The sequence below is a fragment of the Cryptomeria japonica genome, chromosome 9 (genome assembly GCF_030272615.1).
Source record: "Cryptomeria japonica chromosome 9, Sugi_1.0, whole genome shotgun sequence".
NCBI lineage: Eukaryota > Viridiplantae > Streptophyta > Pinopsida > Cupressales > Cupressaceae > Cryptomeria > Cryptomeria japonica.
In genome coordinates, this window is record NC_081413.1 from 581,314,799 (window position 1) to 581,386,887 (window position 72,089).

General features: G+C 36.3%; 2 protein-coding genes across 3 annotated transcripts; one reads left to right on the forward strand and one right to left on the reverse strand.

Annotated features, from left to right (window-relative positions):
- The first annotated feature begins 20,987 nt into the window (after positions 1-20,987).
- On the forward strand, positions 20,988-31,918 carry LOC131052908 (uncharacterized). Of its 2 annotated transcripts, XM_057987550.2 has the most exons (6): positions 20,988-21,324; positions 27,141-27,213; positions 27,572-27,665; positions 30,772-30,888; positions 31,106-31,160; positions 31,239-31,918. In XM_057987550.2, exons 1-6 carry the CDS (start codon positions 21,292-21,294, stop codon positions 31,683-31,685), a joined length of 819 nt encoding a protein of 272 aa, XP_057843533.2. In that variant the 5' UTR covers positions 20,988-21,291; the 3' UTR covers positions 31,686-31,918. The 2 variants fall into 2 exon arrangements, with proteins under 2 accessions (XP_057843533.2, XP_057843534.2); XM_057987551.2 differs by lacking the exons at positions 20,988-21,324; positions 27,141-27,213; positions 27,572-27,665 and adding an exon at positions 29,272-30,505.
- Positions 31,919-42,086: 10,168 nt separating this feature from the next.
- LOC131052911 (MDIS1-interacting receptor like kinase 2-like) lies at positions 42,087-45,787 on the reverse strand. Its single transcript, XM_059211778.1, has 7 exons — positions 45,571-45,787; positions 44,149-44,274; positions 43,830-44,048; positions 43,600-43,743; positions 43,373-43,496; positions 43,005-43,206; positions 42,087-42,884 (listed from the first exon to the last, which is right to left on the reverse strand). Exons 1-7 carry the CDS (start codon positions 45,785-45,787, stop codon positions 42,087-42,089), a joined length of 1,830 nt encoding a protein of 609 aa, XP_059067761.1.
- Positions 45,788-72,089: the final 26,302 nt, after the last annotated feature.

Genomic DNA, 72,089 nt, shown 5'->3' on the forward strand with positions numbered 1-72,089 from the left:
AGACATCCTCCAATGCACAAAACTCAATGGGAATTTGCACACACTACAGTGAGACCCATATCAACATCCAGACTCAATTGCCAAAGCATATTTGGACCAAAATGACATGATCTAGATGGGATACACCATCTCAGTCAACTGGAAACCAACCCAGGTGACAACACTGAACTCAAAACAAGATAAATTCACTTTCCAATCAAACCACCACTAGAAAATTGAACTCGAACACTATACAAACCAAATGAACATGTCCTCCAAGCCACAACACTAAGAACCACATATTAGAGAACCACCAAGCATTCTTTGGACTAGTTCTGACATACACCCTACTATAAAAAATAATAACTAACTTTACCATATGATCAATAGAGGACCTATAAAATCGATGGTACACCGTACATAGATCATAAACATTATATTCCGAACCACACTCCATAATCTTTACATAGTGGAGGAATTCAAAGCATTCTTGCACTAAGACATTAAATACTCTTTCCTGCATAGATACCCTTTCTTGCATATTAAAACTTCCACTACACCAACCTTCTGAAAACACCTCAAACTTACTAAATATCACTACCAAACCACATAACAACATTGAAACATTCACTTCTAGACCATTTGCAATATCCACACTGTGCATAACAAAATCAATGACAATTTCTAATAAGTTGACATCAATGACAACACAACTGAACATAACTCAAGTTTCCAACAAAGAGGCTAGATTCTAAGCCTCCAAGAATGTAGGAACCCAAGGGAAAAGGAATCAGGATGTTGAGATGGATTCTCAATCAATGTAGATGTCACCAACTTACCTACCACAACAACCACCAACAAAGGAACAAAGATTTGATGATAAACACCCTCTTGTACAATATTTTGAGACTATAGAGGAGATAGGGGACATAGAGGATATGATAGAGAGAATGTGTCAACTCGGTGTAGATGAAGAGGTTGACCAACCTCTATGATCACCTCCAATAGAAGATAACATTGCTCAATTTCCTGATGATATAGTGGAAATGCACAAGCCTACCCATCTAGAACAAGTTGATGACAAGAGGATGATAAAATTTGCCCAATTCATGGTAGATGATGAATTCATCAAATCTCTTGAGTTTATAGGCTTTTGGATAAAAATAAAGATGAAGTAGCAAGAGAAAGTGGAAACAAATAAAATGGATGCAAATGAATCAAAACATGATGAGATAGCTACAATTGCATTCAAGGAGATGAATTTTGATGATATTGATATAAGACTTGATGAGGTGAGGAGAATGGTGCAACAAATTGGTATATTGTTGATTATAAATTGGGACTTGTGATAGATATTTTTGCTTGGTTAGGTAAGGAGTCAAGATGATCTATTGTTGGTTTCAGAATTTGACACGGACCGAAGTGTTAGTGGATCAAGGTATAACCCCAAGATTGAGACATTGGCTTAATAGGCAAAGGTCCAAAGTACTGAAAGCCCAAAGTTTCTATAGGTTGGACAAGAAATGAGAGGCAATACAATGATAAGAACATTGAAATATATCAACACTGGAGGCCTCATAATTGACACTTCATTCAACACTGTCTACCCATGCTATTATGAAAAACATGGAAGAATAACTTGAGAAGTATAAGAGAAACCAAGTTGAAGACAATGAGGAGTGCAGTAGGTTGTACATTGAAAACATTAGACTAAGAAAGGTTGCATCATAAAGCAATGCGCCACCTCCCCCAAGCACATATATTGCCATATATTATTCTCTTGCTACTATAGTTCCATGTCCCCACATGTTTACAATTGCACAAGTGGATGCAATGAAAGAGAAGTGGGTAGACATGATGGAAACATTATAAGAGATCATGGCTGCATCAATAAATGCAGGGGTAAAGTATCAAACAATAACAACATTGGAAAAGGTCCTTAGTTATAGATTGAAAATGTTATAGAAAAATTTGAAGATGTTTACAACAACTACCAGAATTTGTTGCAAGCTCAAAATCGAATGAAAATCAATGCTCCTATTTTGAAACCTCTATATGGAAGGTGACAACCAACACATCATATACCTTATCTACACTGTTTATGGTAACTCAACACAATCCTAATGCTCCACCTAGCTTAAATCCAACAGAGAAGATGGCTAAGATGGTGATAGATTAATTTCAATTCATTGTCGGAGATGAGCAAAGATTAAAGTCAAAAATTAATTTCTTCCACACATTTCAACAGTAGTCAATACTAGACATACTGGACCAAAATTTAAAAATCAAGAGTTTGGAAGATTAGAAAGAGGAGTTTTATTAGATCTTGCCAATGGTATTACTACAACTACATAATTTTAATCGAATACTTAAATTTTTAATTTCACTTTGGATAGAATAATTGCAATTAAAATAGGATATAAGCTAGGGATGTGTTAGATAATAGATGAGAGAGCATTTGGCACATGTACCATATATCTAGGGATACAAATGGACCAGTGATTTCACTATCTTCTGATGGAAACAAGAGTATCTTACTTCATTAGAGTGAGTGATGTGTTCTTTTTAATTGTTATTTCTAGTTTCTTCTTTTCCTTGTTACCATTCAGTTTCTCATGCACTTTAAAATAGCAAAGTAAAAATGAGGACAAATATAAATCAGTCTACATTTCAGTCATCTCAGAAAGGACCTTTCCAGATCACGCTGATCATGGGTACCTTATGCTTATCAAATGGAGCCAAGTGTATTTGATTTGCATTTCAATTTGTCATCAAATTCCAGTGCCTTGGTTTTCAAATTTCAAATGGCACTTGTTAGTCTATTTAGTTTTTTATTCTTCTCTACATGGATTTAGTTCAAATTTTCACACATTAGCAAAGGTAGTTCAAAGACATTGATTCAGCAACAAAGTTCGAGCTTCATGTTTCCAAGAAGTTTCCCTCTTAAAAATTGAAATAAGTTTTGTCTTGTGTTCTGACAGAGATACCTTTGGCATATTCTATTGTTATGAAGATTTTCAAATAAAATATTGACATGTGTACAATGGTTCAAAGCTTGTTTGCTCCCTTGTTTTCTATAGAAGGGAATTCAAGACCATTTGTATAAGTTTTGAAGTTTTAATATGGGCCAGTAGATAGAGCTAAGTGTATAGCTAGAGTCATAGAATAGAGTTGCAAAAAAATTGTATGTTCATATCATATATACAATCATTTTTGAAAGAAATGAGAACATTATAGAATTGTCTCTGAATTGTATTTTCAATTTTTATATAAATCAATATATCAAGCATACTTTGATTATTCATTATAATTTCCTTGTAATTGTGTGATGTGCATGCGGTTTTTTTTTTAAGGAAATAATAAAACTTTGTGTTCACATTACTGTGAATTTGAGGATATAATTGGATTTGTAAGTAGAATTTTGTTGTGATTGGTGTTGACACATTTATGTAATGCATAAATGTTAAGGTCTGAATGAGGTGAGTTAATTTTGTTGCATGACTATGTTTATAATCTGTATCTTGACTCCATTACCCTAAGATTCAAGCACTGATCTATTTGCAATCAAATCTAGTTCAAAAACAATCTAAAATGATGATTCTCCTTTAATTTCCTATTGCTAGGTGTAGGTTTAGATTAGGTTCTTCTTCCAATTGCTGAATACGAGTTGACAAGCCTGGAGTGTAGCCAAATTTCAGGATTAATCAATATTTCCTTGGTATATTTTCATTAGAAGTTATCTGCTATAAAAAGTAATGTCTGAAATAATTCACGTAAGATCACTAACCATTGTATAGGGAGACATACCTTGGTCCTACAGAGCCAAAAGAGTGGAGGATTTCTTGACCTTTGTTGAATCCTAGAGATTTGTTGATTAAGAATTGACAAATCTTATAGGAATTTCTAGAAAATCAGTTGGAAACACTAATAATCTACATGACAATGGTTGATCTTTTTGATGCCGCATATTGTTTGGAGTTGATTTTTCAGGGTGATTTATGGTTGTCTGACTAACGAGGCCTATTATCTTGCTTGCTATATGCATTTTGAGGTTTGGGCCAAAATTGGAGGTTGTGTTGAGTTGTCTTTGGGCCCTACTATGTCTCAATGTGCGTTTCATAATGTAAATTCAATTGGAAGTTGTGTTTTTGGGCTAATTGGTAAAGTTCTACACATCACCCTATTACTAACTTAGGAAGATGTGCACCAATATGTTCTATGTTTAGGGCTACATAGAAAGATATAATAGGTTGTTTTAGGTCCACTCTGTCTCCTGGTTTAGACTACTTTCAACACAAATATGTTTTAAGATTGACTTGTTGGGGTCATTGCTTGTCTCCTGTTCTGGTCGATCTAATTTGATGTTTTCCTTGCTTGTGGAGGATGTATTTAGGAGATCATATTAGTTGCAAGGGAGTAGGATAGTGAGATGAGAAGTGTGGCTCAATAAAAGTGTGTGTTGGAAGTTTGGATCTAAATTGCTTAATGGTTTCTTGAGGCAATGAGTCAAGAGAAGTTACATTCTCAAGAGACCACTGGAAGCTGTGTGTTGAAGGCTTATTCAATGTAATTCAAATTTTCATGTATCTTGCTCTGAGATACTAGATCTCTTTAGCAGGTCCTTGTATCTTGCTTTGAGGTAGTGGTCCTCTTCATCAAGTCCTTATGATGAGCGGCGTGATTCCTTAGGTAGTGAGCCTTAAAACAAATTGTAATCTTGTTCTTATTTGTGAGGTTATATTTGGACAATAGATCCAAGCAACTTTTCTCGCCATGGTTTTTCCCTCGTTGGGTTTTCCATGTAAATTTATGTTCTCTTGTGCATTGTTGTTCATTTCTTTATTTCATTATTGTTGGTCTATTTAAGGGTTTTGAATTTGAATTGTGCTGAAGGGTTTATGTTTTGAAGATACTGATTCACCCCCACTCTCAGTATTAAGTGTGTTCAACAATATCATCACTCCAATATCTAAGTTCTTAGCACAAGTTGTTAATCTTATGAGGATCAGGTAAATACTGAGAGGGGGGGTGAATCAATATTAAGACCAATTGAAAGTTTGAATCCAAAATCAAACTTATCTCAGATCTAAAACCATTTAACAAATATCTCAACTTCTTTAATTAGATTTAATAAACCTCTTTATCAGATTCTCTTAACACATTAATCAAATCATTTACCACAACTATCAATACTTTCACCACCAAAGCAATCATATAAACTTGATCATTTACCAACTCATTAACCTTATCAATCAAATCAAATACTTTCTCAAACAACTCCTTATCAGCACTGGTAACCTCTGATAAACTTCTGATAAAAAATCATAACCGGTGTCTCAAAAATAATGCATGAAATGAAACATAAACAAGAATATCACATGAAAAACATTCCACACATGAAAACCATGAGTTTTTGACGTGGAAACCCAAATAGGGAAAAACCACAGTGGGGGTTGGCACCCACAAATATTTGTACTCTTTTGAAGTATGCCTTGTTAGGAGCTTACAATACGCCCGGTAAGGAGCAGACCCTGTTAGGAGTCACCCGGTTAAGGGATTTGCCTAGCAGCCTGGTTAGGAGCTTGATGATCTGTCGAGATCAACCTCGTGAGAGGATTTAACACTCTTTTGAGAGTTGCCCTGTTAGGGGACTTAAATGTTTAAGGCCTATTAGGACCTACCCAGTTAAGGGATTTGACCTACTGCAATTGTTAGGGAACAACAATAAGAAAATGATATGTTACTTGCACTTCTTTGCTTGCTTGATCAGATCTCGTTATACACAACACTCTGCAACTCTCAAGCAGATCTCACACTTCAGTTGGATGGCTTAACACATTCTCTAAGACCACTGACATCATAAACATCAACTATATCTGCCTAAATATCCATCTCAACTAGGTTGGCCACTAAACCCTAATTACATCATGAATTTACAATTCAAATAATAAGAGATCATCATAGATTGATATACAAACCATTACAACAAATTACAATGCAATATCAATTGTTGGTTGATCGTAATCCATCACAAAATTTTGATCTATACCAAAGTCAAACCCTCAAAATACTCTACTAAGTGTTTCGCTGATTCCCAAGAAATTCTTCCTTGAATTGCGCCAAAACAACAATCAAATCTTTTCACGCGGGTTGTGTCATTTTACGAACTTCATGTAGACTCGCCGCCGATCACCATCATTACATAAATCATTATCGGTTTGATGATTTCTTCACTAGTCTTAAACCGTACTAAAACCTTAGCAAAAATTCATCAGATATTTGAAACACACCTTTCAGTAATCTCCACAAGTTTCGGTTCTGGTCAGATACACCTTTCCATGATACAAGCTCACCATCCAAACCATAAATCACCAATCATCGCCGATCATTGGATTCAATCAAAACAACTCTGCTTTACCGGTTAAAGTCCTATTTCACAGACTTCAGTTCTCTACTGGTAAACCTTGTCTTCCAGTAAACCAAATTACTTAGATGACAAAAAAATAAATAAGGAACATCATTTGACATGAATGACAACACAAATAACTGATCATGTCATCTATTCATAGAATCTCAATCTCTTCATCACAAATAGACTTCTATCATTTACCGGTGCAGTCATTAGACTTTAACTACATCAACTCATCTACATCAGTTATGCCAAATGCCAACACAAGTATTCCTTTTTGTTACCCGACAAACCAAATTTTGAATTGATAACTAAGAATTGATAATAAAAGTCACTTCAATTGTTACATTTGTAGGTTTTTACAGATCAAACTATGTCCAATTTGAAAACCCAAATTAAATTTTTAGTTCTATAAAGATACAAAAACCTCTCACTTCTACACTAATCATTGCTTTATATACCTATCGATCTTTCTGAGGACTTTCCAATGATATATGATAGTTGAAAATCCAATGGTCAAATCAAAATTTATGACCCCAAGAAGTTGTACTACCATTAGTCTTTCTCAACTAATAATTTTTCTGCGCAGATATCACATAGTTGTCGTTGCTTAGTAGTCTTTGAGTGAAATCGAAGTGAGTGTCTAGGATTTAGGGGATGCACACAATCATCAAGAACTCAATACATGCCTTGTGGAACATTACATTTGAACATCTACTACATTTATACCCTATATTAGCTCCATATTGTTTACACCCCTTTTATTTATATCTTGACAAACCATCCAACAAATAAAGTTGATCTATATGATGCCTTGCATTAAAAAAAATGCATCCATATGTGGTGGTGGTGTATGCGGTGGATTGGATGCCCTCGACGGTGATTGAGGTAGAGAGAATGCCTATGTTGCTTGATGGGAGCTCGATATTGGTTGCAACTAATTGGGTTTGGCAATAGAGAACCCGCTCATTTCAACCATGGAAAAAGGTTTTCTAAACAATGCATTGATGCCTCATGATTTTATGAAAGTGGCATATGGATGTGAAATCTCATGCCATCTTTGTATCTTTGTTCTATCTTTTCTTGCCCTTTCTAGTGGTGGGTAGGTTTTTTGACTTTGAAAGCCCCCCATAAGCTACCACTCACATAACCCAATCGTCTAACCATGAATAAATACAACTTTGCATTTCTTTGAACTTTTACAGTGCTTTAAAATTTCAAATTTTTAAGGTACATATTTATTCAAGAAATATTGGAGTGCATTCCATGGGACTTGGAGGGAATGTAGGAGGGAAAGTTTGAATAATTTTAGGTAAATTTGAGAGTAAAAAAGATTATTTAAGTATGAAAATAAATGTAGTTGCATAATTTATAAATGTAAAAGTTATACATCAATTCGAAGAGCTTGGATTGCATCTACATTGACTAATTAGCCGATAGGCTATTTATTTTGAGAAACCTCCCACCGGTTTCCATCTTCCTCATGTTGGATTTTTTCCACTGTTGTTGTTTTTAGCCGATTAGGTTGTTATTGGTTGTGCATTTATTGTGGTTGGAAGGGATTTGTTCATGATAAAAAAAGCATGTACACTCAACTAATAGCTACAACATGCATATTAGAGGTTTAAAATTATTAAATATTGTGGATAATCCCTACGTGGTCGGGTTTAACCGGCCCACAAGTCTCCTTTAAACCTCTTCTTTACCTTGTCCATTTTTTATTTTATCAAGGTTGTTCTTGTTTGTTTTTGAATTTTCCATTCTCATTCCATTCACTCCAATAATTGGAACGATTTTATTTACCCTCCATATTTTTCAGCTTATAAATGTAGCACACAATACTTTTGGTTGTCCAATCTGAAGAGGGGAAAATATAGATCAATGGTTAGTTGCATAAATCATATACAAACACCAACAAAAGCATTCAAATAACATAAATAACCATTATACCTAGATGATCACTTCTTCCTTCGATTGAGCTTTATAAATATGCTCCACTTGATTTGATTTTCCCTTTGAAGAGAGATATGTAGATTGCTCTCCACTACACAACAAGGTTGATTGGATTGGATGATTGAGTGATGGTGAGATGGATAGATGAATGACTAAATGTAGATAAATTTGTCTATAATGAATATGCTAAGGATGGATTCTATGATCAAATGGACAACATGAAATTGCATGGAAAGTAGATGATTTGTGAGGAGATGAGACTCCAATTTATAGATTGGAGGAGGCCAAAATGAAGGGCCAAGATTAGTTTTAAAATGGAGGGTTAGGATTGAAAGAAAGAGTGGGAGAGGATTGAGAGGACAAGGTGTGGGAACCAAGAGATTTTCCATAAAGGCATTTCTTGTCTCCACACCTCTCAAGGTACATGGGGGAGAGTTCTCCAAGTACATTGGGAAGAGAAAATGAGTATGAAATTCCTTGGGGGAAGGGAGAGGAGCTAAAAATTCCAAAATAAGAGGATGTGTGGGAAGACTAAATGAGAAAATGAATTAAAAATTTCTTGGGAAGAGGATGCATGGAGAGATTCAAAGAATTTGAATTTCCTTGAAAAGATCAAAGTGGGTAGCATTTAAGGTTGGATGGTGAGATGGGAAAGCCATTTATGGCAAAGAATTGACTCATCTCTAATCAAGGTGAATAGGGATGTGTAAATGATTAGGGGATTGATTAGGTGGCTTAATGATTGATTATAGTGCAAGTGGGAAAGTTAGGAGGAAGTGATTTGAGGAGAGAGAATGAGTGGAGAAATTTAAAACTGAGGAATAATGATAATCATGTTTTTAGAAGAATTAATTAGGTTAAGTGAGGATTAGAAGAAATGATTTGTAGGAATCACATAAAAGGATTTTTGAAATGATTTTAGAAGAATAAAGATAAATTAATTATAAGGTTATAATGATAAAATTAATTAAATAAAATTTAATTAATTTTAAGAGGAAGAGGACTAACACAATTAATTGAATTAATTATGTGGAAAGGCTTAAATTAATTAAACATTAATTTAATTAATTTTAGGTGTCTACACATTCGACATGTACAACAACAATTTAAACATGTTTAAGAAAAACCTTTGATACATTTAAGAAAAGCTACGATACAATTTGTTTTTGTCTTCCACGAGTGAGAGTATTATTTTTAATTTTTAATTTTAAAGATTTTAATATTATTTTTTAATTTTTATGTTTTGATCATTATTAACAATAAATTACTAATAGTTAATATTATAAAAATAATTTAAATTATTATTATTTAATTCATAATTGATATTTAGTGTAGAAAATAACTATTTTTTAAAAATAAATTTATTCATAATTGATATTTAGTAACAATTAATTTTAAAAATAATAAGAATAGAGGGTTGTATATTATGGACAAACACCAAAGGAAGAAATATGACAAAATCTCTTAAACACCATTTATTATGAATTTTCTATTTTCTAATTTACCATATTCGGTGAACTTCCTTTGGAATTTCTTTCGATTTTCCAAGAATCTTACAGAGAACAACTAGACCAAAGAATACTTGAAGGTTGATGGCATTACCATATATGCTCCAGAAGACATAATTGATGCATGGGTGGAAGATCTTGAAGAGATAATTGAAGATTTTGGTCCTGCACCTCCTGAGGAGTTGGTTTGCTTCCCTTCTACCCTCTTATCTAGATTCAACAACAAGTCTCTATAATCATTTGGCTCATCTCGGGCATTGGCTCCTCTCTTCTCCCCTTTGGATCGAGACACGATTATGTGGCACTTCCTCCCAGCCTCCATAGCTCTGAGATAGGGTTTTTGATTTTATGGCAAATACTTTCACTATGAAAAGCAGGTTGATGGAATATTGCTCCAGCATTCAATAAGTAAGCAGGGCATCAAAGTTATCTACAGGGACTGATTGGAAGCTACTACTGCGGGTGCAGACAAGATGAAGAGTTGAGGTTTGCAAACGGTCACTGCGGACTGCGAACAACAAACGGCCACTGCGGACTGCGAATAACAAACGACAACTGCGGACTGCGAACAACAAACGACAACTGCAGACTGCGATATGCTGCAATGGGTTGTGGACTGCGAACAAGGAAGACTATCACACAAGGCTCTACGAATTTTCGGTGCTTTTGTCTGCACTTTGAAGTTGGAAGCTGGATCGAGGCACGCTCGTGGGAGTACTCTTGCGTCTACGTGGAGGGGTTTATCTCCTCCACCTAGTTTGCACCTCCTAACTCGCCCATCTACTTGCTCTTTATCTTTCTTTCTTTCTTTCTCTGCTCTACATTTATTACAAATTACTCCACCCCATCTGCCCCACCCAGCGTGTCCTAACCCTGGTTTCCGATGGAACCAGAGTCAGACGGTGTTAATACTTCTAACCCTAAACCCTACCCGCATACCACTCCAGCCCTAAAAAAATCCTTCGCCGAGACTGTCGCTCCGCTTGCAGATGGAGTCCGCTCGTCGGTGCACTTCATTAAGGCTCCTGCAGACGAAGGATCCAGTAAGGCAGGTATGTCCCCTTGCAATACCTCAGACCCCTTCGTTGTTTTGCCAAATTCTGAAATGATAAGTGAGATTGCTTTGGAAAAATGAAGACTATGTGACACTGCTATCTTCTTCGCTTGTGTGGATGCTCAAAAATGCCCACCTAGGAAATTTGTAGACGACTGGTTTCACAATCTATGGAATCTCAAATTAGGGATTAAAATTACATTTTGTAGACAAATACAGAGAGGTCTTTTTCTCATTTTTTTCAACTCGCATGAAGCCCAAATGGCAGCACTTAATCGCCAGTACTGGACGGTAGGGAATACCTCTTTTCGAGCCCTCGCCTGGTCTCCAGAGGTGGTTAATGAGGAAGTCCTCGCATTGTCCTCTCCCAGATGGGTCATCCTCAAGGATGTCCCCTCTTTTTTGTGGTGTTTCCTTCCCCAACTAATGGCACCATTTGGTAAAATCATTCGGGTTGATGAAACTGCTAGGTTGGTGCCCAACCTAGATGCAAGAATGCTTGTCTCAATCAAGCCCGGAATTGACATTCCACCTTCTTTAAACCTAGATATTAACGGAGACACATTCATCTATCCGATTGAAATGCTTGGAGGATTGAATGCTTGTTTTCTCTGCAAAAAGGAAGGGCATATTTGCAAAAATTGCCCAATTATTAGTCGTAGGAAGCAAAAGCATAAATCTAATGAAGCGGCCGTAAACCCTAAAAAAGTTAATGATACACATCCTCCCCTCTTGTTATTGTTAAACCTAAAGACATGGTGTCCGCAGATCCTGCTCTCGCTCCTAATGAGGCTAACCCTCTCATCCTCGATCTCGCACCCTTGGCCTCCGAGTCCCTCATCCCTGTGCTCGACCCCTCTCAAAATCTTGTAGAATTGCTCGCCGATTGCTTTCAACTTGTTACCTCAAGAAAGCGGAGACGTAAAATCACTCCCCTTAAAGCCCTAAATCTTAGCCACTCCTCCTCTAGCCAAATGGCCTCTTCTCCTAAGGCCCAGGTTCCTAACCAATCCCCTGTCAAATCTATGGTTAGAAATATGGTTAATAAATTGGAAAACCCCAGTCTTGGTGTCGATGGTGCTAGCATTAGTAATAACCCTACAATGATCCTTAGATCCGGAACCCCCATCCAATTGGTCTCCTCTTCATTTGCAAGACTTATCTCTGATACTAACAACATCAATCCCTCGACTCCATCTTCGCTCAAATAAATAGAGGACGGTCATATCATAGAAGTTATATATGCCAATAAGGGTCTAGATGAAATTAGGCCTAGCACTATGCTCCCAGACTTTCTAGGCTCCCAGTTGTCTGGGTCCGACACAGGAGGAAATGCAGTTACTAGAGCTGAACCTCCCGAAACCAGTGAAGATGATGAGGATTCTATGAAAGGGCACTCCCTTAATAATAAAAAAGGTAGGCCTGTGGGATCCAAAAACAAGAAGAAGTCTGACAATCAACAATGATCTCCCAACCAGACCCCCGTAAACCCTCCTCTTTGATGAAATACATATCCTGGAACATTCGAGGCCTTGAGTCGCCTGACAGAAAATTTGTTATTAAAAGGTTTTTGGACTTGCATAAAAACTTAGATTTTCTGATGTTACAAGAGCTTAAGTCTTTTGGGTTCTCCCTCGACACAACGCTTGACTTCATTTGGCGAGATGCTATCAAAATCTGTACCAACCACCAGAGAGGTAAAGGAGGAGTTGGGCTCCTTCTTGCCCCTAAATGGGCAATGTACCTCAAGGATAAAGGGACTTCCCCCTGTAATAGTGTAGCCTGGGCTACCTTTGAGGTTAAGGGTTCTTGCTTCGGCATATGCTCCATTTATGCATCTAACGATTATAAGGAAAGAATATCCCTCTGGAATTGGCTAACTTCCCTCCCAAATATTCCTTGGGTCATGGTCAGGGATTTTAATATGACTGAATCCCAGAATGACAAGGCTGGGGGACTTTCGTTTGAATGGAAAAACACAGAAAAGCCTCATTGGGATAGATTCAAACAACATCTGCAGCTATTTGACCCCCTGGAAGACTCCAAACCTAATACCCCCAACCTATGGCACACCTGGTGCAATTTTCAGCAAAACATTAATAAGATCTACTCTAGGTTAGATAGGTTCTATGCTAATAAAGACTTCTCCTTTTCCCCCAACCAGCTTGGGAATGTGGTTGCAGTCTTACCAACTACCCTGTCTGACCACTTCCCCATTCTAGCCATTATCAACATTAGGAACTCCATCACCCCTAGCCACCCTCGCAATAAGAAATTCTTGCTTGATACCTCCTTGCTGCAAGATGAGGATGTCCTGCATGCCATCAAATTAATTAGACTCTTCAATCCACAACTGCATCTCCCCCAATCCCCCACGAATAGATGGCAGAGGAATATTTCCTCCTGGTAGAATCTTCTCTAGACCATTAGCCAGAAGAAAGCCAAGGACTTCAGACTCATAGAAAAAACTCTTACTCTTCGACTCCACTCCCTAGAGCATGATATTCAACTTCAACCTTCCTCCCCTACCTTGGCAAAGCAGGTCGCCGAGGCTAGAGATATCCTCAGAAAGCACCAGCAGGTTAAAATCAGAGGTGCCTTCATCAGAGCCCGCAACCACTAGCTTCAATTTGGTGATAAGGGCTCTAAAATATTCTTTAAACTACTCAAACAAAAGCAGATCAGAGAAAAAATTGATAGAATAACTATAGACGATAAGGAACTTCTAGATATCAATGACATCAAAGAAGCCTTTGAAGTTTTTTACAAGACTCTGTTTACCTTTGAGGATAATGAGGCCGTGGCAGATGCTCGTACCAGGTGTAGGACCATTATTCCTAATAGAATCTCTGAGGACAAATCCACCCTCCTCAAAGCTAAGCTAACCGTGCAAGAAATCAAGGATGCCATTAAAACTCTTAAGAATAACAAGGCCCTAGGCCCTGATGGGATTCTTGTTGAATTCTACGAAGCTAACATTGATTGGATCTCTGTTGACCTCTATGATATCTATAATGAAGCCCTTGCCACTGGCACCCTGGGGGAATCCATAAATAGGGGTATTATTAAACTTATCCCTAAAGAAGGGGACAAAGCCCTGATTAAAAACTGGAGGCCAATTACCCTCCTTAACGTCTCCTACAAGATCATGGCCAAAGCCTTAGCCTCCCACCTTGAGAAGATCCTCCCCAAATTCATCCGCTCCACCCAAACAGGCTTCATTAAAGGCAGATACATCTTGGAGAATCTTGTAACGAGTTGGGAATCCATGGAATGGGCCAGAACCTCAAACCAAGACGCTGCCATGTTCCTTGTCGATTTTGAGAAAGCATATGATAGGGTAGAATGGAACTTCATCCTCATGATGCTCTTAGCCTTTGGCTTTCCTAGCGAGTTTTGTGACTATATTCAAATCCTCCTCAAGGATGCATTCACCCTGGTTCATGTCAATGGAACCCTCTCCTAGCCTATTCCCTTGTCTAGATCAATAAGGCAGGGCTGCCCCTTGCCCCTGCTCTGTTTGTCATTGCTTCTGACGCCCTATATTATCTCCTTAGAGATGACACTCTCTCCCCCCGTGTCCAAGGCATTACCCTGCCAGACGACTCTGAACTAATTAACATCCAATTTGTTGATGACACCTCATTCTTCCTGAAGCTCTCAAGACATAATATTGACTCCCTCAATCAAAAACTTGACATTTTCCGTAGAGCATCCGGAGCCCAGATATCCAAGACAAAATCCATCCTACTTGGATGGAAAGATAATCCCCCGGACTGGCTTCACCAGTTTGGCTATGCGTGGGGAGGGCCTACTAAACTAGTCAGTTATCTTGGCATCCCCTTATCGATATCTCCCTCTCTTAAGGACATGTGGGGCTGGGTTAGGGAAAAAATAGATAGTAAACTCAACAAGTGGGACAATAGGGTCCTATCCCTTACTGGCAGGATTCAAGTCTGCCAAAAAATCTTATCTTCATACAGTATCTATTACTCCTCGGTATGGATGTTTAGCAACTACCAAATCTTTGAAATCCAAAGAGCTATCAGACGATTTCTTTGGTCAGATGGGAAGGGTAAAAGGAAAGCCCACGTGTTCAAATGGACCTGGTGCCACTTGGATAAAAAACTTGGTGGGCTGGGCCTTAAGGATCTTAGGCTGCAAGGCATCTCCCTTGCTGCCAAATGGATATTTCACTCACTGGAAGGACAAGAACCCAGGAAAATCCTCATTAGAAACAACATTCAAAATGGTGTTCCTAAAAATGCCAAAACGTGGAAAGCTCTCCCACTCAGCGACCTAATAGCTGGTAGTTTTCCCGTGTCTGTCCAAGGCACCTGGGTGTTTAAATCCATCTGGAAAGCCTGGGAGCATGTGCGTGGTCTAATTAACAACTCGAGCATCAACTCTGACAACTCCCTACACGGTGAAAGGTCAATATGGTGGAACCTGCATCACAACTCCAAACCCCTTGCCTTAACCCAAGGTTGCTCTGCTAAGCACTGGCATAACAAAGGAATCAAGTACATTATGGATATCCTTGAATATGATAACCTTATTAGCTGGGAGGCTCTTAGCATTAAATATGATCTCCCTGCATCACATAAAAAGACATACAATATGATTAAAAATGCATGCGTTCCCTTTAACCTCCCCAAAAACACCCAAGTAGATGCCCATAGACACCTCTCATTCGTATGGAAGGATGGTTCCACCCTCCCTAAAATCAAAGCCAAATCTATCTATACCCTGCTAAACAGTGACTTCTCGGTGTTCAAACACATCAACAAACTGTGGTACGAACACATCAACAAACTGTGGTATGTTAACCATACCCCCCACACTTGGCGGAAAACCTTTGAGAAGCTCTGGCGATCCCCCAATCCCCCTAAAATTCAATGCTTCAGATGGCAACTCATTTTAGACAGACTACCTGTTAGGAATAAATCTGCTGAGTATGATCGGTGCTTTGTCTGCAGAAAACCTGAGACCGTGCGTCACATATTTTTTGATTGCCCCTTTGCTAGAGAAATTTGGCTTCTGTTTGGAATATCTATTGCAGAATCTGTTTTTACTCTTGCTATTGTTACTGGTTTTATTCATGGACTACAGAAGGATACTAATCTTGTTTGGCAAATCTTATCTTCTTACATTCTCTGGTTTATTTGGAAAATTAGAAATGAGGAGAAGTTCCAAGGCATCACAAGGGAACGTACTGAGTTTTTCAAAAAACTCAAACATTACAAAATTGTTGTGCAGGTCTGTTTTGTGATGATTTGAGAGAAACAAGCTACTGCGATTCTTGAAAGATGGCAGAGCAACCATGTTTGTTCATGAGATGCAAAACGGGTACGAATGGGCTAGAATCGCAGAGAACTAGACCTCTTTTGACAAAGTAGTGAAGAAGCTGGTAAAGGATCTATAGGACAACAAGCCTCCCCCCTTCAACAGGATTGAGATGTGCTCCCAGATCCTAGCAAGAAAGAAGGTGGTCTGGATGGAAGGAGAACAAGGCTGGACTACGTGGCTGGAGGATCAGGATGAGATCCTCCAATATTGAACTATTTTGCTATGTCCCCTCTTTTTGGCTAGAGCGATAATTGTATATAATCCTTTCTCTGGTTCTTCAGTTTGCAGTAGTGGCCCTGCCCCCCGCTCACTAGTTTTGTATAAACTCTACGTCTAAGTTTTCTTTGGACTCTCGATATTTAATACAAAAAAAAATAAAAAAGAATTAATTTTAATTTTGTAAGAGATTTTTAAGCAATAAAAAATTATTAAAAATAAGAGAAAAACCTTTGATATATTTAAGAAAAGCTATGATACAATTTTTTTTGTCTTCCATGAGTGAGAGTATTATTTTTAATTTTTAATTTTAAAGATTTTAATATTATTTTTTATTTTTTATTTTTTATGTTTTGATCATTATTAACAATAAATTATTAATAGTTAATATTATAAAAAATAAAAAATAATTTAAATTATTATTTTTTAATTCATAATTGATATTTAGTGTAGAAAATAATTAATTTTTAAAAATAAATTTATTCATAATTGATATTTAGTAACAATTGATTTTAAAAATAATAAGAATTAATTTTAATTTTGTAAGAGATTTTTAAGCAATAAAAAATTATTAAAAATAAGAGAAATTTTTTTGATAAATTTAAGAAAAGCTACGATACAATTTTTTTTTGTCTTTCATGAGTGAGAGTATTATTTTTAATCTTTAATTTTAAATATTTTAATATTATTTTTTAATTTTTATGTTTTGATAATTATTAACAATAAATTACTAATAGTTAATATTATAAAAAATAAAAATAATTTGAATTATTATTTTTTAATTCATAATTGATATTTAGTGTAGAAAATAATAAATTTTTAAAAATAAATTTATTTATAATTGATATTTAGTAACAACTAATTTTAAAAATAATAAGAATTAATTTTAATTTTGTAAGAGATTTTTAAGCAATAAAAAATTATTAAAAAAATAAAAATTAATTACAAATAATAATAAAATATGATTAAAAATTAAATTTAAATAACCATTCTAATTAATTATTTAAAATTGATGAATAAATTTAAAAAAAACCACAATTTTGAGATTTTAGATTTTGACTACATGATCTACGATTTTATTAGAATTTGAACATTTTGGATTTTGACAAACATGACACACACTAATGCAATACATTAATTTAGTGAAACATGCATATTATCCTGAAAAAATGTGCCTAAGCCATAAATGATTACTCAATTTAAATGTAAAGCTTCTTGTTAAAAATGAAAATTCTTATATATTTAACCTACAAAAACATATGTTACCATGACAAATTTAGTATTAACTTAGTACATCATTGAAAGTAGGAAGCCCAATCAACATAAAATGCTACAAATATTATCATTTTATCAGTCTACGATTCACGATTATTTTAACATAAATTATGTAGAAATAAAACCATTATAGATAGAACCAAATAAAACAAGGTTGTCAAAAAATCACTACATTATAAAAATCTACTATCTTTGATTACTTTTACTTAACTATAAAACCAAGAACAAACAATTGATAAAAAAATGACAAGTTATGTACTATATAATTATTAAAAAAAAAGTACTTAAGACCTGAAATATAAGGCCCCTCTTTTTCCATAAAAAATCCTAATCATTGGACTTACAAATGTGCTACAACTTCCACAATAACATGATCCTAAAAAACTTATTTGATAATATTTAGACTAATATAAAATCTATTAAATTTTTTGAAAAGTTTGATCTCAAAATTGATTCTTTGATTTGCTTGATAAAGCTCAACACATAGTGAAAAAGAGAGGTTTTAATGAAGTTTCATACTACAAGCTTTCTACAAGCCCAAATATTGATCAATAAGGATAATAGACTCTTTACTTTTTAAAAAATATCCACAATTATTAAAAGCTTGTCCACATTGTCAAGAAAGTGACAAATTGTCCTAATATGAGAGATTTGAAACAAGGTATGTAGATCCATCAAAGAATAATATTGAAAAGATGAATTTTCTGAAATGTTGTGGTTGCATATATCCTTTTGAAATCTATGCGAAAAGTGGGATGATAAACAAAGCATGTGAACTATTTGACACAATTCTTCAAAGAGTTGTGATTTCATGGAATGTACTATAATTAGAAAATTGCTTCACTACCCTCATAATAATCTCTTAATTCATTTTAGTGTCTATTATGTTGTACTCAATTTGAAACACAAGTTTGCTACATTAATTTCATTGCCAAATGATTCTAGAGGAAAAGACAAAATGAACAAGCCTACATATCCTTGAAGTTAACAATACAAATTTTTGTATGTTTTTCACAATTGTGCAAGGTATATATAAGATCTCTCAACAATCGACACCAAATGTAATCAATCTCTTAAGTTAAATTTTTTCATACATTGCTAAAAAAAATTGTACAAAAAAACATTTTGAACAACTTGTCGATTCAAACTAAGTTCCATTCGTTCACATTCAACTATCTTCATGTTTCAAATTCAATTTACTTATATTGCACACAATTAAAACTAACAAAGGCAATATTCATTTCCTATGACCTCTCGACCCTCTAAATAAATTACCCAACTATATGTGACTATCAACTTAACCATTGCACCTTGTTGGAGTGCAAGTACTAGTATAATATTTGTCACAAATAATTTGCATAACTTTATACAATTCTATCAAATAATATACATATTAAATGCATTAAACAAGTTCAAGATCAATCTAATTCTCCTAATTGCTATTATTAATGTCTTGCATGATCTATAATGTGTATTGTAAAAGGTGGAATGTTTTGAGGCCATGGTCAGGGACCATCATATATCACCTAAATAATTTTACTTGATGTTAGATACACGAAACTAGACATTTACAAATCCTCTCCCTCATTTTTTCAATTGAAGAGGATAGTAGGCGAGTTGGTGTACTCCTCTTTATTTGTTTGAGGGTTGGATTTCTCCCCTTGTTTGGGCCTTCCTTTTGTTAGTAGGTTGGGTTTTTAATTGGTGGTGCAAGCTTTAACATGGATCACACGTTTAATTGAGTAGTTTCAATCAGTGGCCTAACTTTTTTGATCAAGTGAACATGCCCTTTTATGTGGGTTAGTAGGGAGAGAAGTGGTAATCCATCCACCACCTCCATAGCCATATTCCTTGTAAATGGAAATAAGACAATGAATTAACTATTAGTGGATGAGGGCATCAACAATGATTTCAATTGTTTGTTTGCACCTATTAACCATGAAAAATTATAATGAATGGAGTTGAATGCATCATAAGATTGATTAACATTTGAAAAGAAGCATTCCATATAGTTTTTTATCTTATTGTTTGTTCTTTGTTCATATCTCCCCATGATTAATGAAGAGATATTTCATTCATGTGGTTGCCTTGGTTTTTCTTTTCTCATAAAAACATTTGATACGACAAATTAAGTGCTTTAATTTGATTTGTTTAGATATAAAGGCTTAGGGCATATTACATTAGTTTAGGGTTTATGATTTATGAAGCCATGTAATCTATTTGAGTAGATGATGTATTATGAAATGAGATGAGTTAGGTGGTTTCTTGATGCAAAAGAGGGGCAAGACATACAAAATAAGAAAATCATGAAGTCATAGGTGAGGGAAAATGAAGTTTATGTTAAGAGAATATAGGAAATGAAAGAAGGGTGATGATGTGAGGAGGGTGAAATGTGGAAGCTTAAGGGATACGTTGGGGGATAAGAGTAGTAAAATGAATGTGAAAGGGAGCAAATAAAAGACATGGGTAAGTAAGCAAAAGTAATAATTCTAAGGAAATAAAAAGGTGAGATTTCAACTTTGCTATTTATGAATTTTTGATAACTAAAGATGGGAGCCACTAGCCACACCTAAAAATGTTGTGTGTCACACCCCACCTTTACATATTAATGTAATATGCACATGAAAGAGAACACATATGTCGTGCTACGAAAGTAAAAAGATGACCACTTCCATACAATATTGGTTAGTAATGACTTAATAATTTAATGAAACAATATCCACTTACAAAAAAAATAAAAAAAATTGAAACAATCAATAGAATGCTCCACCTCATTACAATAAAAGAAAGATTATCATTATGTTTAAATTAAATGGCTCATCATAGTATTGATACTTATAAATAGAACTCATTTCAAAATAACTTTTACTAAAATCAATCATTATAATACTTGAAAATGCATTCAACTATGATATATATATTAAATATTAAAATTATTAATTATACAATTAATATAATATATTGATATTTTTCAAATAAAATATTTAATATATCTTTATTAGTAATTCCCATACATGATTCCTTACCTAATATAAATAAAAAAAAAATAATAAAAAAATCTCGTGTTAAATGGAAAAAACATTAAAAAAACTAATTAAAAAGATTAAATCTGTCTAGGCCAATAAAAACGCATTGCAAAATACAAGGAAACGACTTCAAACGACAAAACTTGATAAGGCTAAAACTCCTAACCACACTAAACCTAATCACGGTTAAATTTCTAGTTACGATAATCCAGGAGAAATCGGAAGATGAAAGACAGGAATTTATCCCTTGATTTTCGCGTAAAAATTTGGAATGACAGATTTAGGCGGTAATACTTCTCCTCGAAGGCGGTATTCACACACTAAAGGCGGTTTCCTGGTTGCTGGAAAGGGTTCCCGGTTTGTCTTATCCAACCGATAGCGGTTTTTTTGTTTTCTGGGATATCGAGAGGTCCAGAGTTCGAATCTCACGCACGGCTGATCTTCATTAAAATGAGAAGCTGCTTGAGGAGATTGTAGTGATTTGTGTTTGTAATAGTTTTTACATGAAGGAGAAGTTTCGCCATGAAGAAGAAGCTAGTCACGCGAATTCCGGCGGTATGGGCTTTGCCTCTTTGCGTTTTCTTTTTCTCCAATGTTCAAATTTATGTTTGCAATTTCATTTGTTTTGATGTGAAATCTAAAAGGCGTTAGATTTAGGATTTTTAATCGAGGCCTTGTTTGGTTTTTTTGGTCAAGTTGTTCGTTTTGGTTTGAAATCTTAATGGTTTTAGAAGATTTAAGCTAGAGTAGAGTTTTTATCGAGGCTTTGTTTGTTTGTCATTTTTTCTTTCTAATTCGTTTGTTTTGGTGTGAAATCTCAAGGATAGTGCAAAGTAGCGTAGATTAGATGTAAATAGGGATCGTATTGAGAAGTTTTTAAGAGATTGTTTGTCTGGGTAAAATGCATGAAGAGTTTAGAAAGTCCGGATTAGGGTTTTAATAGAGCTCTTATTTGATATTTTCTAAGTAAATTGCTCTGATGCAAAATCTGAAAGATGTTGGAAGGCTAGGCTAGATCAGAGTATTAATCGAGGCCGTTTTCAGATTTTGCTTTCTAATTAACTTTCGTTCTAGTAAAATGAATAGTTTTCAATCCAGATTTTTTCATATATTTTAAGAATTCATTTGCTTTGGGGTGGAAAAAAGAAAAGTGAAAAGGAGGAATTTAGCCTATAGTTGATCTTTTTATTAAGGCTTTCTCTAGATGTTTTGGCCAAAAATTTATAAGATATTAAGAACTGAAGCTAGAATAGTGTTTTATTTATAATGAGACCTTATCCTGATATTTTTCGTATCTATTGACTTTGGTATAAAATACTAAAATCTATAGTAGTGTTTTATTTATTTTTAAGGATTTTTTCAGATATTTTGCACAGCCAAATTTGGTGTTAAATTTGAAACGTATTCAAGTTTCTGGGAGGAAATTTATACAATTTAGTGTAAAATATATATGGGAAGGTTAATAAGATTGAGGTTTTAGTTAAGGCCTTACTCAGAAAGTATTAAATTGATTTACTTTCAATTAATGTTTACAGGTATAGAAAGTTGATTTAGATTATTGTTTGCGAGGGTCCATACTTTTTAAGTATTAAGTTTGAAAATGAATTTTCTCTTACAAAGATGTGTTCTTTTTTAACCTTTTCTCTTTGAATTATATTTTTCAAACAGCGGTGTATCAAACATGCATTGTTGTACATAAAGTTTTTCTTTTCTTCACCTTTTCTTTTTTCTCCTTTTGTTCAGATATTTTTAATAGTGGTGTAACTACCCTGTACACTTTTTCTTCGTATATCTTATGCCTGCTAGATTTTGGTTATTTTTATTTCATTTTTGTTTCAAATTGTAACATCCCATATGAGAGACTGATGGACCCTAATAAAATTGTTATGGATCTTGAAATTTTGCCCCATAACTTGGGCATATCAGTAAACACCAAAGCACCACAACCTTATCAAAAAGTAAAGGAGCAGCACTATCCATGAAACCCTTCGACTTTTCTTTTGCCTTGTATTGTTAAAACAAACATTCTATTCCTGACACTGTATTGTGATTTTTTCACCAGGTCTGGTTGGTTCAATTCAGCTTGGAAGCTCTCTGACTTGTTGATTGTTGATACTGACATTGTGTTTTTAAATACTTTTTGCATCTCTGTTTAAATTCCAGATTTCTTCTAGGCTGGCTTCTCTACGATTATTGAAACCCTGCTCTAGATTCATAACTTGTCACTTGACTGATACCATTTCTTCCTTCTCCGAGCTGTGCCTAATTGGCAACTGTCTGCTTGAGCAAAACTGGAGGCAGATTCTCAGTTTCGTTCTCCTGCAAAAATGCTATTTAACTACTTTCAGGTTCTTTATGTGTTTGTCACTGGTGAATCGCTATTGCTAATGATTTGAGGAAGATTTTATGATGATATTCAATTTTTTCTGTCCTATCAAAAGAACTGATTAATTGCAATTTTTCTAACTGATCAGTGACAAGCAATCCTTTATAGGATTGAGTTCAAATATTTTCGTATTGCAACTCTCATACTGCAAAATTGCAAATCAATCTTTCATATTGAGATTTGGTATATTTGAAAGTTTTCTTAACTTTTAGTTGATAAAAATTTAAAAGTGTGTTAGTCATGCTCCCCAAGAGGGTTCTACCAAGCCACTGATACCAGGTATTGTATGGTTAGAAAGCCTTGTCTGATGGGTATCTATTCTACTGAATTTTGATTATGTATATATCTCAGACTCTTATATTTTTGGCCTTGCATTATTGCAATCATCATGCAAAGAGAGGCTTGGAGTGTTGTCATTATCACAGCTTTGGTCTGTCTAATCACCATACCATGGCCTGTCCTGTTCAAGGTTGCCATTAATTCTTGTTTTAAGAAATATCTTTTATCTTTTTCCAAATACTGTTTTCAGTGTCTTTGCCAACTCACAAACATTTGCATACTCTCCAGTGACTGCTGCATCATGCTTATCTTCTCTTACTTTTTATGGAAAAGGGATGTTTTGCCCTATCTTTAACTTCTACTCACAAACATTTGCATACTCTCCAGTGACTGCTGCATCATGCTTATCTTCTCTTACTTTTTATGGAAAATGGATGTTTTGCCCTATCTTTAACTTCTACTCTTTTTTACCTGTTCTCTAATACTTTTGGATGCACTAATGCTTTGTCATGCTCTCTTTTGTATCCCTTTGGTGACTATTCTTTTCCCTCAATTAGTCGCAGTTATCAGATTGTCTCAAGTGGCTTGGATTATCTAATGACAACTTTCAATTTGCTCCTTTATCAAATTCACTATTGGGAAATTTAAGCTCTTCTCCAACCACACCAAAAATCCCCAACATAAACTTGCCATTTGATTTATCTGTACTAAAATAAAATTGCAGACAGACCAAAATTACACTGCCTGATCTGCATCTGTTGTTTGCAATAAAGGCAGAGGGAAAAGATTGAATTAGTTTTCTTTTATCTTATCTCCAATATATGTTGCACCTGAACTTTACTGGTCCTAATGCGAATTTGTTCTTAAGTGACCAATCTGAACCCTAAGGGTCCCATTATAAATTTCTTCTGAAGTGATCAGTTTGATCCTCTGTCATCTTTCTTATTTAAGCTGAAAGGGTTTTCATTGTTTATTTTTCATTTCTCAACACCAAACTTATTTAACTTGTTAGTAAATCTACAACATTTGCAGATCTTCTCTTATATTGCAAGCTTGTTTTCTTATTACCTTTGAACCTATTAGATTAATTAGGATTCTGAATTCCCTTTATCTAAAATTATCTTCTAACTTAAACCATTAGCAGTCCTCAAAACTCTTGAATTCCTCTCTGATTCTTTTGCATCCTCATTATTGCTACCATACTACCTTCGTTATCATAATAGAGAAATTAAGTAAATAATCATTGATGAAAAATCCCCCACATGTTATCTTTATTGATTGTGTAACACTGTGCATGTCAAGAAATTCATATGCTTTTAATTTCTATGGAGACCAATGGAAGCTTTACGAAGTCTTCTGAATGACACATTTGATACAAGGCTGCAATTATAGGGTTTGTGCATGTACAGCCATGTGTACAGATTAGATCATGTTCAACCTCTATGGGGGTTAACAGAAACCCATGACAACCAACAACCCAAAAAGCAAAATCAGTTGAAGAATGATTAACAGGGATGAAATGAAATGGTGTGGCCATACACCTGAACCTTCTCTTCAATGTCCAGGCAGCAGTGTGATGCCCATTGGCATGCATAGTCTCTTTGAGCAGCTGCTTGCAGAATCTTCAACTATAGCCTACGTTGCAGTAGAGTTTGTCTCAGCACTTCCAGTTGGTAGGCATTGAGAACTTTTTAATCTGTGAGTTGGGTTTGAGGCTTCAAGCCCTTTTTGTTTCAATCCTGATCTGCCACACTTTTGTGTCATTCATTCTCAGAGGTCCCCAAATATGCTCATTGAATTCCTTTGAGTTGCTACCTGGTTATGGGGGACAGTTTCTCCCATACTAGACAGATATAATTCTATATCCAAGGAGAAGAAGTTGCACCATTATTCCTTGAATGCTCTGATTCAGTTGATGTGTCTACTTGCCCCTTGTGGTGGTATTTTGGAAGTGCTCAGTTGGCTTCTTTTTCACTTCCTTTGCTCTTTTCTACAAACAAGGCATCTCAATTGTAGGACCAAAAGTTGGTGAACAGAGGCTAATGTACTACTCATTAGTTTACTTGGTCAAGTTCTCTGCAATCGATCAAGAGCCTCAAAGCCTGCACATAAGTCAACGGATAGGTGTGACGGACCTTGAGATACCTAACATATCCTATTCTAGTTTTACACATCTTGCTTCAGAGTCCGACAGTCTTTTATTTCTACTAGTACCAACTTCTTTCGTAAATTTGAGAAGAATACCGTTCCAGCACTTCATCTGGAACTGTGATGTTTAGTTAAGCTCCAAATTCTCCTTTAAGGGATTTTGGTTCTCTACCTTTTCCTTATATTTATATCTGGAGGACCAATAATTGATTTTATCATGTCATTAAATAGAGATCTCAGAATTCTATGATTGGATATTGCTTTGCCATGTTTGACTGAATTGCTCCTTTTGTTGCTTCTATGAGATGTGTGACCACTTCCTCAGCCTCATCTTAAATTCCTTACTCTGGATCCTATGAGAGACTGAAATAAGAACTATAACAATGCAGAGTGAGTGGAGAATGGGGATTTTCTAGCACAAATAGGAAGGGTAAAGTGAGTACTTGTGAATAGCTCTTTCTTCACTGCCTAATTATGATCTGACGATTACGAAGACATTTCTGTGGCCGAGATGTAGGTCCAGCTTTATGTCTCGAGCATTTCTTAATGAGTAGCCCCACAAATTATTTTTATAATTTCATATGAGTGCCTGCTTTGACATTTCTCAGATTGCCTTCTGAGGAATGTCAAAGCTGAGCTTGATCAATTTCTAATTAGGTGTGCCATCGAGAAGGAGTTTCATTGTGCTGATAGGGCCTACATTCTTGGTGGAAGGAGGGTGGTTAGAGACTATAGCTTGAGAGTTTTGATAGCAACTGATGATGGCATCTTCTTCCCTGTTCTTATCTTACCATTCCCAAGCTCAGAAATGGCAACCTCAACTTTTGCAAGCAACCTTGTCATCTCTTTTTTTTCACCTTAAAAAATCCTTTGATTCCTCTTCTTTCATCACTTCCTCACGATTAGTGATGTATGCTAGCTATCTGAAGTGTTCAACCATTAAATAGTTGCTTTTTTTATCTGTTTATAATTGCTTTGGAAAACAGTATGAAGGAAATAGTATCTACCAAAGGGTAAGAAATATATGGATCTTATTAGTTTCAGTATCGAAGTTAGTTTGGAGTATCTGAAGCCTTATCCTTAAGACAAACTCGAGAATGCTCTACTAATTTGGGAAATTTGAAAATGTAGCACAGCCAAACATCAAGCAATTACTACACCATGCCCGTAAAAAGAGGATATCCTATCCTTATTTGTGTGGCATTTGTATGATTTGTCCCTTATTCCTTATGCTGTCAACATATTGAGATATTATATATTGAACAATTCACTTAGTAGAATTTCAACAGAGAAGAATGATCCATCAAATATATATATTAGATTCTTGGGTGTGTATGATATCAAATAAAACACTTGCATTCTCAGCATCAAAATGATTTTTAATGTTCTTGAAGTTTTTCTTATAAACTTTTTGTGCAGATCTTTAGGTTGCTCATATAAATTTAATAATATTCGATAGGATGCTTCTGATATATGTAGCATACGAGAGCTACTTTTCTCTAAAGGATATTTGTTGCTGGTGTCAGACTTTTCTCAAGAATCTCTTTTGTGAATGCAGGCTAGGATTAAAAAGATAATGCAAACGGATGAAGAGGTTGGAAAGATTGCTCTGGCTGTGCCCCTTCTAGTATGTGAGTAACTAATACCTAATGTTCTGTCATTTTAAATATCAAATATGTTTGATTTGTTTCCTTCAGATTGCATACCTTTACCTAAAATAATATGTAATTTTGAGGTATAAATGCTATATTTTCAAAGTTGCTTTGTAACAATTACCTAGTTGGTTTTTGTATTCAGTTTTTCCTTTCTAACTTCCATCTGGGTCACGCAGAGTAATTTTTTCAAGTAATCTGTGACATTAAAACTTTTAATACTGGTTTATAAGTGTAGTCTAAGACCTACATTGAGTGCTCTGTATACATACTGAAAAGAATTAGCTCAAGTGATATAAAGTATAAACCTTTCCCCTTCTAACTCTTTGTTTTGCAGCAAAAGCTACGGAGCTATTTTTACAGTCTCTCTGTGACAAAACATCTGATGTAACTCTAGAGAGGGGAGCCAAAACAATAACTGCATCTCATCTGTAAGTCTTCCATATTCAATATTTCTACTATATATTTTTAATGCTTTTTTTTGTTGCATGTTTACAAATAAGTGGGCTGGAACCATGGCGAATTGTGAATGCTCGGGTCCAAATAATTGGTGTCGTGAAGACTATCCGTTTTATGGGCATCGAAAAACCAGTATCTGATATTCATTTGGATTAATTAATGGGTATTTTGTTGGGCTTCCCTCCCTCAGAGAAAAACCAAAGTGCTGCAGTATTCTAATGCGTTTACCAGCTGAAGTAAAAGACTAAAGACTGAATAGTAAAATGCTACCACCAAAAGCATCTAAGAATAGCCAAGGGTTAGACCAACTCCTCACATTATCCAAAAGCATTAACATCGAAACTCCCAATGAGAAGCCAAAAGAGGATAACAAAACCAGGAAAAACTCCCAGGAGGATCAAACTACCATACCAGAAGAAGAGAAAACAGTAGAAACATCTAAAGAAAAGCACACCCACAGCCCTAGTACCCACTTGGACCTCTGCATTGCCTGCTAATATCAGATGGCTATCCAATGCTCGAAGCTCTTCAACTTCCATTGAGTTGGTTAGAACCATGTCCTCAGCCAGAAATGAATCAGCCCGGACTTTCCAAATTGCTGCCACCTCCTGTATAGGATAGTTGTGACCTCTTTTAGCAGACGAGATACTTAGCATCTGGTTTTTCCATTTGTGGTCTTTACATTTTTTATTTGAAGTGCTTTCTGCATGCTGTTGACTAGAAAAATGCAGCAGTTTTTTTTAGAGGGCTGTATATTTAGCTCGTATTTTCTTAAGACCTCGTTCCATGGCAGCATTGGCTATTTAGAGAGCCATAAGGTTGTCAGATTTTGAACTACAAGCCTTCGTGTACAATCTATATCAGTTTGTAGATCCAATCAGAGCTTGGATTATAATGATAAATTAAAGCTGTTATGTGCCCTTAAGAAGTACTACCTTTAGGGTATGCTTGTCTTGTCAGATATCAAGCCTCACTCGATTGGACCAGGACAAAACTTTCCTGTTTGTTATCAGATTTGGAGATCAATTATTTTTTTGGATTAACGTGGATGGATTTCTTGACCATTTACCATCTGTTGTGGTCTATTTTTCATCACTTCTAAGAGGGTACCTGTCATTATTTTACATTGTTTAGGTTGGAAATGCGTTTACCCAGGCTTATAATTTGATGCGCTCTTGTCAGCCTACCCTATTTTTCCATAAGCTACCGATCTTGGTACTGGTTTGGGTTCAGGTTCACCGGTTTGGTTTTTGGATTATATAAATATATTATATTAAACGTATAAATAGTAAAATTTAATATAATATATATTAAATTTAAAATTATATATATGGGCTTTGATTCTTGCTTTTAGGTTATAAATATGTATATATATTACATGGAATGAAATAATTTTAAACATATATTAAACCAAAACATTAAAATTTAAAAATATATAAACATATTATATTAAACCTAAAAATAGTAAAATTTAATTAATATATTAAATTTAAAATATTTTATTATTAAACATATATTCCAAGTATTAATAAAAATATCATATTAAAGTTATAAACTAAATGAACTTATCATATCATATTTAAAATACTGAACTAAAAACGGTGCAATATATCTGCAACATACGCTCTTTTAGTTCTTTTATCATGGCAAATAGATACACTTTTCGCAGATTTCTGTACTGTAATGTATTGATCATGATTTGTTGGGCCAGAATCACATCTGTAACCCAACACGTTTTGTATATGGTGTATCTGAAAAACACATATATGTAATGTAATGGAATGCATCTTCACCACACATTTTACAGATACACATTTTTCAGTTTTTGAATCTCTTGTAAACATGAATTACTGCTACAGATTGTGGTAAAACAGAACCAAAATGATTAAAAATCCCCCGGCAATGTTAAAATAAATGCATCATAATTCGTTCTGGGTTTGTCTGGATTTGTTGGGGATGAACCCACAGGGTTTCACTATTTCCAATTCACTCCCCCAGCCACACCGAGCGAGAATCTGAACTGGGTTGGGATCAGACCCAGATCTAGGGCTTCTGGCTGATGAACCAGTAACTTATTAGTACGATCTACCTCTCCGGGTGATGAACCACTGGCAAGCAACACACATCATGCCTATGGTTTTGGGAGTCAATTGTATCTGTAAAATTTTGTCCAATGTTTCAGATTGTTCTCTTAAGTTCGGATACTAGGAGGAGGAACCAAAATGTTGGACAAAAATTTACAAATACAGTTGACTCAAAAAACCTCAGCCAATAGAAATTCTCATTGTATCATAGTATTTCTTGTTTAAATTTATATTATATGTTAAACACAAAATGCCCATATTTTTAATTAGCCAGTCACAGCATGCTTTCCACTCTAAAATATGTGCAAAAAGAGGGAAGCACCCATTAAAAGAGAAAAGTTACTAACCTGCCTCTGACATATTGCTGTAGATCTTGTATCAATATCTGTAGATTGTTTATAGACATCTATAGATGTGTACGCATTTTCTTTGCAAATACAAATGTAGCATTTCCAATCAGTATCAGATTCTCTTGCTATTTTAAACGAATCCTTTTCCTTGGATGTTAACTTTCTTCATTTAAGGGCATATTTAGTTCTTTGATTTCTTTTTTTATTTGGGCTATAAGTCCATAATGAGCGTTTTTAGTCTCGTTAATGATCCTTATTTTGAGAATCTCTTCCAAGTTCTAACTTTAAAACCGTGAATTCAGTTTTGGCACTCAAAATGCGTAGGTGTGAATTTGTTATGAATGCTTCTGGGAGTTCCACAAGGCCTTTAGTTAAATGGTTTAACATGACCATTTTATACTTAAAATAAAGTTATCAAATTAATAGTTGATTATCATCAGGAATAGATATTATGGGATACGGAACACAAACTGTTTATTTTGGAAATAACCTTAAATGATCAATGCAAACACTCTTGATAAGCAATCAATTTCTGTTCTTTATGATAGGTCGGTCTAATCACATGCTTAACTGCTAAACATGGTAGTTAATTATTTTTTTAGCTATTAAAACATTTTTGAATTTGTTATTTTTTCGTCCTTCAGGAAACAATGTATTCAAAAGTTTAATGTTTTTGACTTCCTACAAGAAATAGTAAGCAAGGTCCCGGACATGGGTACTTCTCATGCTACTGGTGGAGACAGGCATGGTGCTAGGAGGAGGTATTTCTAGATCCTGCTTTATTTAATTACAGATGAAAGCATAAATGATTTGAAAGGGCAACAATTGCAGTTTTTAATGAAGAATAAGTTTTTAATTGTTACCTTTTAGTGTTATCAAGTTTGGAGAGGAATTACAAATTTCAATAGATTGGAAATAGGGTTACTTCATGAACTTTTAATCATTTGTAACTTAACATATGGCACTTTGTTGCTACAGAAAAGCTCATGAGGAGGATAATGAAAGTGACGATGAACTTAAGAGGCCTAAAATGGTAAGGAATAAATGTCAACGGTGAACCGGTCATCCGTGTTCTATGGCTGTAATTATTAACCCTTTTGTGTTCTTTCAGGTGGGTAGTTGTAGAGGACGTGGGAGAGGAAGGGGTAGAGGCAGAGGCAGAGGCAGGGGCAGAGGGGCAAGAGGCGGTAAATCAAGTACAAAAGCTGTTACTGTAGAAGAGAAATTTGAAGAGGACCTAGATTTATCTCCAGAACATAGTGATACACAGGTTAGAACCTCAGAAGAGCGTATAGAAAATAATGCCGAGGCACATGAATCCAAAGAAAATGTGGGTTCGGATAGCACCATATTTGCAAGAGGTTTTGATCTCAATTTGGATTTAGATGAAAATGGGGATATTGCAATGATGCAACGGAATGATAAACAGGAAGAACAATATCTTAGTTCATCTCATTCAGATGGAGATGATGTAACTATGCAACCCTTGCAACTTAAAATGCATTTCAGTAGAACTATTGATGAAGATGAAGATGACTATGACAATGATGATGTATAATGTACCATGGCTTTTGAAGCACATGTAAATAGGTGTTTCTAAAGCCATACTTATTTAGATTTTAGATTTTAGATTTACAAATGTAAGACTGACAGTCTGGTTTTAACAATCTAGTAATGCCCTAGGATCGTAAAATGGTAGAAAAGTACAGCAGAAGGAAACGATGATTAACTGTAAGCTATGACACAATCTAATGCAAAGTTGTACAGATTTGTGAGGTTCGATTCTCACCACTTTGAATGCCTCAGTTGTCTGAGTTGAAGAATTAAACACCCAAGGGCATATATCTTTAACATCCTTTTTCGATCATGTTTGAATCTAGTATCATGTATCGTTCCGAGCTCTATAAGTTCCACTTCTTTATTGGATTTCAATGAGACAAGTTTGTTCTTGGACTCGCACATGATATGGGATTTGCCCCGCACCGAAAGGAAAACAGAAAAGAAAAGGGATCATCCCAACACCTTAAAAGGCCGAAAGATAACTTTATAGTAGTGTGTAAAAAATTGTTGATATGATGAAATTGTTTAATAATTTCATCCAAATTATTATCGAAATGAAAGTACATTTGGTTGTGACGAAGATCCAAGAAAGATAATTGTTTTAACCATGAAATATATCACATTATAGATAGCTGCTTCATTAATTGAATTCCTATGGTGGAATATGTTTGGGATTTGGACATTTTAGTGAATGGGGTTTTGTCATAAGATTCAGCTAGTGTTGGGATTTGTAATGACCACTCTTCTTGCATAGAGATAATATAACCAATGGGGTTTTCGAGTATTTGCTTGGATAAATTACTACTGCCCATTCCTGAAATATTAGATAGATGCAAGGAAATACAATTACCCCTCATACAAATTAATTAAATGCAAACAAGTAATAATAAAAGGAGTTCGGATATGTAGGTTGAGACCGTCATATTTGATATGTTTTTTAAAATTGATGAAGGTGTAATTATATAGATTTCACTTGTGATGTAAAGATATTCTATTGCAAATTGTGCTTAGTGATTCAATTTCACATGTTATCAGATTCAAAGTTGTAGCATAATAACAAAATTACCAATTGGTACATATGTTGCTCTAGTTCATCATGCGTGTGTAGCTTATCTCAATAAACTTGTTCACCTTTGAGAGACATGGACTAAGCAATATCTTTATTAAAGAGTTTGTTGTGTTTAGAGTTGTCTTAATTAAGCACTTGGGACTTAAGTTAACAATTTGAACAAGTTCAAATACAAGTCGAGCAACATTGTACTATGCCTTATTTGTCTTGATTTATGCTCAAATAATGCAGTGACATTGTAATTATATGATAGGTGTACAATTGAATTAGAGCTTATCTTTTTAAACAACTTAGCATGCAAATTTGATTATTTTGTGCTCATAGTGGCAAATAATAATTAGTTAGAATTAACTCAGTCCATTTTAAAAAATCTGGGGGTAAAAATTATAGTTTTGGTTTTGATTCTAAACAAAGTTTTAAAACCACAATTGTGGATTTAATCCAAGATAGGGAATGAGGAATTCATAAATCAAATTTGAGTCTTTGGATCTATAGAGTTATGTTAAGGCTCTAATTTAATTGCCAAAGTTTATGTAAAAATTGCTACTTGTATGCTAGTCACTACATTTGGGACAAACAAATCAAATTTCAAAATAAATGGGGAAATGAACAAATATGTACAATTTAACCCTTCATTACGCCCTTACTTTGACTTGCATGTGAATTGCTATTAATCATGCATATAAAAAAAAGTAATCAACATGAAATTTAATAAAATTCAATCATCAAAAGGATATATAGTTAGAGAATTGGGTGTGCTCCTTGTAATGAAGGCTCCACCTTTGTACTTGAAGACATAGGATTTCAAAAGTGACAAATAAAAATTTAAGATAGTCATAAACCAATAATTCACTATGCCAACAACCAAAAAGTGAAGTAGAGAGAGGCCATGAAGGAGCCAAAAGCATGAAGTTGTATATGATTTTGAAGAAATCATCATCAAAATAAAATGATCAACAAGAAGCTTGACACTATAGGATTAGCAAGGAGGCATCATAATGAACATGGAAGTGTATAGGGCAATAAAGAAGCCATCACAACAAATGTTAAATGCTCAACATTGTCCCCCAATTTTTGCATATGAACAATGCAATGAATTGGAGGTGACAAGGAAAAGTAATTTGTAAAAGAGAATCCCATAATCACAAGAATCATTTAACAATGTCATGTGTATTGTTGTGTGACAAGAAATAGGGGTAAGCTCATAGGATGCAATTATGCGAACACGTGTAAGAAGGGGAAAGAAGATGCATGTCAATATTGGTGACAATGTAGAAGTAATACCAACAAAGTGTTAGATAGAAACATGTAAGCGTATATACATGTAAAATACATTAAGACTATCAACATAAGCACTTGCCATATAAGAGTGATTATAGATAAATATCATACAAATATGTAAGCATAAATATATGATATCACAAGACTTAAGCATGAAAATCATAAACATATATCATAGAAAATGTGAAAATGTGGTCATTATATGATAAAATCGTATAAATAAATGAACTTGTAATTATATGAGTAAAACATTACCAAAGGGGAACAAGACAAGTAACATAAGTGGATGCACCCAAGTGGGGAAATATAACGCGGATCATGTATAAAAGTAAAGTATGAAAAACATGATAACACTAGTGTTCCACGGGGACGCGTTCCCTCCCCCCCAGGTTCATGTCTATGAGATGGGGATGTCTTCGGGATGGGGAGATGGGGACATGGCTTCCCCCGCCATCCCGCCACCACCACCGGTGTGCCAAGGAGAATTGGAGACATCTTGGGGTCTCCAAGACTCCTATTTTGGGACGTCACAAAAACAATTTTTTTTATAAAAAAACATACTTCAAATTTTTTTCGGGGCATAGCCCCTAGAATCCGACTTCTGGCCCATGGGGCACTCCTATCGTTGGGTTTTTCTCACATCTAACACCTTGTGCAGCTTATCATTGCTACCCCTCAAACCCATTAGCATCTTCGCTCCTAAATCCCCACTAGTTAGTGGGACTTACCTTAGATGTGTTCATACGAGGGATGCAAGCTCTTAGTTATTGTTTTGATATTTGTTTGGAACATTTGATGTCATGGATTTCATATTCCATGAGTTTTGTCACCCTTGCCGAGTTCGAGTCTTGATTCAAGGAGTGAAAAGAGATAGATTGAGTGATTTTTCTATTTAACTAATTTGCCAAAGTTTCATTTGACATGTAATTCTTATACATCTTTTCATAACTAGTTTTTCAAGGACTATATGTAAATCAACACTTCCCCCCACCCCTCTGCCATCACCCCACCGCCGTCCCCCTACCATCCCCAAACTTAGGCTCCTTGTCTCTTCGTCCTCGAAACCTATCCCCCTGTCTTGAACCTTCATGAAGCATTGGATAACACACAAGACATAAATAGAAGATGAAATGAGAATGGAAACACCACAATGATATAATACAAAAGGGAAACACAAGAAAGGATGATTGCAAAATGGGTCAAGCAAAAATGCCAAAACAAAAGAGGATGTAAGATAATACAAGACATGAAGGAGGAGCACAACAAACATGGATTAATAAAAAATACAAAAAAGAACAACATAAAGAGACTAAACAAAACTTCATATCATGAGTAATCTACTTTAACAATACAATAGAAAAATTGCTCTTAACACAATTTGTCTAAACAAGAAGCTTGCTGCTACTGCGATGGTCAACGACCCAAAAGATTTTGAAAGCCATTGCTTTGTTTGCAACTTCCCTTCGAGCCTTGGCCTCTGCGTTGGGTGGTTTAGCCCCCACCCTCCTCGCTCGGGTGTTGCTCCTGCCCGCTCAATCTTGAACATTGCTCCTTCTTCACAGGCTCCGTTCGCTGTTCCTCCTGCATCCACACCCTTCGCGCTTGGTGGATGTCCTTCTGCCCTAGCTGCATGGGTGTTTCGTGCCCTTCCCCCCATGGATGCCCTTCCTAGGGTTGTTGCTGCTGTGGATGCTCGAGTTAATGGTGCTGCTTCTTTGTTTGGTGATGTTATTACCGATGGTGGCCCTGCTATGGGCGCCAATGTCCAACCTAGACCACCTTCTTTTGCTGGTAAGTGCAACTTTTCTCATGTGGTGTGGTCAGATTTGCTACCCAGCCCCCCAAGGGGGTTTTTCCTCTTCCCTGTGCCAAGTCCTCCCCTATGGTAGTTTATGGACAGGATGTTGTGGACACCATTGGGTTCTATCAACATTGTGCTTTGGTGTGTAGATTCTCTGGGCTTTGGCCTTCATTACCAGACCTTCGTTGTTGGGTGAGTGACTCATGGAAGCCTCTGGTTGCTCATAGTATTGAGCTTTTTCCTTGTGCTAAAGGATTTTTCATTACTTCCTTTGCTTCTTCGTTTGATCGTGACTTGATTTTGGGTAAGTTGTGGGCTTGGAGAGTTCACTTCCTCTTTGTTAAGCCCTGGACAACCTCTTTTAACCCTCTTACTGAACTACTTAATGTGCGTTCAGTTTGGGTTCACCTTGTAAACCTTCCTCTTAATTTCTGGGAGCATTCTTGCTACAAAGCCATTAGTAACTTTATAGGAAGATTCTTGAAGATTGATGATGCCACGTCTTCCATGGGCCACTCCACCTTTCCTCGTATTTTAATTGATATTGACATCTCCTCACCTCTCCCTGGGGATGTGATTCTTATGGTTGGGGATAGGCCTTGTATTCAACCACTAGAATATGAGGGCCTCCCCTTTTGTTGCCAGAAATGCTTCTCTATGGGTCATTTAGCTTTGGATTGATCTCTTCCATGTCACAAAGGTGGTGCTACTTGGTGGAAGGATTCTACAACTGATCACTTGACCATCTATGCTTCTGACTTTGTTGACTCCTCTCACGAGGATGAGACCTCCTCCCAGGATGTAGTTGTGCCTCTTACTACTCTTATGTTACTTTCGATGCCATTGTTGCCATCCCTATGGAATCAACTCCTGTTGCTCTTGTTTTGCAACTTTGTTATACTTCTATCAAATCTGCTCCTGATGTCATTCCTTTGCAACAGTCTGCTGAGCTATTCTACAACAACACTCTGCTGGTGTCTCTGATTTTGCTCCGATGAGGTCCTCCCTGCTTGATCTTTCTTTTGATGGTCCCAATGATAGTATTCCATGGATTGTGGTTTGTCACAGGTGAAAGGGGAAGTCTTCTCCCCTCCCCCAAACCCCTCCTTGTCAAGGTTCGTATGTTTCTCCCCTTCCTTCTATAGGATTCTGAGTTGTTGCTAGTTTGACAAAGTTTTTTTCTTTTGGCTTGTCTGATCGTGTTTTTTTAGGGATTTCTCCCCTATTTTGTTTTCTCTCTTACTGCTTTTGGGCTATTGTATTAAGGGTCAGAACCCTTGTAGAGACTATGTTTTTTGTCAACACAATAAGGATCAATGTTTCCAATCACTTTTTAACTTTACATCCTCCTAAAAGCCAAAAGGGAAACATAAAATGCAACATACAAAAGATAAAAGAAAGTTCCATGAACCACACAAGTTTAAATTATACATGAACCATGATGAAAGTGTTGCTCATATAAGTGTCGATACTTGTAAAAAGTCTAGAAATGGGCAATGAAGGTAGTTCTCTTGACAAAGGCAATTATGTAGCTATAAGCAAAATACCATGGAAGTATTCAAGTCTTGAGAGAGCCTACATTTAATATGATAATGGTAAAGTCTTAATTGAAGACGAAGAATATGAAGAATATACAAAAAATAATTATGTTTTCAAAAGATAGAGATAATGGCTGGTTGTCTTAGGGGAAATGGAGAAATGGCATATGTAGATGAAGCATGCAAGGTATAAAATGAAGATATACACTATATTAGGAAAAATAAAATGGGTAACTAGCTTGTGACCATAATTTGTATTCTAAGAGTTTATAGGCGAGCTAATCCAAGTGCAAGGTATAGTGAAGAAATTGAGATATGTAAACATCTAGCTCATGACATGCATCAAGAGGTAGATTTGGGCTATGAAATATAGTATGATGAATCAACTCATATGATTGATGATACTAAACTAATGTGTGCAAATATATAGAAAAAATAACTAGAATCTAAATTCTTATACGATGTCATCTTAGGATATGTTTTAATAAAGGATGTGATATCATTGATCACCTTATTGAGGGAATTTACACGCATAATGGCGCGATGAACTATTGTATACTTACACATGCTTGCACTAATAAAAACACTATTATAAACATTAATTTGTAGTTTAATGATGATGTTATTGAAGATAGATGTACATTCATTCAATTTGAGGGACTTGAATATAGGTTCATATACATGATGAGATTTCATGATCTATTGAGTACAAAGTTCCTAGACTCGGACTCGGCTCTGACTCGACAAGGCTGACTCAGCTTGTGACTCGGCTTGGACTCGACAATGACTTGGCAAAAGAAGAAAACCCTTGAAATTTAGAGATTTTTAACGATTTAAAACTCGTTTCATACACCCATTATTGAATTAAGCTTAAAGACACTATAACATCATCAAATAGAAGCTAATTTGATCACATACATAAACATACATCCATCACATGCGTAGAAATGTAAATTATAGTTGAAGGAATTATAAAACATAGATATATAGAGTTATAAATGTTGTCCAATGTATATAAAATCCATGACTTCAAATGTTACCAAACATATATGTAACTGTAAAGCGTAAACAAAAACAAGTCTATGGCTTAGGCTTTGGCTCAACCTCGTCTATCTACCTCCTAGAAAGGCGTCTAAGGTAGGTCTTGGATGACTGAGTAGCCATAGTCTCTGCCTGTGATGTGCCAGTTTGAGTAGCCATAGGTGCTATGCCTGATCGTGCTCTATCCTCCTCCTCTTCCATAGCCATAGCCTAAACCTCATTGTCTACCTGGTCAACCCACTCAAGGTCCTCATCAGTGAAGACTGGATCGGTGGACTCAGTGAGCCAATCAGACTCGGGGTCAACTTTCTCTAGAGTGATCGAAGAGGAGTCAGCATCCAAAATCTGTCTGGTCCTGAGACGGAGGTTGTAATGAACAAAGACTAGATCATTCAACCTCTCCGCAAACAATCTATTTCGCCTCTTTGAGTGGATATGCTCGAACATGCTCCAGTTGCGCTCACATCCAGAAGCGCTGCATGGTTTGCTCAATATGTGGATGGAAACTTTTTGAAGGTTTGGGGTTGAAGGCCCAAACATTTGCTACCATCTATCTGAGATAAGGAAAATAAAAGAAACATTAGTCTCATTTCCAACTTTAAAGGTAGATTATAAAATAAAAAATTAAAATGCATAAGTCATAAACTTTAGAATTTTCTACCTGGCTGCAATTTTGTCCGACCCTCTTTGCATAATTGGCTGGCAAAGATCACCCCTACTGCATTATTAAATGCATCCATCTCGAGCAGTGTAGTTGTGGTATCAGTGCCCATCCGTTGTACTACTAAATATAGCCCGCTAAGAACCTCCTCATCCGCTTTGAAATTAGCACGGAAACAAAATGATGGATTGAGGTAATAAGCTGCTGCATGGATGGGCCTATGAAGTTGGTTATACCATCTTCTATCACTTATGTCCCAAATGGGCCTATAATTATCCTCAACTCCAACATATATAGATCTAATGGCCTCCTTGTCCCTATCCATGCCCTCATATATGTAACCCATAATGGGCTTCTCCCCATCAACAACTCGTAGGAGAACTACTAGGGGCTCAGTGACCTGCAAATAATATTAAACAAAAATAGTTAAGTCACAAGTGTGCATGAAAATAAGAAAAATTACAAAGTTGCATAATGCAAACAAAACAAAAATATGCATATAAATTTTTAAAATTACCTGCACGATCTCTGCACAAGGGGTCCAAAAACCTGGCTCATCAAAAATGCAATCTGCTACATCCATCCCTACAGTGGTCGTAGCATAGGATGAGGAAGTCCACTCCTCACCAACAAACATGCGCCTCAAAGATGGCTTTGATTTTATCAAGGATTTCAATGTGAGGAAATTCGAGGAAAATCTCGTTATACTAGGACGAGCCAACTCCCTTTCCCCCAAGAAATGGCAAAAAAAATCATTAAAAAATGTTATGTTCTTTTTTGTTTTTTTGACTGCACTTTTTTAAGTGACGCCGGCCGGGTCACGACCCTCGAACTCGATGAGTCAGGGAGTGACTCGCTAACTCGGCAAGTCAGGCGAGTCACGTCCCCTGACCCGTTTAAGCCTGGGCCAGGGTCACCGTGACCTGGCAGGGGTCACCCGGCCCGCTGACTCGCGTGACTCACTGCGAGTCACAAAGCTCTGATTGTATATGATGAGATTGAGTCTAACTATTTCCCTACACTTTATATGATTTCTCTTATGAGGATAAGTTAGGTACTCCTACTTCGTATATAGAGCGCACAAGTTTGAATACTAGTAAAGACACATGTTTGCTTGAGAATGTAAGTTGGTAACTCTCCGAGTATGGGAGAAAAATACAAATTATTGACAATGCAACTATTATTAAGTTTTTTAAGTCCTTCAAGTGATGATAGTTATTATAAATATATTGATTTAGAGAAATATTTTAGTCATTACATTGAGGAGGATGAGGCAATCATGGAAGAAATGAATGTAAGGAAAAATATATCTTTTTATGAGTATGTAGCTCCTCTTGATATAGGAAATTATGATTTATTGGTGTAAAAATAACCTATCCTTGCAAGTGACTAGGACTATGAAAATATAGAAGAGGATCATTCCAAAGAGAAACTAGATAGTACACATTATTGTGAAAGTCTTGACAAAGGGAAAGTCATCTCTTATGTGTGATGTATAACTCAGATTGTGTGAATCTTTTGACACCTCATGATTGGGATGTATTTCTAAAGGGTCTTTATGTACAGTGTTAATGAAGAATGATCCATTACAAAAACAAGGATTAAACAAGAAAGATGTGGTACCAACTCATGAATGTGAAGTTCCAAAAGGATCAATTTATTTTGATAAAGTATAATTAATTTAACTAATGTCATTAAAAAAGCCACACATAAGAAACAATATAAAAGAGGAAAGGAATATGTTTCTTCTTGTTGTCAAAGAATGACTTGAACCCTTGGCGAACATGAATTGATCTTACCATAATATCAAAGGGATCTACCTTTTGAAGATGTCAACATATAGAGGAAAGAAGAATGTCTACACATTGACATGGGGAGATGCAACACCACAAATGAGGAACCATTTATTAATATTAGTCCAAATTTTCTCTTGGAAAGTCATGATGAAGAAGATACCATTGTCAATTCCCACCCTTTCTTTCCTTTGGTTGAGAATGTAACATATGAATTAGTTATTGGAGCAAGGAAAAAGTTGATGCAAATGTGCATGAAGGAGATTTTTTTTTTAACTCTTATATTTTTTCCCTCTACCTTGAACCACATATTATTGTTGTGCTTCAAAAGGATGAATATGGGAAGGAAAAACCTATTGTATTAATTATTTGCACATGATGACAAATGGAGGTATGTACTAGATGGGAGGAAAATATGATATCCATGAGAAATATTAGTGCACATAGGAAGATTTTAAATATGCATTTATTTTGTGTTATCTCCAAAACTACGCAAGAGTTAGAGATTCAATATTTTTCCTAGATAACAGTTGTTACCCTAGATTTAATGATAGTCACCACAAAGTCCTTGTGTTGTAGCTCCAAAAGTATGTCTTGATATTAAGAGAACTCTAGAATAGGTCACTACTTGAATGTTCCAAATAGAGAAGTATATGGCATGTATTATGATCATATAATTTTTTTGAGGAATGTGGTGAGAGTGTGTTTTATCTCAGTTGGCCAAAGAATTGGTGAGGCTGTTGGTCCATGATTCTAAGAACTAGCACTACCTCTATAATTGCTATGTATTATCACATCTTATTTGTTTTTGTGTATCTTTGTCTAGACTTGACCCCTATTCTACTGTGCTTCCTCCCTCACTAATTAGTAGCACCTTCTATTGAGTCTAAGTGATGACTAGGTTTTATCAATACTCTATTTGAATGATTGTTGTAAAATTTCAGCTATATTTATTTTACATTTGATCGAAAAGTGACACAATATTTTACTTTCACCCTTAACTAATTACCAATCATATCACATAGTTTATCTACAATAACCTCTTATATGATAATTTATTTCAAATAAAATCTTATAGACCTTTGATGACTAGTAAATACATAAATTATCCTTCATAGATGGTAGTAGTTTGTCATGCTAATAATTTATTATCAAAATGTTTAGATAAAGCAAAATATAAAACAATTCTATTTGACATATAATAACAGAGAGCAACTAAGTAGTGGAAGAGAAAAAGGAGAAGTGTGGGTTGTAGCTCAAACTCCAACTACAAGTTTGTGAATCTGCACTTGTACATAAGCCTCTTATTTTGGAGCCTCGCATGAAATGCAAAAGTCTGTCCCACCATACCATTATTGATATGATTCCACCCAGTCCAATCCCAAATCCCAACCCCACAGCAATCACTGAGATATGTTTATCCACTTTACTCCACACTGATTTACCCACTGTTTTTGAAGGTGAAGGCACTGTTGAACTTTTATTCTGTTTGCAGCTTTGTAAAGGATACCCACATAAACATTTAGGATTTCCCTGGTAAGATTTCTCATCAAAGGTCATAAGTTGTTTTCCTGCAGGTACTGGCCCACAGAGGTGGTTGAAAGATACATTCCAATAGCTCAACTTGGATAATAGAGATAGCTCCTCAGGTATTTCCCCATTCAAACTGTTTTGAGACAAGTCCAACTGCTCCAAAGGTTCTATTTGCCCCAAAGATGCTGGTATCGCACCTTCCAATTGGTTTCCAGACAACTTTAGCAACCTCAATTGAGATAGATTCCCAATATATGGCGGTATTTCTCCCTTTAAATTATTGTTTGAGAGATCCAGTATAGTGTTTGCCGCCGACACATATTCTAGTCTATACTCAAATCCTTTTATTTCGATGGCTGGTATTTCCTCATAGAGCGCAGTGCCACCCAGTTGTGAAACTTTAGGATCTTTAAATCCCTTTAGATCCTCTAGAGTAGAGGGAATTCTTCCACCAAATTTATTATTAGATAAATCCAACACCTGCAATCTGTTGAGGTTTCTAATCCATAGAGGAATATCGCCCTTAAGCTCATTAGAGCTAAGGCTTATAACCCTCAACTATAAACAATTTGCAAGAGGGTATGAAGAAAGCTCGCCTACCAATCTTTTCTTGCTGAAATCAAGAAGAGTAAGCTGTGTACAATTGACCAACGATGCCGACAGGGTCCAAGAAAAATTATTAGAATGAGCAGACAAAACTTGTATCGAAGAAGAAAATTGGATTTCAACATTTCCATTAAATGAGTTGCTAGAGAGCTTCAGCTTCTTTAAGGCTGCGCAGTTACTCAATGTTGGTGGAATTCTTCCAAACAAAAAGTTCTGTCAGAACCCAATCAGTTATATTCTTTCAATTCCCTAAGGATGGTGGAATATTCCCCGTTAGCTGATTATTAGATGCATCTAATTTCTGTAGTGAAATCAACTCACCAAGACTTTCAGGAATACCCTTCGAAAAATTATTGTTATACAGGATAAGCTCAGAAAGACTGGAGAGTTTACCAATACTGTATGGTATTGGTCCAGTTAAGTTGTTTCCATTCAGATACAAATATACCAAAGATTTGAGCTCTCCAATGGCCTCTGGAATTTTCCCTATCAAGTTTAATGAAGTATAATTCAGAACAATTACTAAGAGAAGGAAGGATTGAATTGGATAGACTGTGGCGTTAAAAATAAAGACATGAGAATGGCGCACCTGTGAGATAGTTATCGTTGAGAATCAAAATAAATAGAGACGTGCAGTTTCCTAGTTCAAGTGGTATAGCTCCAGTTAAATCATTTCGATACAGATACACATTTGACAAAGTTTTGAGTTCTCCAAGGGACTTTGGAATTTTACCTGTTAAATTCAATGAAATATAATTCAATACAATTACTAGGAGGAGGGATTGAAGTAGATAGCATGTTGCCTTGAAAGTAACGCACCTGTGAGATGGTTGTTCTGGAGACACAAACTCAATAGAATCGTGCAGTTTCCTAGTTCAGGTGGTATTGGTCCAAATAAATTGTTTTCATTCAGATACAAAGACCCCAAAGATTTGAGCTCTCCGATGCCCTTTGGAATTTTACCAGTTAAATAGTTCGCATTTAGTGCCAAAGTTATCAAAGATTTGAGCTCTCCATTAATGGCCTCTGGAATTTCACCTATTAAATCCAACGAAGTATAATTCAGAACGATTACCTAGATGAGAACTAGAAACGCATAGCATATTTCCTGCAAACTAAAGACATGACAATAACGCACCTGTCAAAAGGTTATTGGTGAGGGACACAAAAGTAAGAGAAAACCTTTCAAATACATGAGGAAAACAGGAAGTGTTGGCATTCTGTATTGCAGTGGCGGTAGTTAATGTCAATGCCAGAGCCAAGCCTAAGCAGAGCATTGCGATCAGCATACGTCTGTTCATTTCTAAAACAAAGCCGATGTATTATAGGTGAGTCTGTCTAACAGTGGAGAAAGTTGGAGTCTGTCAAACAATGGAAAAAATATAAAAGTGACCGTTCAACTGCAGAATATTTTATATTTGAAAATAGTCATCAATGGAGGGGACCATACAAATGCAGCAATGGAAATTTTCAGCAAACTGTATTAGAACGAATGGTAACGCTATATTTTATTTATTTATTTTGACTCAGCCCTAAGACATAGTGACTCCACTAAATATATCACCGAGCGGGTGTCTGACATATGTTTTAAACCTTCCTAAAACAAGAGACCAGATTCATGACGAGTGATCGATGAAAAACGCGAGTCAATATCCTAGTATTGAATTTTCTTGTTTTGAGCAATTTATATCACAATCTTGTACTTTTGAAACCTTTAACATGTTGACAATGTCTTAATTTAGTGGCTAGTTTTTATTTGTCAATTATAATGAACAAATTTTTAAATTCTTAATGTCAAAGGAGTTGGTGCATGTAAATCTTTTATTTTGAGTAATTTGAAATTTTTGTCTTAGTAATTATGGACAAGGAAATAAGTTTATGGTGGGGTTTTGATGCGCTCTAAGTGATGAATGGGAGTTTATTATTCTAAATGTTGTAGTTCTTATTATTAACATGCCTTGTTTTGAGTGTCTTAGATCATAACCTATGCATGTTTGAAACACATCATCTTTGAATATGTCTAACATTTAGTGATTTTCTCTCATTTGTCAATGATCATGCATGTATAGTATACAAAAATTTCTAAACGTCAAAGTTTGTCCATATGTGTAAATTGACATTTTTTTTCGAGTACTTCGAAAGTTTTGTCTTAGTGGTTACGGACAAGGATATATGTTTACTTAATTGATATGGACCTATTATTTTAATAATATTTCCTACCCACTTATTTTGTGTCACATTCACTCATATCTTGAGTTAGATATAAAATTTAATGATAGGTGGACACATAATGACTACTTGAAAGGAATACCTTAGATCTGAATTTGAAAAAGTTAAATCTTTGAAATTGTTTCTTAAAATAGAATATTATCTTCAATAATTTTTTATTTTAAGTCTATCAATTTCAAAACCAACTTTTAACTATAATAATAAATTTAAGATTTTGATTCTTTAAAATAATAAGTATTAATTATTTCATAAGTATTAAGCTTGTTCACTTGGTCATTCCAAGTCTCCACTTGGGTCGTCTCCTTCTCATCGTTGTCATTGTCCAATTTACCCTCCTTCAATAGCTTCCTTGCCTTCTTTTTCATCCGACTCTGGCCTGACACAAACCCCATGGTTTCCTTTCTCATAATACCATTAGTGATGGCACACAATGAGCAGAAGGAGTCACCCATTTTGTCAAACCACTGCTTGTAGTCTTCTATTTTCACTTCTAGGTTCTGGACCCTCACTTGGAGCTCCTTTATCTGATTATGCAGATTGTTCTTCATGTCGTCATTTGAGGAATCATCCTTCGTGTCGTCATTTGAGGAATCATCTACATCCTCAGGTTCAAAATCCTCCTCTAATCTAAGGTAGTAACTTTAGGTTCAATTTGAACCTTCTTATCTTTAGCCAATAGCCTTGCAGATCTTCTTTCTCTAGAATTTATTTCCTTCTTCTTCCTTTCATTCAACTTTTCCTCCTCTTTCTCCAAGTCCCGTAGGTTGAGGTCAACATTAATGTTTTTCCTAATAGGGTCTTTCTCAATCTTCTTGGCTTTGACAGGGCTATTTTTAGGTGTTTCCAATCTCCTTTTATCTTGGTTACTTTTAAGCAAGGCAACCTCAAGGGGCCAAGCTTCTAGTTTAGCCCTAGGTTTCTTACAATTTGATTTGGCCAGATGAGGGTTATCGGGTGATCACAGGAGGTTAGTTTCAATTAACTCAATTTTGATACAGGACCCACATGTTTCTTTTATAGGCTCCACATTACTGGGCAGGAAGAGCAAATGACTCTGGTTCGGGGTGTGGTCAAAGGCATACTTGTACATGACATAGATTAAACCTTGATGCAACAAAGGATTTACTCTATTAGCAATGCTAGACTACAGGGATGTAAAAACAAAATAGGGCAAATTAATCTTTTCTCCATGCCTAATATGATTAAAAATGGGGAAGTGGTAACCATCCACTGAAGTATCACGACCCTCAAGAGTGAAATATTTCATAGAAAAGTAGCTAACTATAGGGTAGGGCTTAAGGAGAATAGAGCGGCCATACCCATTTTGAACTACCATCGAGCACTCAACTTTTCTAGAGAACTTCTTCATGTAGGGTTTGTAGTCTCCATAGATTCGCCTTTCCACTTTTTCCCCTTCATTTTGTAGCCTAGTTACCTCGACAATAAGCTTCAGTGGCAGTACAAAACATATTTGTTCTATATAAAATTCTCCGTTCTGCCAGGAATTGCAGAACCTCGCAGATACTTGGCCCTATTGTAGCCTTTCATGGCCAGAAAAAGGAAAGTCATGACTGCCCAGAAAGAGTTCCCACACCTCTTTATTCTTTTAGAGTTCTTTGTAGCTCTTCGACTCTATTCTCTTCAGAGGGCCTTCCATATTTGTGTGCTTCTTCATAGTGCATAAATAAAGGGTATGAAAGCAACTGAAAATCAAACTAAATAGAGACGTGCAGTTTCCTAGTTCAATTGGTATAGCTCCAGTTAAATCGTTTCTATATAGATACACATTTGACAAAGTTTTGAGTTGTCCGAGGGCCTTTGGAATTTTACCTGTTAAATTTAGTGAAATATAATTCAATACAATTACTAAGAGCAGAGATTGAAGTAGATAGCATTTTGCCTTGAAAATAACGCACCTGTGAGATGGTTGTTCTGGAGACACAAACTCAATAGAATCGTGCAGTTTCCTAGTTCAGGTGGTATTGGTCCAAATAAATTGTTTTCATTCAGATACAAAGACCCCAAAGATTTGAACTCTCCAATGCCCTTTGGAATTTTACCAGTTAAATAGTTTGCATTTAGTGTCAAAGATACCAAAGATTTGAGCTCTCCATTAATGGCCTCTGGAATTTCACCTATTAAATCCAACGAAGTATAATTTAGAATGATTGCCAAGAGGAGAACTCAAGAGTTGACTAACACTAAGAGTTGACTGACATTTTCTAAGCTTAATATGTTGCTTAATGTATGTGGTCACACTAAAAATACACTTCTGGACTTAAAAGTGTTAAACACTCAGAGTTGACTAACATTCTCTAGGCTTAATATGCTGCTTAGTGTGTGTGGTTTTAGGCTAGTCATCACCAAGCGGCTATTTGACATATGTTTTTAACCTTCCTAAAACAAGAGACCATACTCATGACACATGATTTGTGACAAACATGAGTCAATATCCTAGTATTAAATTTTCTTGTTTTGAGCAATTTAGATCACAATCGGGTCAGTGCAAGAAGATGAGTCCACTTTTTGGCTAAAAAGTGGAAGTGTTTTCCCTGATTTTCAGGTTTTGTCTCATTTGAGCTTAAATTTTGAAACACTTGGAGATTGAATCTTGGAAAAATTCAGTACTATAAAAGATATCCCTCTAAGTTTACTTTCCAAATAAGTAATTTATTTTAATACCCACATAATAAAAAACAATGTTTTGAATGGAGTTCTAAAAACTATGTTTTAAAAATGCCTGTTTTAGGACCATACCATGCATGTGTACGAGCCACACTGTTTGACACAATTAAAATTATTTTATCAAACCATTCTGGGAAATGGTTTGTAACACACTAATGATTGATGAGCATATTTTTTTGTATTTTTTTTTCAAATAATTTATTTTAATTAATTTTTTAATGACTGTAATTATATTTTTAAAAATTTGACATGCACGACCCAAATTATTTGACGTAAAATTAACATTTTTTAAAAATAGAAACTAATTTTGTGTAGATTGATGACATATAATTTTTTTTTTCAAAATTCATTAAAATAAAAAAGTTATTAAATTAACAAAATTAGTTAATATTTTAAGTTTATGGACCTGATTTAGTATAAATTAAATGAAAAATAGTTATAATAATCAATATTAAAATAAATTTACATATTTAGAATCTAGACAATATAATCTGAAATGGGTTTTAATTTCGTATAAAAATTCTCTAATTAGAGGCATGTAAACTATTTCAGAAACTCATATTTGTGCTTTCGTTCATGGAGATTTCAATTTGCATGTCCATGTCTGAGGTGTGGCCATCCTAGGCCTATCCCGGACCTAATCTCGAGGCAAGTGGCGGGTTGTGGAATCAACTTCCACAGAACGGGCCCCCATTTTGTAAACAGGGGCCCATTCGCAATGGGCCCTCATTTTTAAAACGTGGGCCCATTATAACTGTCCAAAAATGACAAAATGTGCTAGAAAAAATGAGTAAAATCGGATTTAGAAATGGGGACCCGTTTTTTAAAAACGGGACCCCGTTTTGTTTTCAAGCGGGCTCCTGTTTGAGAACAAAATGGGGGCCTATTTAGTTTTTCCTCGGGGCCCCATTACTTTTTGCCTCAGGGGCCCGAAGCAAATAAGGGCCCCCGTTTCTAAGAGCGCGTTTTCCAACGTGCAGGCTTCCGCCAATTTGTGACCCATTACCTTGCACTTACCCAATCTTGTACTTTTGAAACCTTTAACATGTTGACAATGTAATAATTTAGTGGCTAGTTTTTATTTGTCAATTATAATGAACAAATTTTTAAATTCTTAATGTCAAAGGAGTTGGTGCATATAAATCTTTTATTTTGAGTAATTTGAAATTTTTGTCTTAGTAGTTATGGATAAGGAAATAATATTATGGTAGATTTTGATGTGCTCTAACTGATGAATGAGAGTTAATTATTCTAAATGTTGTAGTTCTTATTATTAACATGCCTTGTTTTGAGTGTCGTAGACCATAATCCATGAATGTTTGAAACACATCTTTGAATATGTCTAACATTTGGTGATTTTCTCTTATTTGTCAATGATCATGCATGTATAGTATAGAAATTTTTTTAAATGTCAAAGTTTGTCCATATGAGTAAATTGACATATCTTTTTTCGAGCTCATTGAAACTTTTGTCTTAGTGGTTTCAGACAAGGATATATGTTTACTTAACTGATATGGACCTATTATTTTAATAATATTTCCTACCCACTTATTTTGTGTCACATTCACTCATATCTTGAGTTAGATATAAAATTTAATGATAGGTGGACACATAATGACTACTTGAAAGGAATACGTTGACCTTATATTTGAATTTGAAAAAGTTATATATTTGAAATTGTTTCTTAAAATAGAATATTATCTTCAATATTTTTTTATTTTAAGTCTATCAATTTTAAAATCCACTTTTAACTATAATAATAAATTTAAGATTTTAATTCTTCAAAATAATAAGTATTAATTATTTCATAATTTTACTCTTTTTTAATACATATTTATAATTATAAAGAGATAATAAAAAGAGGTTAGATTGTAACTTGTAAGTAATACAATTTAATTGTCTTTTATTATATTAGTAGGGAGAAGGCCTCAGACCTACAGAACAACAAAAACAAAGAGCAACAATAAAAATCTGGCATCTAACAACCAACAAAGATCAGCCTACCAACTATATCTCTGAAATAGTAAAAAAATATTATGTCTTTGTAATTAAACATACTATTCTTAACTAACCACCATCTACTTAGCATATTGTAACTATCTGGATGATATAAAAGGCTAACCCACTTAACAAAGTACCCAACAGCAATAAGAGTTTGATTCATATTGCATGCACGCCTATACCTATCTAAATACTTTCTATATCTACTACCCACTATAGTAGAAATTATCAAACCATATCTCCTTGATCTGTCAATAGATTACCATTAAGAAAGGCTAACTTGATATCCATTTGATAGACTTTGAAGTCCTTGTAAGCAACATAAGTAAGAAATAATCTAACAGCTTCAATTCTTGCCACCAGAGCAAAAGTCTCCTCAAAATCAATTCCTTCCAACTGAGAATATCCTTGATAAACAAGTCTTTCTTTAGTTCTAATTACATTTTTATCCTTAGGTCTAGGAACAAGAATCCATGTATTATTCTTTTCAATCTGTTTCAATTCTTCTTCCATTTCTTTAATCCACTTTTCATATTTACATGCTTCATTAACATCCTTAGGTTCAATATTAGAGATCAAGAAATACTCTTTATAAATTCTTCTTCTAGTCATCACACCTTTATTCTTATCACCTATTATCTGATTCTTTGAATGATTCAATCTTACATACCTAGGAGTCTTAGGATTTTATTGATTTTCAAACTCTTGAGCTCTTTCTTTTGCACAAGCACTAGTGCCTTCTCCTTCATTCTCTGACTTTTCTGGAACAATATGAATTTGATTATGGGTCTGCACTTTCTTTCCTTTATTTGTACTGACATCTTGGAATCTAAATCATATCCGAAAGATCTAATACATCTCTCATTACATTCATCAACCTTCACATTAGGACTCTCTAGTATCTTTCTCAATCTCTTATTATAACACAGGTAGGCCTTGCTCTTAGTATAATACCAACAAATATTCCCTCATCACTTCTAGCATCGAACCCTAGTTGTTCTCCCCTCCCCAACTCCAAGGAGAGAGAAGGGAGAGTCACTAGGGTTGATGGTTTTCACTTAGGGGAGACTTTACATTCAAAAGAGGGGTTGAAACCCACAAGATCCAATCCCATGCAATGCAAGATTGGATTCTAAATGAGTTTCAAGGGTTAAGACATCAAGGATACCCTCTTTTGTAAAGAATGTAGATAGAATGATTGAACTAGGAATGCATGTAAAGTAGGAAAGATTCACTTATAAACAGAGATAGGGATACGGGATTGTAAAGCGGAAAATCGCGATCGAACCCTAATTGCTCTCCCCTCTTCCAACTCCAAGGAGAGAGAAGGGAGATTCACTAGGGTTGATGGTTTTCACTTAGGGGAGAGACTTTACATTCAAAAGAGGGGTTGAAACCCACAAGATCCAATCCCACGCAATGCAAGATTGGATGCTAAATGTGTTTCAAGGGTTAAGAAAGCAAGGCTACCCTCTTTTGTAAAGAATGTTGATAGAAGAATTAAGCTAGGAATGCATAGAAAGTGACAAAGATTCGCTTATAAACTAAGATAGGGATATAGGATGAAGCTGCGGACCTGGAATTAGCAGTAAAATGTCGATACGGCGCTGTCCTGCAAATTTGAGCAAAAGTTGTCGGGACGATGGCGCCCGAGCGCCATGGTCCTCCGAAAAATCCGCGAAACGAAGGGGATCTGTTCGTCTCTGCACAAGGATTCCAGATCTTCAATTTCAGCCGCGTACCTGCAACCTACACACAGAAAAGCGAAGACGATTGGGGGGTTAGGGATTAGGGGTTTGCCTTTAGGTCAAACCCCGGTTTTGGAATTAACCAAGAAATGAGCAATGCTGTAAATGTAAATGTGTGTAATGTAAAACAAGTACTAATACCTTGTTGTAAGGATGTTTGTATCCTTATGTGCGAAGGTATAGATGTTGTATGTTGTATGTTGTAGTAGTATGTAGTAAGTGATCTCCTCTTCAATGGTTGAATCCTTGTCTTGAATGCAACACTTAGCCTTGAATGGAGACTTAGAATGATCAATTGCTTGAAAGAATGCTTGAATGCTTGAATGCTTGAGTATAGTTTCCACGCTTTTTCCATCATCATGTCGAATGAAAGAGGAAAATGTAGTTTATATACTTGTCATTTAGGGCTGATAGACTGATTTTCCCGACCTTAGGCCGACCAGGAAAGTTAATTCCCAAATTGCAAACAAAAAGACCCGAGACCCCTTAGGAGACCGGGTCCAAAATAGGCCCAGGGACCAGGGCGCTAGGCGCTCTGGTCCCACCTCCTGGGACAGCAGGGTGCAAGGAGGTTCAGGCCAAGGTGCTTGAAAAATGCAGTTTTCAGTGTCGTAATCAGGTTTCGGGGTCTCCATTCAGGTTGCGTGTTGCGTCGCCATCGTGAAGACTGAAATGCAGTCGAAATTGCAAGTGTCACAATTTTAGGACGCTACATTTAGCCCCCACTTTAGCGGGAGTATGTATGCTCATACTTCCGGTAAAGTACAAGGAAACAATATTGAAAGACTTTCACCACGTCAAGGAGGCAAGACACACCAAGCCCCCAGTGGACTAAGGATCTTACGACTTCGATTGACAAAGTAAAAGGGAAGATCACGAGGGAGAACCATGACTGTCAGTAGTAGGGTTCCCTCACTATGAGTCATGCAAGAAAGATATCAAAAATTTTCAAGGCAAGGTTAAATTTGTCAAGAAATTTTCAAGTATCTTGAAAAGATATGGACGGGATGTATGCCCCCCTACGTTAAAGCGATCGCACATGCCTCACCGGGGGTGATTGCTTTAAGGTAGTGATACATATAAGAAATGAGAAAGGAGCACGTTATCACAAGGATTTAGCTCCCAAGTGTGAGATAAGCCCAAGGATAATAGACACAAAACACAAAGCACAAGGTGACTTCGCTTTCCTCGGGGTCAGTATGCTGTATGATAATTCATGTATATATATCATATGTATGTATGCATAATTGTTCGTCATTCCCCAATCAAGGAAGGTCACCTAGAAGAAGGGAACACATGTGTCTTTTGAGTCAACATGAGAGAGATCGAGAGATCTCAATGCTTTGCATCGTCCTCAAGTAGACAACACTAAGGACAACAAATAGAAGAATGAGAATAACATATAGAAGAAGTAACACAAGAGAGGAGGAGAGAATCTGCTATGCTAATGTAACTAGTCTAGCACGTCATCTACCCCCCGATCTTGCTGATCAATGTTTCGGGAAGGCAGGGAACACGCTAGAGGAGGAACATCCAACCTAGCAGATGGAGCTATCACAAGATCCAAACAAGGGCTATGTTCATGTTCCAAGCCACGTTGTTCTTGTCTAGGAGCTAGGATAAGTGCTTTAGAAAATTCATTAGATAAATGGTTATCAATATCAACAAGTTCATATTCACTATCAGAAGCAAAAGGAGTAACATTTTCATCATGCATAACATTTTCATCTATATCATCATCAAGATTTATAAAAATAGGATCTTCAACTCGCACAGGATCAAGACCATCATGTATCTTATGTTTAGGAGATTTAGGCTCAATGTCCGGCTGAGGAGAAAATGGAATAATGCTTGTTGAAGGTGTCTTTGGAGATTGCAAAGTTTGAGCTCTAAGACGACGCTTTCGCCGGCGTTCACGTGCAGAACGATTACGTCTAGTCTTAGTAGGAAGTGGAGAAGATTGAGGAGGAGGAATGTTCTCATCCTTATCACTTGGGTGTTTAGGTTGTGGTCTCTTAGGCTGGATAATAGGAGAAGAAGAAGGTCTCTTCTCTCTATAAAAAGAAGGAGGAGGAACTGCTCCATACAAAGGAGGAATATTCGGTTTAGGACGGAGACCAAGTCCATCATGACGAGGAGGGATAGGTCTACTTTTAGAAGGTTTATTAGGCATAGACATAGTCACATCCATAGGGATGGGTTGGGAATCTTCTTGAGGAAAGACATTAGTTTTATCTTTCAAAGGAAGAACTTCCTTCTCAAGAATGATAGGAATATCAAGTTTAAGTGTTCTAGGTTCACTTAGAGATAGGATCATATCTGTTTTCCACTTTTGATAAGATTTGAAAAGATGATCACTTCGCGGAGGAAGAGATTGGAATTGTTTAGGCCAAAAGTAATCAATAGGAACGCTAGAAGTTCTTTCAGCTGGTTTAAAGAGACTATGATTGACAGTAACAACTTCACCATTATGGGGAAATTTCAAACACTTATGTATAGGAGAAGCAATAGCTTTCATGGAAGATAGCCAAGGATAGCCAAGCTTCACACGAAATTGTTCGGAAGAAGGAATAATAGCAAAGCTCACATCAAGGGATTTGTTATGGACCTCAATAGGCAATGTAATAGAACCAATTGCAGGAGAAGAAAATGCATCAAATAGTTTCACAATCACATCTGTTTTGTCATATATCACTTGATTCAATTGCAAAGTAAAAAGAAATTCTTCAGTAATAACATTAACCATGCACGAAGGATCAATAAGCACTCCACGGCAAGGTGTATTCTTGACTTTTGCAACTATGTATAAAGGACCATCAGGTGCTCTAATGGTTTCACTGGAATCAAATGTGATGGGAGGTTCTTTAGGGATTTCTTGCTGCTCTACAAAGTTAATCACATTCGGAGTCATAGACACAAGACCATCAGATGAGAGAGAGGAATCATTATCCTCAATTGCATTAGAGGTATGAGAAGGTAATGGATCAGTGAAAATCTGAAGATTTTGATTAGGAGGAGCTACAGATGTATTGCCTTTATCATTCACTCCGGAAATAGAGATAGTATTATTATCAATCAAATCTTGAATTTTACCCTTTAAAGAAAAACATTTTTCAGTATCATGCCCAGGCTGACGATGAAATTGACAAAAAGCTTTGTTATCAAAATAAGGTGAAGTAATCTTTGCAGGATCAATTTGCCTTATAGGAGGAAGAGTAAGCACATTTTGTTCCAATAACTTATTCATAATATTATGCAATGATTCATTCAAAGGAGTATACTTTCTTTCTTTCTTGAAAAATTTAGAAATAGGAGGCACACCTGATGCTGCATTCACATTGTTGTTAATGATGTTTTCATTGAATTTGATGGAATCTCTGTTCGGTTTAAACTTTCCAAATGGTTGTTGACTACTATCACCCTTATCACTCGGAGTCATAGGATGTGATTGTTCCATTTGACTCACAGTCAGTTGATAATTGTGAAGAGTTGCGCACAACTGTTGGAAAGAAGTAAACTCAGAAAACAGGAGTTTGTCTCAGATATCTTTTTGTAAATTAGAAATAAAGATTCTTTGAATATCATTGTCAGGCACTGGAAAAGAAATTTGAGCATACAAATGCTTATATCTACCAATGAAATCAATCACTTTTTCTTTAACACCTTGTTTACAATGCATTAAATCAATCAAAGTAACTTTAGGACTTATATTGTTTTGAAATTGTTGAATGAAAGCATTTGCAAGTTGTTCGAAAGAAGTAATAGAATAAGAAGGCAACGAGCAATACCATTGTAGGGCTTTGTCTCTTAATGTTCTAGCAAACAGTTTTGCAAGCAACCTTTGGTCATAAGCAAAATCAGTACATATTGTTTGAAAAGTCTTAACATGTGTTAGAGGATCACCTTTACCATTATAAAGCTCCAAATGTGGGATTTCAACATGTTTAGGAGGGATAGCTCAAACAATGTCAAGAGAAAGTGGGCTCGCAACATCAAATGTGGGCACACTAAACTTAGATTGATTCATAGAGGCAATTTGTTGCTGTAAAGAAGAGACAGTTTGTGCAAGATTGTTAATAGTCGCTTCAGTCGAAGAATTCATATTAGATGTGTTAGATTGAGATGGAGGTGTTATGTTATTGAAAGAAGGTAAAGAGTAAGGTGGCGGGACCCTATGATAATTAGTCATAGGAGATGATTGGACAGGAGGAACACTACAAGGAGGAATGGAATGGTTAAACGAATTGCCCCCTTGCGTCATGTTCATTTGTGGAGATGTAATAGGAACACTCATTAAAGGAATGAATGAAGAAGTCGGATTGAATGAAGGAATAGGGTTAATTGAAGAAGGAGGATTGCCCCCATGACTGGTAATCATAGGCGGAATGTCTTGTATAGAAGTGGTCATTATGTTTGATGTAAAGGTAGGTACGCTAGCAATAGAAGTCATCAAAGGAATAGAATGATTGACTTGAGTAGGAGGTTGTGTATAACCCAAATTTTCAGCACAACTCTTCATAGGCATCACATTCGAATCCACGATGTGTGCAATACCACGCAAAATATCAATTCCATTCTTATCACTTTGAAGCATATGTTTTAGACCCTCAATTAAAGGAAGAGCTTGACTATCGGGATACTCATGAGACATCCATTGGTGAAAATCGTCAAATTGGTTATCCAATTTCGAAAGTTGTTCTTCAGAAACCTCATGGAGAGCTTCTTCATCATTAGGAGGATTAGAGGAATTACCCATGTCCTCGTTAAAAGGGCTATTCAAATTAGGTTCCATCTCCTCGGTAATTACACCTCGGAAAGACTTAATTCTACGGCTTCGTCTAACGGGAATAGTGTAAGTCTTATTGTTGTAAAACTCATGCACTAGAAAGAGAGAGAAGATTTTGAATTTAGAGGTAGCAATTTTCAGTAAAATCAGCCAATCTTCTGGATTTAAGCTGTTAAATGCAATCACGACAGTCTCCCGAAATTTCGAAAAAAATGTCCGGGACCATGGCGCTCGGAGTGCAACACGGTCCTTGCAACTTTTTTTGAAATTTGCAGGGATGAAAGGTATGATGATTTTAGAGCTAATCTGAAAAAATTGAGTGATTTTACGATCTGTAGATAGGCCAAATTAAAGTTGCAATCTCAAAATTGAACCCTACCAAGATTGTCGAAAAATGCAAAATTTGAATTTTGAAAAAGAGAGGGAAACTGAAATTTTGAATTTTATGATTTTAGAGGAAATGCTGAAAGCAATGCAAGTTTTGAAATTTAAAAATTGACTCAATTTCACGCAAAATTCAATTTTGAAAGCGGAAATCAAAGTTGTTGTAATTAAGCACTTAATTTCAAAAGTCACAAATTGCAAGAATTTGAAGAAAGCACTGAAATTTCGAATGAATGCAAACACACTTTTCAGATTTAGGACAGTAAGAACACAATTTTGACACAAAATTTCAGTTTCAATGATTTTTGAATGTTTAGAAGCCTTAATCCAAGCAATCACAAGACCAACTTTGACTGTAATTTTGAAGGTGTTAAAATTGATAAAATAAGCCAAAATTCTGGATTTTAGCAGGAAAATACAGTAAGATCTTGCTCCCGAAATTTCGGAAAAAATGTCGGGGACGATGGCGCTCGGAGTGCACACGGTCCTCGCAACTTTTTCCAAATTTTTAGGGATGAAAGATATTGTGATTTTATTGCGGAATCCAAAGTTACAGCCGATTTGGAGATGTTTTGATCAGTGAAATTGTCGGACAAAGGTTGAATCAAGAGGGTTTCAAAAATTAGGGTTTTGACACTTAACCACTTAATTTTCAAAATTAAAGCATAGATATGAATTGATAATTTGTAATAGAAGGATAGATCTGAAACAAGCATTAACATTTAGACATTTCGCAAGTTCAATTACTAAAAAGAAAATTTAGGGTTTTTATGCAATCACCTCTAAAATTTTGCCAAAGATCAAACATGGAAATGTAATCAAGGAATCCAATTTTTTCAGATCTAACTATGAATAATCAGAAAGGATGTTCACGTCGGGTTCACCAAAATGTAAAGCGGAAAATCGCGATCGAACCCTAATTGCTCTCCCCTCTTCCAACTCGAAGGAGAGAGAAGGGAGATTCACTAGGGTTGATGGTTTTCACTTAGGGGAGACACTTTACATTCAAAAGAGGGGTTGAAACCCACAAGATCCAATCCCACGCAATGCAAGATTGGATGCTAAATGTGTTTCAAGGGTTAAGAAAGCAAGGCTACCCTCTTTTGTAAAGAATGTTGATAGAAGAATTAAGCTAGGAATGCATAGAAAGTGACAAAGATTCGCTTATAAACTGAGATAGGGATATAGGATGAAGCTGCGGACTTGGAATTAGCAGTAAAATGTCGATACGGCGTTGTCCTACAAATTTGAGCAAAAGTTGTCAGGACGATGGCGCCCGAGCGCCACGGTCCTCCGAAAAATCCGCGAAACGAAGGGGGATCTGTTCGTCTCTGCACAAGGATTCCAGATCTTCAATTTCAGCCGCGTACCTGCAACCTACACATAGAAAAGCGAAGACGATTGGGTGGTTAGGGATTAGGGGTTTGCCTTTAGGTCAAACACCGGTTTTGGAATTAACCAAGAAATGAGCAATGCTGTAAATGTAAATGTGTGTAATGTAAAACAAGTACTAATACCTTGTTGTAAGGATGTTTGTATCCTTATGTGCGAAGGTATAGATGTTGTATGTTGTATGTTGTAGTAGTATGTAGTAAGTGATCTCCTCTTCAATGGTTGAATCCTTGTCTTGAATGCAACACTTAGCCTTGAATGGAGACTTAGAATGATCAATTGCTTGAAAGAATGCTTGAATGCTTGAATGCTTGAGTATAGTTTCCATGCTTTTTCCATCATCATGTTGAATGAAAGAGGAAAATGTAGTTTATATACTTGTCATTTAGGGCTGATAGACTGATTTTCCCGACCTTAGGCCGACCAGGAAAGTTAATTCCCAAATTGCAAACAAAAAGACCCGAGACCCCTTAGGAGACCGGGTCCAAAATAGGCCCAGGGACCAGGGCGCTGGGTGCTCTGGTCCCACCTCTTGGGACAGCAGGGTGCAAGGAGGTTCAGGCCAGGGTGCTTGAAAAATGCAGTTTTCAGTGTCGTAATCAGGTTTCGGGGTCTCCATTCAGGTTGCGTGTTGCGTCGCCATCGTGAAGACCGAAATGCAGTCGAAATTGCAAGTGTCGCAATTTTAGGACGCTACAGGGATGAAGATGCGGACCTAGAATTAGCAGTAAAATGTCGAGACGGTGCTGTCCTGCAAATTTGAGCGAAAGTTGACGGGACGATGGTGCCCGACGTGCACACGGTCCTCCGAAAAATCCGCGAAACGAAGGGGGATCTGTTCGTCTCTGCACAAGGATTCTAGATCTTCAATTACAACCGCGTACCTACAACCTACACACAGAAAAGAGAGGACGATTGGGGGGCTAGGGATTAGGGGGTTGCCTTTAGGTCAAACCCCGGTTTTGGAATTAACCAAGAAATGAGAATGCTGTAAATGTAAATGTTTGTAATGTAAACAAGTACTGATACCTTGTTGTAAGAATGTTTGTATTCTTACATGCGAAGGTGTAATGTATGTAGTATGTTGTATGTTGTATGTGATCTCCTCTTCAATGGTTGAATCCTTGTCTTGAATGCAACACGTAGCCTTGAATGGAGACTTAGAATGCTCAATTGTTTGAAGGAATGCTTGAATGCTTGAATGTTTGAATGTTTGAATATCGCTTCCGCCTTTTGCACACATATGTCTTCCTCTACCTTTTTTTGGAAGAGGAAATGTAGTTTATATACTTGTCAATTAGGGCTGATAGACTGATTTTTTCGACCTTAGGCCGACCAAGAAACATTATTTCCTGAATTGCAAACTTAAAGACCCGATGCCCAAAAGAGGCCGGGCCCAAAATAGGGCCAGGGACCAGGGCGCTGGGCGCCATGGTCCTGGGGGACCAGGGCACTGGGCACCATGGTCCCACCTCTTGGGATAGCAGGGTGCAAGGAGGGATCAGGCCAAGGTGCAGAAAATGCAGTTTTTGGTGTCGTAAACAGGTTTCGGGGTCTCCATTCAGGTTCAATGTTGCGCCGCCCTCGTGAAGACCCAAATGCAGTCGAAATTGCAAGTGTCACAATTTTAGGACGCTACATTTAGCCCCCACTTTAGCGGGAGTATAAGCGTACGCTCATACTTCCGGTAAAGTACAAGGAAACAACATTGAGAGACTTTCACCACGTCAAGGAGACAAGATACACCAAGCCCCCAGTGGACTAAGGATCTTACGACTTTGATTGACAAAGTAAAAGGGAAGATCACGAGGGAGAACCATGACTATCAGTAGTAAGGTTCCCTCACTATGAGTCATGCAAGAAAGATATCAAAAATTTTCAAGGCAAAGCTAAATTTGTCAAGAAATTTTCAAGTATCTTGAAAAGATATGAACGGGGTGTATGTCCCCCTACGTTAAAGCGATCACACACGCCTCACCGGGGGAGATTGCTTTAAGGTAGTGATACATATAAGAAATGAGAAAGGAGCACGTTATCACAAGGATTTAGCCCCCAAGTGTGAGATAAGCCCAAGGATAATAGACACAAAACACAAAGCGCAAGGTGACTTCGCTTTCCTCGGGGTCAGTATGCTGTATGATAATTCATGTATATCATATGTATGTATGCATAATTGTTCTTCATTCCCCAATCAAGGAAGGTCACCTAGAAGAAGGGAACACATGTGTCTTTTGAGTCAACATGAGAGAGACCAAAAGAGATCTCAATGCTTTGCATCGTCCTCAAGTAGACAACACTAAGGACAACAAATAGAAGAATGAGAATAACATATAGAAGAAGTAACACAAGAGAGGAGGAGAGAATCTGCTATGCTAATGTAACTAGTCTAGCACGCCATCTACCCCCGATCTTGCTGATCAATGTTTCGGGAAGGCAGGGAACACGCTAGAGGAGGAACATCCAACACAGCAGATGGAGCTATCACAAGATCCAAACAAGGGCTATGTTCATGTTCCGAGCCACGTTGTTCTTGTCTAGGAGCTAGGATAAATGCTTTAGAAAATTTGTTAGATAAATGGTTATCAACATCAACATATTCATATTCACTATCAGAAGAAAGAGGAGTAACATTTTCATCATGAATAACATTTTCATCTATATCATCATCAAGATTTAAAAAAATAGGATCTTTAACTCGCACAGGATCAAGGCCATCATGCATCTTATGTTTAGGAGATTTCGGCTCAATCGTCGGCTGAGGAGAAAATGGAATAATACTGGCTGAAGGTGTTTTTGGGGATTGCAAAGTTTGAGAAGCAGCTGCCTGAGCTCTAAGACGACGCTTTCATCGGTGTTCGCGTGCAGAACGATTTCGTCTAGTCTTAGTAGGAAGTTGAGAAGATTGAGGAGAAGGAATGTTCTCATCCTTATCACTTGGGTGTTTAGGTTGTGGTCTCTTAGGTTGAATAATAGGAGAAGAGGAAGGTCTCTTCTCTCCATAAGAGGAAGGAGGAGGAACTGCTCCATATAAAGGAGGAATATTTGGTTTAGGAAGGAGACCAAGTCCATCATGACGAGGAGGTATAGGTCTACTTTTAGGAAGTTTATTAGATATAGGCATAGTCACATTCATAGGGATGGGTTGGGAATCTTCTTGAGGAAAGACATTAGTTTTATCTTTCAAAGGAAGAACTTCCTTCTCAAGAATGATAGGAATATCAAGCTTAGGTGTTCTAGGTTCGCTTAGAGATAGGATCATATCTTTTTTCCACTTTTGATAAGATTTAAAAAGATGATCACTTTGCGGAGGAAGAGATTGGAATTGTTTAGGCCAAAAGTAATCAATAGGAACACTAGAAGTTCTTTCAGCTGGTTTAAAGAGGCTATGATTGACAGTAACAACTTCACCATTATGGGGAAATTTCAAACACTTGTGAATAGGAGAAGCAATAGCTTTCATGGAAGATAGCCAAGGATAGCCTAGCTTCACACGAAATTGTTCGGATGATGGAATAATAGCAAAGCTCACATCAAGGGATTTGTTATGGACCTCAATAGGTAATGTAATAGAACCAATTGCAGGAGAAGAAAATGCATCAAATAATTTCACAACCACATTTGTTTCATCATAGATCACTTGATTCAATTGCAAAGTAAAAAGAAATTCTTCAGTAATGATATTAACCATACAAGAAGGATCAATAAGCACTCCACGGCAAGGTGTATTCTTGACTTTTGCAACTATATATAAAGGACCATCAGGTGCCCTGATAGTTTCACTGGAATCAAAGGTGATGGAAGGTTCTTTAGGGATTTTCTGCTGCTCTACAAAGTTAATCACATTCGGAGTCATGGACACAAGATCATCAGGTGAGACAGAGGAATCAGTAGTATCAATCGCATTAGAGGTATGAGAAGGCAATGGATCAGTAAAAATCTTAAGATTTTGGTTAGGAGGAGCTACAGATGTGTTGCCTTTATCATTCACACCAGAAACAGAGAAGTATTATTATCAATCAAATCTTGAACTTTACCCTTTAAAGCAAAACATTTTTCAGTATCATGCCCAGGATGACGATGAAATTGACAAAAAGTTTTGTTATCAAAATAGGGTGAATTAATCTTTGTAGGATCTATTTGCCTTATAGGAGGAAGAGTGAGCACATTTTGTTCCAATAACTTATTCATAATACTATGCAATAATTCATTCAAAGGAGTAAACTTTCTTTCTTTCTTGAAAAACTTAGAAATAGGAGGTGTAGCGTCCTAAAATTGTGACACTTGCAATTTCGACTGCATTTCGGTCTTCACGATGGCGACGCAACACGCAACCTGAATGGAGACCCTGAAACCTGATTATGACACCAAAAACTGCATTTTCTTGCACCCTGGCTTGAACCTCCTTTGCACCCTGCTGTCCCGGGAGGTGGGACCAGAGCGCCCAGCGCCCTGGTCCTTCAGGACCAGGGCACCCAGCGCCCTGGTCCCCTAGGACCATGGCGCCCAGCGCCCTGGTCCCTGGGTCCTATTTTGCACCCTGCTGTCCCGGGAGGTCGGGAAAATCAGTCTATTAACCCTAATTGGCAAGTATATAAACTACATTTGCCTCTCCCATTCAAGAGGAAGAAGGATATATGTGTACAAGCGTGGAAACTATACTCAAGCATTCAAGCATTCAAGCATTCATTCCAAGTCTCCATTCAAGGCTAAGTGTTGCATTCAAGACAAGGATTCAACCATTGAAGAGGAGATCACTTACAACACATTACATGCTACAACATACAACATACAACATACAACAAACAACAACATCTATACCTTTGCACATAAGGATACAAACATCCTTACAACAAGCTATTAGTACTTGTTTTACATTACATTTACAGCATTTCTCATTTCTTGGTTAATTCCAAAACCGGGGTTTGACCTAAAGGCAAACCCCTAATCCCTAACCTCCCAATCGTCTTCGCTTTCCTGTGTGTAGGTTGCAGGTATGCGGCTGAAATTGAAGATCTGGAATCCTTGTGCAGAGATGAACAGATCCCCCTTCGTTTCGCGGATTTTTCGGAGGACCGTGGCGCTCGGGCGCCATCGTCTTGACAACTTTTGCTCAAATTTGCAGGACAGCGCTGTATCGACATTTTACTGCTAATTCCAGGTCCACAACTTCATCCTATATCCCTATCTCAGTTTATAAGCGAATCTTTGTCACTTTCTATGCATTCCTAGCTTAATTCTTCTATCAGCATTCTTTACAAAAGAGGGTAGCCTTGCTTTCTTAACCCTTGAAACTCATTTAGCATCCAATCTTGCATTGTGTGGGATTGGGTCTTGTGGGTTTCAACCCCTCTTTTGAATGTAAAGTCCCTCCTAAGTGAAAACCATCAACCCTAGAGTGACTCTCCCTTCTCTCTCCTTGGAGTTGGAAGAGGGGAGAGCAACTAGGGTTCGATCGCGATTTTCCGCTTTACAAGAGGCACACCTGATGCTGCATTCACATTGTTGTTGATGATGTTTTCATTGAATTTAGTGGACTCTCTGTTCGGTTTAAACTTCCCAAATGGTTGTTGACTACTATCACCCTTATCACTCGGAGCCATAGGATTTGCTTGTTCCATTTGACTCACAGTCAGTTGATAATTGTGAAGAGTTGCGCACAACTGTTGGAAAGAAGTAAACTCAGAAAACAGAAGTTTTTCTCTAATATCTTTTTGTAAATTAGAAATAAAGATTCTTTGAATATCATTGTCAGGTACTGGAAAATAAATTTGAGCATACAAATGCTTATATCTACCAATGAAATCAGTCACTTTTTCTTTAACACCTTGTTTACAATGCATTAAATCAATCAAAGTAACTTTAGGACTTATATTGTTTTGAAATTGTTGAATGAAAGAATTTGCAAGTTGTTCGAAATAAGTAATAGAATAAGAAGGCAACGAGCAATACCATTGTAGGGCTTTATCTCTTAATGTTCTAGTAAACAGTTTTGCAAGCAACCTTTGGTCATAAGCAAAATCGGTACATATTGTTTGAAAGGTCTTAACATGTGTTAGAGGATCACCCTTACCATTATAAAGCTCCAAATGCAGGATTTCAACATGTTTAGGGGGGATAGCTCGAACAATGTCAAGAGAAAGTGGGCTCGCGACATCAAATGTGGGCACACTAAACTTAGATTGATTCATAGCGGCAATTTGTTGCTGCAAAGAAGAGACAATTTGTGCAAGATTGTTAATGGTCACTTCAGTCGAAGAGTTCATATTAGACGTGTTAGATTGTGATGGAGGTATTATGTTATTGAAAGAAGGTATTGATTGAGAGTAAGGTGGTGGGACACTATGATAGTTAGTCATAGGAGATGATTGGAAAAGAGGAACACTACAAGGAGGAATGGAATGGTTAAATGAATTGCCCCCTTGTGTCATGTTCATTTGCGGAGATATAATAGGAACACTTATTGAAGGAATGAATGAAGAAGTTGGATTGAATGAAGGAAGAGGGTTGATTGAAGAAGAGGGATTGCCCCCATGACTAGTGATCATAGGAGGAATGTCTTGTATTGAAGTAGTCATTATGTTTGATGTAAAAGTAGGTATACTAGCAATAGGAGTTGTCAAAGGAATAGAATGATTAACTTGAGTAGGAGGTTGTGTATAACCTAAAGTTTCGGCACAAATCTTCATAGGTATCACATTCATATCCACAATGTGTGCAATACCACGCAAAATATCAATTCCATTCTTATCACTTTGAACCATACGTTTTAGACCCTCAATTAATGAAAGAGCTTCACTATCAGGGTATTCTTGAGACATCCATTGTCGAAAATCATCAAATTGGTTATCCAATTTTGAAAGTTGTTCTACAGAAACCTCATGGAGGGCTTCTTCATCATTAAGAGGATTAGAAGAATTACCCATGTCCTCGTTAAAAAGGCCATTCAAATTAGGTTCCATCTCCTCAGTAATTAAACCTTGGAAAGACTTAATTCTAAGGCTTCGTCTAACGGGAATAGTGTAAGTAGGGCTTATTGTTGTAAAACTCATGCACTAAGGAGAGAGAGAAGATTTTGAATTTTATAGGTAGCAAATTTCAATAAAATCAGCCAATCTCCTAGATTTAAGCTGTTAAATACAATTAGGACAATCTCCCGAAATTTCGGAAAAAATGTCGGGGACCGTGGCGAACGGAGTGCACACAGTCCTCGCAACTTTTTTTGAAATTTTCAGGGATGAAAGTTATGATGATTTTAAAGCTAATCTGAAAAAATTGAGTGATTTTACGATCTGTAGATAGGCCAAATTAAAGTTGCAATCTCAAAATTGAACCCTACCAAGATTGTTGAAAAATGTAAAATTTTGAATTTTGAAAAAGAGGGGGAAACTGAAATTTTGAATTTTATGATTTTAGAGGGAATGCTAAAAGCAATGCAAGTTTTGAAATTTAAAAGTTGACTCGATTTCATGCAAAATTCAAATTTTGAAAATGGAAATCAAGGTTGTTGCAATTAAACACTTAATTTCAAAAGTCACAAACTACAAAAATTTGAATAAAGCGCTGAAATTTCGAATGAATGCTAACACACTTTTCAGATTTAGGACTGTAAGAAACACAATTTTGATATGAATTTCAATTTCAACAATTTTTGAATGATTAGAAGCCTCAATCCAAGCAATCACTAGACCAAATTTGACTTTAATTTTGAAAGTGTTAAAATTGATAAAATCAGCCAAAATTCTGGATTTTAGCAGAAAAATACAGTAAGATCTAGCTCCCGAAATTTCGAAAAAAATGTCAGGGACGATGGCGCTCAGGGTGCACACGGTCCTCGCAACTTTTTTCCAAATTTTCAGGGATGAGAGATATTGTGATTTTGTTGCGGAATCCAAAGTTACAGCCGATTTGGAGGTGTTTTGATTAGTGAAATTATCAGTCAAAGGTTGAATCAAGAAGGTTTTAAAAATTAGGGTTTTGACATTTAACCACTTAATTTTCAGAGTTAAAGCACAAATATGAATTGACAATTTGCAATAGAAGGGTAAATCTGAAACAAGCATTAACAATTAAACATTTCACAAGCTCAATTAAAAGAAAATTTTAGGGTTTTTATGCAATCAACCTCTAAAATTTGCAAAAGATCAAACATGGAAATGTAATTAAGGAAACAAAATTTTCAGATCTAACCATGAATAATCAGAATGAGGATGTTCACGTCGGGTTCACCAAAATGTAAAGCGGAAAAATCGAACCCTAGTTGTTCTCCCCTCCCCAACTCCAAGGAGAGAGAAGGGAGAGTCACTAGGGTTGATGGTTTTCACTTAGGGGAGACTTTACATTCAAAAGAGGGGTTGAAACCCACAAGATCCAATCCCATGCAATGCAAGATTGGATTCTATATGAGTTTCAAGGGTTAAGACATCAAGGATACCCTCTTTTGTAAAGAATGTAGATAGAATGATTGAACTAGGAATGCATGTAAAGTAGGAAAGATTCACTTATAAACAAAGATAGGGATACGGGATGAAGCTGCGGACCTGGAATTAGCAGTAAAATGTCGAGACGGTGCTGTCTTGCAAATTTGAGCGAAAGTTGACGGGACGATGGCACCCGGCATGCACACGGTCCTCCGAAAAATCCGCGAAACAAAGGGGGATCTGTTCGTCTCTGCACAAGGATTCCAGATCTTCAATTACAGCCGCGTACGTGCAACCTACACACAGAAAATAGAGGACGATTGGGGGGTTAGGGATTAGGGGTTTGCCTTTAGGTCAAACCCCGGTTTTGGAATTAACCAAGAAATGAGAATGCTGTAAATGTAAATGTTTGTAATGTAAACAAGTACTGATACCTTGTTGTAAGAATGTTTGTATTCTTACATGCGAAGGTGTAATGTATGTAGTATGTTGTATGTTGTATGTGATCTCCTCTTCAATGGTTGAATCCTTGTCTTGAATGCAACACGTAGCCTTGAATGGAGACTTAGAATGCTCAATTGTTTGAAGGAATGCTTGAATGCTTGAATGTTTGAATGTTTGAATATTGCTTCCGCCTTTTGCACACATATGTCTTCCTCTACCTTTTTTTGGAAGAGGAAATGTAGTTTATATACTTGTCAATTAGGGCTGATAGACTGATTTTTCCGACCTTAGGCCGACCAGGAAACATTATTTCCCGAATTGCAAACTTAAAGACCTGATGCCCAAAAGAGGCCGGGCCCAAAATAGGGCCAGGGACCAGGGCGCTGGGCGCCATGGTCCCACCTCCCGGGACAACAGGGTGCAAGGAGGGATCAGGCCAAGGTGTAGAAAATGCAGTTTTTGGTGTCGTAAATAGGTTTCGGGGTCTCCATTCAGGTTCAACGTTGCACCGCCCTCGTGAAGACCCAAATGCAGTCGAAATTGCAAGTGTCGCAATTTTAGGACGCTACAGAAAGAATAAGTATCCAGTAGATTACTGAGAGCGAGGGGGGGGTGTGAATAAGTAAATAGAAAAACTAATACAAACTTCCCAAACTCAAACTAAAACATACAAAGTAAACTTATCAATGAAATACCACTGTCAATATCAATACTCATAAGAATACCGGTTGACTGTTACAACAACTTCACAGTAAACAACATTTAACTTGTAAACATCCAAATGCTTTATCATATGTCAATGCTTCATCTCTCAATTATTCTGGTTATCATGCCTTATTAGAAATAGTTAATCAAATCAACCATAAGATCATAACCACAAAAATATTCACCAACACAAGTATTTATAAGTGGAAAACCCAAATAGGCAAAAACCACGGTGAGATGAGACTCACAAGATAATATCTGAACTCTTTTGAAGTTCGCCTTGTTAGGAGCCAAGCCTGTTAAAGCTTTTACAAAAGTCCTGTTAAGAATTGATCCTGTTAGGAATCACCCGGTTAAGGGATTGACTACAAATGCCTTGTTAGAAGTAAATACCCTGTAAGGAGTAACCTCAGTAGAGGATTTGAAAATCCAATCTAATGGACCACCTTGTTAGAGGATTTAATAAGTAACCAAGCTTGTTAGAGCTTACCCGGTTAGGGGATTTAAATTCTATTGTAATTGTTAGAAAACAAAAAGAGTGTCTTGATCTGTCTGAATAACACTACATTTGCTTGATCAGATTCATTTAAGCTTCTATCTGCCTTTACTCAAATTGTAGACTCATTCTTCAGTTTGGAAACCACACACTCAACTGATTTCTGCCAACTCTTTCCAACACTTAACAAAACAACTTCATCGACCTTAAATACAAATCAATTAGGTTGGTAACACAACAAAAATCTAATCCTCTCATCGAGATTACAAACAAGTTGGTACAAGCATGACCGTTAGAGTTCATAGCAATCTCTACACATCAATCAAGAAAACCTCAACCGCTCCTTGATTACCGCTTATTCGAGCTCAGTAACTCATCACGCACTTTGCATTAGATGCAATACACTTTGTTCATTCCCTATACAAACAATCGCACCAAAATATTTTGAACTTGTCTTCATACAATGACCTTTTGTGTCACCATCATTACCACTCAACATCAATCATAAACCAACATAACCAATTCAACAACCTTAATCGGTTAGGGTTTAACAAAAACAATTGGTAAGGTTTACCAGTTACATAATATAGAAAGGGTTTAACCTTTTACTGTGATTACCAGTTCAACTCACAAACTTGCATACCAGTTTATAATAACCTTCACAAAGCTCTTCCTACCAGTCACAAGACAATATCAACAATAACAACAATATCAACAATATCATTACCGGTTCAATTGACATCAATGATAACATAACATATCATTAATGCAATCTTCATGCAAATGCCAATATTCATGGGTATGTGCAGGATCATGGTGTGCCAAAACAGGCCCTTAAGTGGCAATGAAATTTCAAAAAATCAGAGTTTTGCAACTTGACATGAAAAATTGAATAAGTTATGAACAGTATTTTTAAAATATGTAAGAAGAGAATCTATAGAAAATTGAATTTAGTTTCTAAGCTACTAGTTGTTTTTTGAAAAAAAATTCTATTTGATGAAAATTTCAAATTTCAATGTAGTGGTACAAAAATTTCAGGAAAAAGATAGGAAGTAGGTGTATGTCTGACCACCCTAATCACAATCAAATCATAATATTTTTTTATAAGATTTATAATATAAGTATTAGACTCATGTCCGGATGTGACACATATTTTTTTATAAAGTAAATAATTATTTATGAATTTTTTACTACAACTTTTCAGAAATTTAGAAACTCCTACGTCTGACCACCTTAACTTGTTTAAAACCTTATGAAATTCAATTTTTTTAAATTTTTCCCTATAGTAGATGAAGCATAGGATGTGATGCATGTTTCAGATTAAAAAAATGTTATACGGTTTGAAAGTTATGAGTATTTTTCAATCAGTCTATCAATGAGGACTTTTGTCAGAATTCAATTAGAAAATAAATAATAATTATTTATTAAAGTTGAAATAAGACAAGCCTTATATTGTTGGAAAGCTAAGAACGTCATTAAAAAACCCTTTTCGTTTTATCAATTTTGGCTATAAAAATGGTCGTCGGCCACCAGTGTAAAGTCTAGAAAATCAAGGAATACTGAAAATCATGTTTTTACAGTTGACTTTCCAGACTTGTCACTTCCAAGCCAAATCCCAAAGCAAACCCGAACCAAAATATGGAGGGAAAAATTTGTGTTTTAAAATCGGATATCGGACTTTATTGGATAAAATTGGATATCGGATTTTATTGGATAAAATCGGATATCCGATTTTTGAAAAAATAAAAAAATAAATTTTAGTAAATTGGTAATAACTTTTGCATTTTATATCAAAAATTTGATTTTTTATAGGAGTTGGAAAGGTAATTAAGAGCTCTATGATATGAAATAGGTTTTATTCAATTATTTGTTTTAAAAAATGATTATAATTCATTTAAATTCATCCTTCATTTTTAAAACATAAAAAACTCATGACTTTTTCATATGATTTCCCTATTGCATGAATTTTTGTAACAATCATCTCAAAATAAACTAAATAAGTAATTAATTAATAATATAAAATTTATGAATTTTATTGGGTTCAATAAATTTTGATAAACCATGTTATCTATGTTTGTTCCTTTGTCCACCTCTCTCTCCTAAACCTATCACACCACCTATATCACACCACCTATTTGTTTCTTCCTCCCTCTCTTTTGTCCATATTTATACATCTCTCTCTAGACCTATATCTTTAACTATCAATGAATACCTCATTAAATCTCTCAAGCTCTACAAGGAGCTTATATTTCTACCTCTTCATAATTTCCTCCTCTATGTCACTCTCTCTTCCCTAAGATCTAGACTAGTTTCTTTGCATTTCATTCTCATCTCTAGCAACAAAATTCAGAGGGGACAAGGAGAGGCATAGGGAAGTATCAAAAAAAGGAGAGGGGGAGAGAGGTGAGAAGGAGAGATTAATTGGGGGGAAGAGAGAGTGAGAGAGTGAGAGAGCTATAGGTAATTAGGTGGAAGGCAAAGAGAGAGAGGGAGGGGGTGATTGGGGTGAAAAGAGAATGAGAGGGAGAGTTATAGATTATTAGGGGCTAGGAGGAGAGGGGGAGAGGGGAAAGTATCAACAAAGAGAGAAGAAAGATAGGGATAGAGGTGAAGAGAGACATAGAGAGTAGTTAGGGGGTGGGTAGAGGGGGAGAGGGAAGTATCTATAAACCCATAGGAGGAGAGAGGTGATCGAGGGTAATTGAGGAAAAGAAATAATGTGAGAGAGAATATGGTGTCCTAAAGGGTCATATGGTGTCTCATAAACCTTTAGGACACCATATGATGTTGTTATAAGTCTTATGGTGTCCTAAGGGGTCATATGGTGTTCTATGAGCCTTTAGGACACCATATGGTGTTATTACAAGTCGTATGGTGTGTTAAGGGGTCATATGGTATCTTATGACCCCTTAGGACACCATATGACCCCTTAGGTATTGTTAGGGGTCATATTGTGTCCGAACGGGTCATATGGTGTCCTTGGGGGTTGTATGGTGTGCTAAGGGGTCGTATTGCATCCTAAGGGGTCGTATTGTGTCCTAAGGGGTCACAAGACATCGTATGACCCCTTAGACACCATATGATCCATTAGGTTTTTTTAGGGCTCATACTATGTCCTAAGAGGTCATATGGTGTCCCATGACCCTTTAGGACACCATATGACCCCTTAGGACATCATATGGTGTCGTTATGGGTCTTATGGTATCCTAAGGGGTCATATGGTGTCCTAAAACCCCTTAGGACACCATATGACCCCTTAGGACATTATATGACCCCTTAGGATACCATACGATACCTTGGGACACCATATGGTATCACAAGGAGTCGTATGGTGTCCTAAGGGGTCATATGGTGTCCTATGAACCCTTACAACAATATATGACCCATTAGGTGTCATCAAGGGTCTTATTGTGTCCTAATGGGTCATATGGTGTCGTATGACCCCTTAGGACACCATATGCTTGGAGACAATATGGTGCTATGGGTCGTATGGTGTCCTATGACACCTTAGGACACCATATGACCCCTTAGGATACCATTTAGTGTTGTTATATGTCGTATGGTGTCCTATGACCCCTTAAGTATCATTAGGGTTATTTTATGTCCTAAGGGGTCGTATTGTGTCCTAAGGGGTCATACGGTGTCCTATGACCCCTTAGGACACTATATGATGTCGTTAGTGGTCATATTATGTCCTAAGGGGTCATATTGTGTCTTATGACCCCTTAGGACACCACATGGTGTCATTATGGGTCGTATGGTCTTCTAAGGGGTCATATGGTGTTCTATGAC

Coding starts and splice junctions, on each gene's coding strand:
- LOC131052911 (XM_059211778.1), bottom strand. CDS start 45,787: ATGAAGAACAATCTGCATAATCAGATAAAGGAGCTCCAAGTGAGGGTC. Junction 44,275..45,570: donor AAGGAAGCTATTGAAGGAGG/GTAAATTGGACA, acceptor TGCTCTGCTTAG/GCTTGGCTCTGGCATTGACA. Junction 43,497..43,599: donor CAACGATAACTATCTCACAG/GTGCGCCATTCT, acceptor TAAACTTGATAG/GGAAAATTCCAGAGGCCATT.
- LOC131052908 (XM_057987550.2), top strand. CDS start 21,292: ATGAAGAAGAAGCTAGTCACGCGAATTCCGGCG. Junction 30,889..31,105: donor AGGCATGGTGCTAGGAGGAG/GTATTTCTAGAT, acceptor TTGTTGCTACAG/AAAAGCTCATGAGGAGGATA. Junction 31,161..31,238: donor AACTTAAGAGGCCTAAAATG/GTAAGGAATAAA, acceptor GTGTTCTTTCAG/GTGGGTAGTTGTAGAGGACG.